The 72,089-nt window shown below is 36.6% G+C and overlaps 5 protein-coding genes across 5 annotated transcripts in view; 2 read left to right on the forward strand and 3 right to left on the reverse strand.

Annotated features, from left to right (window-relative positions):
* Positions 1-458, forward strand: part of LOC108677713 (thiol S-methyltransferase METTL7B) — a gene marked incomplete at its 5' end in the record, with an annotated part of 4,255 nt that extends 3,797 nt beyond the window's left edge. The window contains 2 exon segments of the mRNA XM_047885501.1: positions 1-73; positions 429-458. The exon segment at positions 1-73 is cut by the window's left edge and continues 74 nt beyond it. Coding sequence (XP_047741457.1) covers positions 1-73; positions 429-458 — 103 coding nt within the window.
* A 4,135-nt stretch (positions 459-4,593) lies between these two features.
* LOC108677704 (docking protein 2) lies at positions 4,594-11,815 on the reverse strand. The gene is made up of 7 exons (XM_018165974.2): positions 11,788-11,815; positions 11,271-11,530; positions 7,677-7,877; positions 6,732-6,800; positions 6,236-6,320; positions 5,210-5,451; positions 4,594-4,791 (listed from the first exon to the last, which is right to left on the reverse strand). Exons 2-7 carry the CDS (start codon positions 11,514-11,516, stop codon positions 4,594-4,596), a joined length of 1,041 nt encoding a protein of 346 aa, XP_018021463.2. The 5' UTR covers positions 11,517-11,530; positions 11,788-11,815.
* Positions 11,816-15,673: 3,858 nt separating this feature from the next.
* Positions 15,674-18,894, reverse strand: LOC108677722. Its single transcript, XM_018165996.1, has 4 exons — positions 18,676-18,894; positions 17,784-17,915; positions 17,369-17,485; positions 15,674-16,073 (listed from the first exon to the last, which is right to left on the reverse strand). Exons 1-4 carry the CDS (start codon positions 18,810-18,812, stop codon positions 15,674-15,676), a joined length of 786 nt encoding a protein of 261 aa, XP_018021485.1. The 5' UTR covers positions 18,813-18,894.
* A 2,482-nt stretch (positions 18,895-21,376) lies between these two features.
* On the forward strand, positions 21,377-26,060 carry LOC108677744 (ciliogenesis and planar polarity effector 2). Its single transcript, XM_018166017.2, has 5 exons — positions 21,377-21,631; positions 22,886-23,076; positions 24,190-24,273; positions 25,199-25,335; positions 25,545-26,060. Exons 1-5 carry the CDS (start codon positions 21,553-21,555, stop codon positions 25,828-25,830), a joined length of 777 nt encoding a protein of 258 aa, XP_018021506.1. The 5' UTR covers positions 21,377-21,552; the 3' UTR covers positions 25,831-26,060.
* A 679-nt stretch (positions 26,061-26,739) lies between these two features.
* Positions 26,740-54,410, reverse strand: LOC108677733. The gene is made up of 6 exons (XM_018166006.2): positions 54,159-54,410; positions 30,321-30,467; positions 29,596-29,811; positions 29,178-29,306; positions 27,764-28,931; positions 26,740-27,640 (listed from the first exon to the last, which is right to left on the reverse strand). The coding sequence occupies exons 1-6, from the start codon at positions 54,249-54,251 to the stop codon at positions 27,270-27,272; spliced, it is 2,124 nt and encodes a 707-aa protein (XP_018021495.1). The 5' UTR covers positions 54,252-54,410; the 3' UTR covers positions 26,740-27,269.
* Positions 54,411-72,089: the final 17,679 nt, after the last annotated feature.

Below are 72,089 nucleotides of genomic sequence, written 5' to 3' on the forward strand. Positions count from 1 at the left end.
GGACTGTCTGACGTGGCTGCAAGTCTGGCCGGCTCTGTTCGATGGCTGTGAGCTCAACAGAGAGACGCATGAGGTGATTCTCCCTGAAAATTCTTTAACTATGCTTATTGTTTTTTGCATGTTGAGGGTATTATCTACCAATTAAAATCCATAAATAAACTGGGCGATTTTAATCCTAAAAACATTATCAATATTTGATACGCTCGGCCCAGCGCGCCCTCCCTGGGGTTTGTTCGGCCCGGCGCGCGTATCGTACGCATTTCGTTCACGTTTCACTTTGGGTTGGAAATTACATTCATCGACTTGAGTATATCCCCTTATTACATTGAACAATAACTCATTACGCTCGTAAACCCGTGACCAAATAAAGCTAGAAGTTATGATGTTTTTAGGAACAATTATTTAATGTAAAACTATTTAAATTTTAGGAACAGCTTTTCAATTTGAAGACGAAATAGAATTGCCAAGTGTGTAAGGTGCGCATGTGCCTCAAATAACGCAATACAATATGGTTTACCTTAAACAAAAATGCAAACTTTCTTTGCGAACGAAGACGTTATTAAAGCCGCCAAAGCTGCAATACAAGCAAAGCTGAGAAGTAAACAGATCTTTGGATCGAAGAATGAATTATGATTTTTATCCTCATATATATATATATCAATTAAAAGAGTTGGCTAGTTCAAGTATCAGTGAAACAATCATTTGTGTAAAAGAACAAAAACTATGCGATTCTGTGCTTACTAAATAGTTAATCTAGTTTTCTTGTCTCTATATACATAGTAGATTTGTTCATTTGGTTCTCAAAAGCCTTTGCGGAATAGATTGTTTCCTAAAATCGACGTACATCAATATTAGGAACTGTCCAACTCCAAGACGGCTGATCGGGATGCATGGGATAATTTTTTTCTTCGGGGTGAAATTATTTGTGATTTCGAGTGCTGAAAATTATTTAAATATACAAAAACCACGTTGCATTCATAAACCATGTTGCAAAACAGGAAAAAAACATGTTGCATTTTGAGTATTAAAAAGTAGTTTGTCCAGTAAAAATCAGCAACATTGAATTCAAATAATAATATAACAATATTCTGTATAAAGTTTTGCTTCTTAATAAATTTTATGTGAGTGTTACGTAAAAATTAACTGGCCTGTAAAGGAAGATAACTACCGATCTTAGGGATCAATGGCTGAAATTATACACATCTCTCCTGTGAAATTACACCTAAAGTGTTTTTTATTCCAGCTATTTAAACTACAGTTAAGATATTAGTCCTAAAAATTGCATATATTAAATGCACATTTTTATTTACAATATGTAATTAACTTATTGGTTATAAAAAAATGTTGCGGAAAACTTCTTATCATTCCGAGTTTCATAAAAATGAAGGCTATCGGTTAAAAGGCTCTGCAATGACAAAGCGTACGTAGTTGTTATGTGCATTCTAAATCGTTGTTACGATTCTCAGCTAGGATACAGAAGAAAACATACATGATAACATATTAACCCTCACTTACTTTGAAATAAATCAAACACGAGGCTTATAACCCCTCAATGAAGAGAGCAGGTGAACTGTTTACTTTTAAATAATTGCTGCGTAAGCGTTAAACGACTGCAATTACATCTAAAAATTTTTGTTAAAAAGGGCATCTACGAGGGAACAAGTTTATCGAATGAGCTTTTCATTTTAAATGCCCGAGTGTTGAATTCTATTTTAATTAAATAAATATAATGGAAGTAATTTTTTTATAGTGCACTCCAGAACGTTCTTAACTCACACTGAAATAAATTGCATGCCCATGCTTGACTCCCAACTCGGTGATTTATTGAATACTCTGAAGAAATATTCTCAATAATCATGCGAAATCGGCAACTGTATCATTATTCAAAAAAAGCTGATCTTAAGAATGAATAAATTGTATATATGATCAGCTTTTTCAGGTTATTTTGATTCTTCACCGACGCAATTTCATTTTGCTTTAAATAATTATAAATAAATTATAAATAAATAATAATTTTTGCTTTCTCGCTTCGAGTCACCGACATGTGGAACAGCCTCCCTGATAGCATCGTTGAAGCTCCGAGTACGTATGAACATCTTCAAAAACAGACTAGACGAAGCTATGCAGGAGCATATGTTCAGTCTTAAAATGCCTAGCAACTTACGGAGCAAGCAATAAGTCCAGCAGCTATCTCAATCAATCGTCAGCTATGGAAAGATCGGGTTCCAAAGGCCGGATCCCTTGTGAATCAAGTCACGAAAAGTTCAAGAATCGGCAACAGGCCATGGGCCTATGTCTTCAACGCCGACACTTCTATTCTATTCTATTCTAATAGGAAGTAAATGGCATTACATCAGCTATGTTATTTTGCAGATAAAATTATCTGCAAAATATCACTTCGTAGTTATCACTTTTTTTGTATTTATGACATTTGTTTGTGTGCAGCGAAGGCAGAGAATGTGCGTCTTCTTCATTAGCATAATGTTCAATCTTTCTCTTGCGTTTTCGTTTTCCTTGTCTTCTTACTTTTATCAACAACGGCATAAATGTCATTTGGGTTGTGCACAGGTGCCTCGACGGAAGTCAAATTAGCAGCTGGGTTATGGGTCGTTGATGGTTTATGGTCACTGAGGTTCATTGGTAAATATGAATGCCCGTCCACTGACTGGGCTTTGGTTGGCGATTTTTGTCGAGCGATCGGCATCGGCGGAGAGCCTTTCTCCTGTGAGGATTTGAAAACACAACTTGGAGAGTTGGGTAGTAGCTGGGGGCGAAGTGGTGAATTTTTGTCAACAAATTCTTCGCGAGAAATTGACCTGTCAGGAAGTGAAAATTGTTTCGGTAGATATGCAACAGCAGCCATGCTCTTGGACACTTTTGAGGAACTTGTCAGGTTGGTGGAGTTCATGGATCGATCAATGTTATTCTTGCCAATTCCACTGAAGCTTTTCCTCTGTTCGATGCCCGATTCTTGGGAATACGTAGATGAAAATTTTTCAATATCAAAAGTATCGTAAATTACCGATGGATCTGAATGCTTTTGCGGCCTAGAAGAGTGAGAGTGAAGGCTTCCGACAAAGAGCACGGGCGGTTTGGAAGTTCCCTGAACAGTAAAAACGAAGTATATTTAATTGAAGTTAGTATAAAGAATATTCAATGGTCATACATTTCATGATGGTTTGTTTACCTATGACATAAATTCAAATTTATAAAGGTATAATTTACCCGTATATGTCGAATTTCTTAGCTGTCTCGGCTCAATAGCCTGTGGTTCACGATGGAGGAATCAGATTGCGTGCACTAAGCATGTTCATTTGTAGTTAATAAAATAAAAATATGAAATAAACGGTCTTAAGCTAAGTATTGCGTACATGCACACAGTTAAAAGAGTGTTCAAAGCTGGAAAATATATGGTTTCACCGCTAGCGAAGTCAGAAAATTCGACGAAATTTCAATATTAAGCTGTCAGTTACGGAAAAAATGATTCGCAAACACATCCATTTTTGACTGTTGAAAACATCGACGAACATCAATTCTGCTTTAACATGTTTTCTGCTTCAAAATTATTTATTCTATTAATTGATTCATGCATTGCCTCTGACTTCACACAAGTGTGCAAAATTTCAGATCAATTAGACAGGTAAAAGTGTGTCAAATATCAGTTATAAGATTTGTAGCTGACAAAATTATTTTTTCAATTTTTTTAATATTGAAAAAAAGTTGACTTTTTAAATCATTTACTTTGACATTTGATTCATGCATTGTCTCCAACTTTAAACAAGTATGCAAAATTTCAGATCGATTGGATAAGTAGAAGTGTGTTAAATTTCGATTACAAGATTTGTAGCAGACAGACAGACAGACAGACAGACAGACAGACAGACAGACAAACAAGAAGTGAAGTTAATGAGAAGTGTTGTAAAAAAAGGGATTGGTTTGGATTTATTTGTCCCAATCCAATTTGATTTCTAAAAATATGCAGTAAAAAGTTGCCACTTCAAAACAGCTCGTATGTAATCTTTGAAAATTATATTTCAAGAACGAATGCTATACAGCTGAAACCTTTTTTTTATTTTTGAATAAATTATAAATAAACTTCTTAATCAACGTTGTTAGCCTCAATCTTACTGTTATGATGACTTGTTAAAAAAAAAGAATTTTTACGGATGTTGAGCGTCTGAAACTTATTTTTTTTTAACTCAGTTCAAAATTACAGTTGAATGATTACTGCATATTTCAACCCTCTTCATTGGCAACTCTATCACTATCAAAGTTCAAATCACAAACAAAATACTGTTTGAACGATTTCTGCATAATTCGAATCTTTTCATCAGCAACCTTATCACTATCAAAGTCCAGACCGAAACATACACCCCATACCTCAAGCTTGTTAGTTTCTGCAACAAAGTAGCTGGGTTCGTATCAAACACCCCATACCTCAAGCTTGTTAGTTTCTGCAACTAAGTAGCTGGGCTCGTATCAAACACCCCATACCTCAAGCTTGTTACTTTCTGCAACAAAGTAGCTGGGCTCGTATCATACACCCCATACCTCAAGCTTGTTAGTTTCTGCAACAAAGTAGCTGTGCTCGTATCATACACCCCATACCTCAAGCTTGTTACTTTCTGCAACAAAGTAGCTGGGCTCGTATATGTGTGATGGGTCGCCCAACAGGTCCAGGGGCGCGACCGCTGTTGCGCTGGGGCGGCGCGACCCAGCACCCGGAGTCCACTCCTCTTCAGCGACGTGACGCCTTTTGGCTGCTCTGACGATGCGGTGAATTTCTTCGCCCTGTTTGAGGAATAATAATTGTGGTTTCTAAGCCGAGGATACTGTGAGGAGATTATTATAATCAAGAATATTAGTATTTGCGATCAAAAAAAGCAAATACGTTATCTTTACTAAGAGTTTAGATATTGCTGTGCAGCCTGTGCTCACTAACTGGAAGTTAATGAGTAGAAGACCCTCGTTGTACTAGCCATTTCCCTACTGAAACTCAACAAATTGAATCTTTTTATTTAAATAACCTTTACTATATAAATAATATTACATTTGAAAAAACTTTAAATTACTGTCATTATTTACATTATTTATTATTAAATTATTAATAAATTAATTATTACATCTGCTTATCGTTAAAGGATTTAGCTGTGCATTCCTTACGGCACATTTCTCAAAATTTTTCATTAACAAATGAAAAGTATCGTACCTCATGCGTTATGAACTCAAATTCTCCCTCCCCAGCCTCAGTGTGTCTTCCAGCTTCAACCCAGAAAGTTGTATTGGTTGTCCCGTAGCGCCTTAGCATTGCGAACGGCCACTTCACTAAACGAACTTTATTTATTGCGATGATGGAGATGCTGCCGACGTCCACCACGAGTTCGACTGGCGAGTCGTCGCCTATGCGGACTTGCGTCGACTTGGAAATTCGTACATTGAACGACCGAGGCACTGCATATAAAAAACAGTCGGTTGGCTAGCATAACAATATTGAAAAATCTCGAAATATTATTTATGAATTTTGCTATGACTTGTGTAGAATGTATTAGTAATAAAAACGAGAGGATGAAATAACAACAGCAATAATGTGGTCGGACAACATCGTTGTACGTTAGGTAGACCAGCATTTTGATCTTATATAGCGGATTGCCTTGTAACATAGTTGAGGTTTTGCTTCGGCAAATAAACACGGCGCATAAGATTAGAGAAAAAAAATGAAAGGAATTTAAACTGCGTCTTTGTAAAAAAATGCATATCACTTTATAGTGAGTTTTGTTAAGATAATGGATACATTGGATGAATTAACTATCGTTAATTGGCACGTAATAATTACTAATGAAGTATGAGTTCCTGAGGGAAAAAACGAGTACAGCGCCAAATCATTTTTTTTTTCATGAGCGCCGCGACAAATTGTGGAAGAATTGAAAATAGAGCAAAATTTTCCTAGAGTTATCGCAATGTATCACACGATCAAATAATGAGAAACAGCGTCATTGACTGTGTCTTGTTTTGTCGAATGAAATAGAAATTATAACCAGATTTTATATTATAATAACATAGGTTGTAGCATGAATAGTTTGCCAACTTACGCGTAACGTTTTAAATTTATTACATCATCAAATAATATTAAATAGTCATCTTGACGCTGCCTTATTGTGTAAAATGAAATAGAATCTCTGACCAGATTTTATCTAATAATAACATAAACGTAAACATTTATAGTTTGCCAACTTACGTGTCACGTTCTCCTGACCACTAAAGCTCAGACTTGACTTGCGAGTGGGGGAGTCGCAGCCGCTGTGCAGGAGCTCTTGGATGCACTGTAGATTATTATAAGTCATTATTAGTCATTATTAGTCATTATCATCTATTATTAATCATTATTATTCATTATTAGTCTCTAAATTATTACATGAGGTCAAGCTCTTCAGTGTTGAATTGCACGAGGTGTCCAATAACATTATTACAGTGGAAAGAAGAATTGTTCTTTAGGAATTTACCGTAGGCATATTGGTTTTCAAGTAGCGAAATTGTCAAGCAATTTTAATTTGCTGCACCTTATAAAACACACGCATTTTTCAAGGGTTTCTTTGTAAACATAGCGTTATTTATATATCTTTTTAACGCTGCATCAAGCGTATCTGAATGAATTCGCTTGTGCATATCGCAGGTCCTGGCAAAAAATTGAAAGAGACAGCCGAACCTGTAAATTAAAGAAAAGTTTTACTCACCGAAATCCATCGCTTTCTGTCATCCTCACTTATGGCCGAAAAGATCAGTGTTTGCTCTTTTGACTGGACCTGGAGATAAAAAAGGGCATTTTTAAATATAAAAAAGGCATATTTTTAATATTTAAAAGGGCATATTTTTATATATACATTAGCCTTATTATAATTTACCTGCGACCAGGCAATGTTATCTCGCAACAACTATGGCATTCGATAGAGCGACCGCCCTGCACGGTAAAACTTCAAGCATGGAGGAACTTTGAAGAACATTGTTCAAGTATATCCATGGAGTGGTGTATCGAATAAAGTATATTTACAAAAATTCTCTTCCGTAGACTTAACAAATAAATTTCTTTCACTTCTGCAGAAAGCAGAAATAGTTGGGAGATGCAAAATATCAACACTACGGCTGCACAACCGTGGTGAAAACAGGTAATTCTATTTCAAATGTCATCAGTGTAATTCACTAGTATTTATGTAGCAGTGAAACAAAATTTTTAAAATGTAGGGAATAATTGCCAAGGAGAAGCTGTGTACGGTACATCTCACTTTAGACTGCTCGGTGTAGGCACCGTGGGTGCAAAATACATAGAACGGCGCTTCACTCAACTTCGCAAGCAGCAATTTCATACATATTGTAACAAAATTTGCTGCCTAGTTGCAAATTTGCCACTAGCATGATTCGGAAACATGAAATCATCCATAAAATGCCTGTTTTATTGAGGGACTTATGCATGTTTGACTGATGGAATGATGCATGTTTGAGGATGCCGTTTTTTAGCGCATTTTCTCATTTATGAAAAAAAAGGCGCTATTGTACTCGCCATGTCCGTCCGTCCGTCTGTCTGTCCGTCCGTGACTCCACGTTTTCGTCGACGAGAAAATGCGCTCTCTGCAGTGAGTACCGAGTTATATTTTTAAGTACTTTGATTTAACTTTCATACTCACTAGGAACGCGTTCTGCCCATAATCCACACTGTCATCTTTGTTCAGGGCCTCAATCTTGAGGATGTCGTTCGAGAGCAACACCAACTCCGGCTTGGCCAACAGATCCAACGCGGCCTCCTCGCTGGCGTGCTGCTGGAGACGCGCCCGTGCGAAGGTTGACGGCGGGAACAAGCGGAAGTAGCGCTGCTTTTGCTTGCCTAGCTGCAACGTCATCAAAAAATATTGCATTTTAATTAAAGAGCGTCCTCGGTGCGTGTAACAGAAATATTTTATTTACAAAATAAGTTAAACTTTTAACGCAATTCGGTAGAATCATTATACCTAAATCAAAATTGAAGCGTAGAGTAGAATGTCGAACGAAGTTTTTCAAGCAAATTTTTCCTCATTCTGTTGACGGTTTTTATTTACGACAATATAAACAACACCGAATGAATGCAGAGCATAAGTTTGCAAGGCTATTAAATTGAAGATGCGAATCGCAATAGTAGTTTGTTAGAAATTTTCTTGAAATAATTTGTGGTTACTTATTTTACCACATGTTAAGCGGTACAGGAACTATCTGATAATGAATAACAACTAAGTACAAAAATTTCAAATTATTTTTACGGTTTTCGCCTCTTGTCATGTTCTGCGATATGTTTAATTGCATTGCAGGAAAATTATCGTCATGCAATAGTTTAAAAAGAAGCTGAGGAATAATTTTGAACATATTCAAGTTCAGCGATTGAAGTCTTGGTTTCTGAATTAATTGTTTTTCATCATTATAATTCGGCAGGTTCTTCACGGGTTTTGCTGCAATCGTTAGCTACAGAATCAAGACGTGCACTGTGAATACAAGTTCAGAGTCATCCCTGCTTAAGCCGATATTAGTAATAAGGGAATTCCGATATGTGTTGCAGTACACTGAGGCGTGTGTGTAATATAACAGGTCTAATATATTAACACATAAATGAAAATGTTATGCCTGGACCTCATTCTCCTCATGTAATGAACTTTGTACAGAGATGTGCGCTACCGAGGTAAAAGAGAACGAAGGCTGTTGTAATCAAAGCAATTTACTTTAACTGGAATTCGTAATTCAAGCTGTTGGCAGAGAGTTTCGAGGTGTTCTTCCCCTTCACTCATAGAGATGCATGGAATACAAATCCCAATCTTAGCCCATTATAATTACGATAGTTTTTTATTGTTCTGTTTTGTAAAATAATGCTGGAGAAAGAGGTGAAATATAATATATTTACTGAACATATAAGAATTCAATTTCTTTCGCTAGTTGGAGGCCGGAGTTCAGACCGTCTGGGCTCTCATTCATCGGCGATCTCACAATCCCACAGCTCCTCTTTGCAGTCATTGCCATGCATCTCCGGCAATTCGTTTTCCTTTTATTCTGTAGAATCGCATTGAAAGAAACGATTAGGCACATCTGCCTTTTTATTGGACACGTTCTTCAAACCATCCTTCGTTCTTAAGTCAGTAAATCCTGATCTAGTAATGTTATTGGCGAGCGTTCGTTGCGTTGTGTATGTTTAGTAGTCATGAAGCCTACCTGTATTTACAGCCTAGGCCGGTGGAATAACACCGAAGTCGAATGCCTCCTATAGAATAAATTTTTCTAGTGGGTTCCGTGCACAGTGAAGTTGATACAAACTTAAAAGCATTTGTTTAGGTGTTCAGTGATGATCCTTTACACATTGCCGCCAGCGTTCAGGGATTTTGTTGTTTTCACAGGAAAATGGTGCCATCCGACTGTTGTGAGCCTAGTTTCTAGAGTCTTCAAATGATTAATGATTTTATTTACGTACGCTTACAGTTAATAAAGTTTAATTGATTTATTAAAGCTTATTTCGCGCTAGACAGATCATAAACAAATCTATAGGCTAAATAAACGCGAATCTCAAATTAACGTACGTAAGTTTCTTTCAATATTTCAGACAAGAAAGACATTTGAGATAGAATGTGCACAATTTTTTGAATATTGGTGCAGTTTGGCAGAAGTTGTTCTTTAATGCAGGTTTCATCGAAGACCAGAAAGTTTTTCTTATTGACAATTTTCTTATCGTTTTTCTCTATTCGGGCTTCGGTGAATTAGGCTCTTGATAGGCATTGAAAACTCAAATACCAGGTTTCCAAGGGACATTTTATTATAATTTTACGACGTTTCGAATGCAACTTCATTCATTATCAAGTAGGGGAAGAGTTATGCAACACTTGAATTTAAAATTTTGAAATGACATTAGTACAAACATAGGGTATTATGGATAAAGATTGAAATCAAAGCTCAAATTACGAGAACAGTTTCAACGTCCTGACAAATCAGGTAGTTTGTAAATTAATAGTGGTGACTCATGCTTGATGATGTGAGCCTCAGCTATGGCCAGTCTTGTGGTGTCGGCATCTCATGACGATTCTGGTGTGGGTCTCCAATGTCGCGCGAGTGAGGGTCTCCTTATGAGCCTCTCTCATGTGGTTCTTAGGTCCTCCGGTCTGGAGGTGGCATGTTAGGCGGCGGGTCGCCTGCCGAAGACCACCACTGCCCTGGATGTAATGGACCATCATGATTCCTGCCTTCCGGAAAGTAGCCTTCAACAATTCAAGCCGTCCGTCTCTAGGCCGTGAGTTGAACCAGCCCTCGGTCGAACGGACACTTGTCGAAGGACGATAAATTTTGGAACAGAACCATGCTATCTGAAACCTAACCTCACAGGCGGTGAACGTAAAATTACGTAATATAACGATGCCCGGAAGTCAGATTCGATCCGCGGCCTGCAGGTTCTATGCGAGGCCGGAGGAAGACAAAGCCGAGTGGTTCACGGCTGATTGGTGGATGTCCGGAAAGATCCAAGGCGTTCGATTCAGGGCTTATTGCTGCACAAAATTGGTGGAGCACGGCTGCGCTCCCTAGGCGGCGGCTCAAAGTCGTGCTGGTCAAACCAATGTAATTTACCTTTGGAGAAGTCTACAACCTTCTTTGTGGCAGGAATATTTGTAAATAACATTAGTTTCTTGTAATGGGCCCGACTTTTTGCACGCATTATTTTTCATTATTATGTTCTCCAGTTTCATGTTTTTATAGTAAATCAGGAGTTCGATTCGGTCGGCTGCGGTTGTGCTTCTGATGTTATTCAGCACAATTTATTTGAGGACTCTTTCGTCAGTCTTGTGGCCTTCAGTCATCCGATTTGGGTAATAAATTGTTATAATCAGAGAATAGATAAATGGAGTCAGAAAATAGATAGCTGGAGTCGGATTTGTTTGAACTCTGAAATAATTTTGAGTAATTTTCGGTCCCAAGTTTGACTGTTGTATCCTATTTACTTACAGTATATTATGTACTTATTTCCACCAAAATTTCAATATTTAATGCATCTTCTAACTTGAAAATGAATGTTTGTTGCATTCGAAACGTCGTTAATAAACAAAAACTACATCCTGAAACTTGCCTTTTAATCTACCGTCATCTGAAGAATTGTTCCACTCCCTGATAATTTAAATCAACGAATTCTCTGGTCATCAATCGCACGTGCATAACTTTTGAATGTGCACATCATTAAATAAATGAGATTGCAGTGAACAAACACATGACGCTCAAGGGCTCACCTTTGAGTGTGAGTACACAATGAGACTGCCTTCAATCACTGCGCGTTCCTGCGATGCATTCTTCTTGTGGCTTTTGACGTCGACTTCCACTTCCTTCCCTTGATTAGATTTTGATTCAGTTTTAACCGGTTTACGAATAGGGCAGAAATTTAAGAGCTTTGGGAGACCATCGTTCATATCAGGCTTTATGTCGTTTGATGATCCAGAATGGGCTTTCTTACTTTCTGTCTTGGTGACGTTTTCCATATCGACGATGATCACTGAAATGATCAGAATAATTATTTACGTAGCTATCATGGTGTTTTTTTAATAATCCAGACAGAATTATATTTCACACGAAAACATGCCACACACTCGCATTTTGTAAACTAATAATCCGAGACAGATGATATTTACTATCAACCTTCAAATGAGCTTCACTTTCAATCGGTATTAATTTTATTCATCTCGGGCTTAACTCCAACAGGTAATACATGAGAAAACTTGTATATGAAAACTCAGGTCCAGACAGTCTCACCACAGAATGTTGCCTTTCCAAGCCAAGAGCGGCCACTCGACGAATGGCGACCACAACACAGAGGCTGCCGGTGAAATCTCGAGCGGATGCTAGGCGAGATTGTCACATCCTAAACGGACCTAACCTCGTGTCCTAGAGCCGCAATTATCTGCCAGAGATTGACACCGAGCTGATTAGAACAGAAATGTTTACTTCGTCGAACTCACAGGTACTTTCCTCTGTACAATTCAACCAAACAATCTACAGTTAAATTGATTTGCGTTGTAGACTTCTTTCAGCGCAGAATTAAGTATATACTTGAAAAATGGGACGGAAAAAATTATAAGCTTTGAAATCTGCAACGCTGCTAACTCGTGATATCCGTTAGATCTGTCGGGAACCTAAAATAGTTCCGAAAGTAACATACGGGATCGTCCCGTAACCGGTCAATGTTAGTTAAGACCAGTATTGCCAATTCAGCAAATTCCACGCTAAATTCTCAACGCATTTAACGAAAAAATGAGCTCTAGCGGAAAAAAAATCTAGGTAAAATGTGGGTAATACAAGACGATCACCTCAACAAAACTATGGTAGGAGATGCATGCTAGATCATTACCCAGTATGAGTAGCACTTATACCATAGCCAAGTTTAACGCGTCTCTCGTACATTCATTGTCCATTTTCTGTTGCCCATAAACGTAATAATTAACGTATGAATAAAGCATTCATTTCTATTGCCGACTACTGGAATCTTGGTTTATATAATTGTTTACTCTAATTTGTCGTTTAGGCAACAGGACCTAAATTTAGTAACACTCCTGCGATAATTGGGGCGAACTTCCAACAAGCTCACTGAAGAGTTGGCCGTCAGAAATTTCAAGAATAAATTTATATTCTCACAATCTCACAAAATCATGAGATCCGAAGACTGAGCGCAGTTTTTCCTCAGTTAATTTTTATTAATTAAAGAACTACAATATTTAATGCTAAATGAAGATGACTTCTTGCGTAAGGATATCATTAATTCAGGATGAATAATGACACTTAAGAAAAATAGAAACTTCATTTCAATAACATAACAATACCTGCTGACAGATTAATAGTTTCAATTAGAATAAAAAATAAAAGATCGCGAATTATGACGAGCTACGGAGAATTATGAGGAGTTGCTTAAAAACTCACCAGATCACTCTGATAAAAAAGTGGTAAATCCGTTTTATATCCATTAAATTTCAAATACAATTTTTAAAACTGAGAAAGTTGTAATTTTAACAAAAACCTCGCTAAATGATGAAACAAATTTAAATTAACTGGAAAATTTATAAGATAATGCCCTTCGACTGTGAAAGCTAGGCTGATGTCAACCCTTCGACAACGGACACAGATACAAACGTATCTTGAAGTTAAAAAGTTACCCGTCAGTAGAATTGGTGATTGAATTACAGTTTTCCTTGAGGGAGACACGCAAGTCGTCGTTTTCAATACTTCGCTAAGAGTACGCGGCCAAGTACTTACAGTAATAAATAGTTTCGATCTCAAGCCTAACGGCGAGACTTGTATGTATCCCTAGCTTATATATATTGTATCGGACATTTTCGAATTTCTGTACATTTGTGCTGGTTTGGCTGATTGGTCGTCCAAAGCGAAATAATTCGTGCAGTTGAGCAGTGCCACAGGTCCTGGTGTTGTTGGACGTGTTGCTTAATTTTAAGGTGCAAGAACAATCATGTGATACGTCTTTTCGTGTAAGATAGATGTGAAGTTGTCTGAATAAGGGTAGTGAATGAGCGATTATACAAGGTCCTTCAAAAAAAGTCCCTGATTTCAATAGGCTTTTGCAAAAATCATACGACACATACAAAACAATTAATTTTATTAGTGAATAGCTTATTTGATGCCATTTTATATCACTTAGCACACTTTACTTCGTAATGAAAATTATGTTCGATAAACGAAGTCCCCTATTGTTAAGACATTCAAGAAGTCATTCCCTGAAGTTGAATATAGTTCTTCGTGTAACTTCCCTTGTAATGGCTTCCACTTCCTGCCTAATGGCATGTTTTAGTTTTTGCAGATTTCTAGGACGATGTTTGTACACTTCAGCCTTTAGGTAGACCCACAGAAATAAATCGCAAGGTGATAAGTCGGGTGACCGTGGGCGTGGGGGCCAGGAAATGTCTCCTCTTAAAGAAGCAAGACGTCCAACGAACAACTCTCTTAACATTTCCATGGACCGGCGAGCAGTGTGAGTTCTGCGGGTCTACCTAAAGGCTGAAGTGTACAAACATCGTCCCAGAAATCTGCAAGAACTAAAACATGCCATTAGGCAGGAAGTGGCAGCCATTACAAGGGAAGTTACACGAAGAACTATGGGCAACTTCAGGGAAAGACTTCGTGAATGTCTTAACAATGGGGGACATCATTTATCGAACATAATTTTCAAAACCAAGTAAAGTGTACTATATGATGTAAAATGGCATCAAATAAGCTATTTACAAATAAAATTAATTGTTTTGTATGTGTCGTATGATTTTTGCAAAAGCCTACTGAAATCAGGGATTTTTTTGAAGGACCCTGTATAAGAGGCATGGTGTATCTGTACGATCCGAATTTTGAAATCAAATTTAATGAAGAAGTTAAAGCCGTCATAACGATGACTAATTTTTGCTCCCATTTAAATAAAGAAATTAAAACATATTTACGAACTATCAACAAACTATCAATTTTAAAAATAATTTCTTAAATACATAAACAGGCGCAGCGTTATAGATCTTAATGAAAAAACACAAAGTAAGTAATTACGTACAAACAAACGAACGTCACAGCTCGAAACTTGGAAAGATCATTTGTCATTCCACTTAGATTCTTGAAACTCCTCAAACAGGATGGGACAGGGAAGTATCCTCATTCCTCATTTTCCTCACGGCGTTGGGAATGGGAGTATCGGGGATGCGTTTCAAGAGTGGGTTCACGCTCAGATGCAGTAGGTATATTGGCATTTCAGTTGGTATTGCCGTTAGTAGACAAAGCAATTCAGCCGCTGTAATAGGAAATTTTCAACAGGCGACGCATCTTTTATTACGACATTCCTTAACCTCGCGCTCACCAGATTCAACTCCATTTGAGCACCTTCAATGAGGCCCTCTCATTTGGGTGGAGTGTTTCAGCTTCGATCAATGCCCATAAGAGCTCAACAGCATGCACCTTGCCTAGAAGTTTGGAGGGGAGTATAGAATTCTGCGCGAATAAAATTTTCCTGCATTTTCTTGACTGACCGCCATCATTTTTGAAGGCCGCAGGAATACTAGTTAGGAGACGATTTTACTGTCAGCCGTTATACATATACACATATATTGGCATACTAGCCCCTGCGATTTCAGGAGAACGTCTTGTCATGTTGAATCTCTTGATTGATCTCTTCATAACTATTAAACACACCAACAGATTTTCTTTTTATACGAGAATAGGGGTTTTGCAGAGACGCGCAGAACTACAGAAAACTACGGCAGTGTATTGAATGATCATGCAATAACTTGAATGATCTGTTGCTCAAAACTAATGAAATTGTTATTAAAACACACTTCATGGTGTTTTCTTTTCGATTCCAGAGTAAACATTTCGCAGTATTTTTGTATACCTTAAAATTACCCTGCCCCACCATTGACATTTCTGGGACAAATTCCTCTCCTGGTGATGTTTATTGTAACCTTTACAAACTCACTAGGTACTTGACATTGACTAGAATTGGTTATTTTTCCAATAAAAAAAGACGTCCAGAGAGCACAATTGCACAAACTTGATATCATGTTCGTAGCAGTAGAATCTGGGATGAGAAACGTGGCTGGCACGCGCAGCAACATTTACTCTCAGCCTATATCTCATCAGCCTAAATCTCATAAACGCATCATCAAGATGTTTCCTGGAAATCATTCGGGAAATTACTATCTTTGCCGCTGACATTACAGGTGTTGCTTCTACGACTGTTGTGAAAGCTTCTCCCATCCATCCGGGACGAGCTACGGTATGTGCCACGAGATGAATCGTTTAATGAGCCACGAGAGGAGCCGTAAGACGAGCCACGAGAGGCGCCGTTAGACAAGCCGCGAGAAGAGCCGTTGGACGAGCCGTTGAACGAGCCACGAGAGGAGCCGTTGAACGAGCCACGAGAGGCGCCGTTGAACGAGCCACGAGAGGAGCCGTTGGACGAGCAGTGCGATGAGCCGCGGTGCGAGTCACGATACGAGCCTCGGGACGAGTGAACGCCGCTTCTTGGTGGTTTCCTGCCTTTTAGGCGCGGAGCTTGAAACCTGTAAAATGCATAACAATGTAGTGACTGTGACTTGGAAAGCACCATAAGTACCACATAAATATAATAAGTATAAATGATACTGAGTCTTAAAGAAGACGGATAATGTTTGCAATACAGATATGAGATCTTGGTGGTTTCCTGCCTTTTAGGCGCGGAGCTTGAAACCTGTAGAATGCATAACAATGTAGTGACTGTAACTTGGAAAGCACCATAAGTACCACATAAATATAATAAGTATAAATGATACTGAGTCTTAAAGAAGACGGATAATGTTTGCAATAAAGATATGAGCCTTAGAAATATTTCAACTGCATTTCAAATTATAATCTAAATTTTAGACAAATTTTCATGATTTCAAATCTTGCTATGGATATCATTCTCTAAGACAAAATGGACACAACGGATGGTACTACATCCCAGACTAGTGAATCAAGGCTCAGTGTTGATCTTTCAACATGCATATCCATACAAAAATAAAGCCTGTAGCCAAAGATTATAGGAATCTATGTCATTGAAATTATGTCATGAGAATTGCAGAGCAAGGCAATTACTTGAAATTGTACAATGCTTTTAATACTAGTAAACCTTAAATTGTATAATTCTAAATATACCAACATAATCTTAATTTTTCACTCTATTTAAATTATTTTATGGTTAAACTGAAAATTTCACTACCTGGCGTTTCTAAATCTTTTCAAACAATATAAATTTATTATTAAGAGTTTGTCAATAAAATGGCATTTTGAGCTTTTTAGCACATTTTCTCATTTATGGAAAAAATGCACCATTGTGCTCACCATGTCAGTCTGTCTGTCCGTCTGTCTGTGACCTTGTCGAAAAGTTTTTGTCGACAAGAAAATGCGCTCTCTGTCACTCACTGCAGTGAGTACTGAGTTATATCAGGCAAAGAGCACAGCTCAAATTCTTTGAAGAGGTTACTGAAGTGACCTCATAGCAAAGGTGATGGTATCTCATCATGCAAGCAAATTAAAATGTAGAATAAAAAAATTCAAATGAGCAACATAGAAACAAGAGAAGAAATTTATTTTGGAATTTTATACAAACCTGTTGATTAATAGACTACCAACAAACATGGCAATCTGTCTCAAAGTAAAAATTTAGGTGAAAAAATTTTATTCATCTTAATGGACACAATTCAACACATTTGTGTGCAGAAAAATCAACTAATAGGTACACATTATTGGTGCATAATTCAGAGAACAGTAAGTGGATAAAAAAAATCTTTCACTCATAATGTTAAATATTCTCTCTTTGATTTTAGGCCATATCTACCTAGGCAAATGAGGAGGAAGGGCTGAACAGGAAACCAGCACAGCAAGACCTCTGCGTTCCCACAGCACTCTGAGACGTTCTAGTCCAGCCACTGAAGATGACCATATATGCTCCTCTCTGAAAGTCAAAATTTCCAAATTTAAAATTGCAGAGAATGGTAGGCAAAAAAAATATTATAGTGAAATAAATATTTTTGAAATTATATTCAGTAGAACTAATGCTTATAAGCTTTCTCAACTAGGTACTAAGATTATATACTATCAATAAAAAAAAAAATCAACACTCAAACAGGAGCTTTCTCATAAATGTAGGCATAGATGGCTTTGTAAAATTGTAAGAACTCTTTGCCCAAGCATTGCAGCATTGACAGTATTTATTTCTGAAGAAATGCAATTTTACTAAGCAGTAGACTCACTCAGAAATTGTGTCAAAAGTTGCACTGTAAACATCCATAGCAGAGCTGATTGTTTTCAAACACAATTCTACTGATGCAGCATTCTGACTTTCACCTATCATCATCACCCTCACAGATGGGTCAGACTGCAGCCTGAAAAAACACATGTTGAATAGTTAGGCATGAATTTCTAAACCAAACACAGTGCGTAGGTATGTAAAATAAACGTCAAATGCCAAATCACAAACATATTTTGGCATTTATTTAAAACATTGTATCTCATGCTTCTTCAAATTAGCATGGAGGTGGGTGTTATTATTCAAAATTTACTTAAAAATGGTACTCACAAAGCAATCAGATTATATGCTAAAAAATCAAGGTATTTACTACACTTGATGAACATACTTCAAAGGAGCATGAACCAATGTAAATATAAAAGAAAGGCAACCTACCCAAATAAGTTTAAGACCTAAGTTTGATACTATGCAATGAATTTTTGATAAGTTTGATACTTCATGGCACTATTACATTCAAATTTAATGTGCCACATTCATTTTCTTCATCATCAATCAATCTTTGGAAACTAGAATCTTTATTCAGTAATATACCTACACCTGTGTAAATATTTGAAAATAATTTTTCATATCTTTACTTGGCAAATGTTAACACAAAGAGTGTTAAGAGGTTTTGGTGAAAGATAAAATCCCTGGCAATAACATGTAAAATAATGTTTTATATTAAAGTTATCTAATTTACTCCTAGTATAACCAACAAGGAAGCAACTTCAATAATCTTAGTTTGAATTGATTTTTGATGGACTATGTAATTGTTGCATTAATTCTTCAGCATTTAAGCAACAGCAATGTGTAGTTTAATAATCATTAAATTATTCATTTCAGAAATTGTAACGTACATGTCCATTACCAATCCACGAGCTTCATCACATAACAACTCTTCATTCAAGACCACCGGAATGTGCTCCAAATCTTCTGGCAAGGCCTCAATTCTCATTTCACATTGATTTTGTTTACTAATAACATACTTATCCATAATTTGAGCATTTATAAAGTTATTAATAATTTTCTTCAACCAAATAACTAAATGGATAGTTATAGTTCCATCTTGATTATCTGCAAAAGAAACAATTTTAATAATAGAGATCATAAAATGAACTATTTAGAAAATAACCTACATATCAAAACTAGGATTGCTTCTTTGTAGGGTTTGATTCTTTCATGCTGCAACCAGAGATTTCCAGCTAATTTTGGAGCTCCAACTTTCCTGCTACATTCTACATGAATTACTTTCTATCCCAGTGTAAAACAAAGTGCATGATTTGGCTGCAAGATTTCAGTGAAGCATATTTAAATTATCACCCTGATTTGATGTTATTCAAAGTGGAGTCATCTGAAAGAATGAAACATTCAAGATACAAAACAACAAAAGGGATAAAATTAGCCAATGAGCATCAGGCAGCCTAGCAAGATAAATTTTAGGTTTTGGCTCATTCAAAAACAGCTGCTGCCTGCTGTTCAGGTTTTTGTATAAGTTTATACTGGAAATTTGGAATTGTTAAATTTTGTGCAAAATGTACCTATGCATTCAAAGTTAATGTGATGATTTTTCTCTTCAACAATTAATAACCAAGAAAAAATATTTGAACTGATTTTTGAGATTTCATATTTTCATCTGTCATTTGAATTCCTGGCATTGCGGCAAAGCAAAGAAGTTTTTAGACTCATCCTTAAGTTCAATTTTGAGTCCTGTAAATAGTTTAGTAGACCAGCAAAGTATCATGGATACTAGTAAGTAGTATTATCATACACAAGACTAGGTTTAAATCTTGACTTGTGACTGTGAGCCTGTGGCTGTGAGTTGCTTAGAAAATTAAAAAATATTTGGGTTTAGAAATTACTTTTTAAAGACAACATAGCACTTTCTACCTATTTCTAAAGAGGCCAGTCTCCTGTCCTGTGTCTTTGTAGTCCAATGATGTTCCACACATGCAATAAATTTTTTATTCCATTTTTATATACAGGGTGAACCAGAATTAACTAACCCTTTTAATTTGTTAATAAATAAAAAACTAAGAACGTTATGAAGTTGAAACTTGTTTTATTTAAAAGAAGAACATTTTTATAGTAATATTGTATCCTAGTTAAAATACTGTATCCTATTACAATATTTTATTATTGTATTAGTTAAATATTTATTATGTATTAATAATATGTATTAGTTAAAATATTGTATGTAATATTGTATCCTAGTTAGTTATTGTATCCTAAAAACTAGGATACAATATTTAGTATCCTATAATTACCATAAAAATGTTCTGCTTTAAAATAAAACAAGTTTCAACCTCATAACGCTCTTAGTTTTTTATTTATTAACAAATTAAAAGGGTCATTTAATTCTGGTTCACCCTGTATTATATTTTTTAAATTATTTATTATGCCTATTGATTCAAGCTTTGTCTATGACTATGACTTTACACAAGCACAACCGTGCATTGAGCACAAGTGTGCAGAAAATTCAAGATAGATTGGACAGGTAGAACATAGAAGTGTTTTAAATATTGATCATAAGATTTAGATTAGTTGCAATTGCATACAAACAAATAACAAGCACTCAAGCAGTGACCAGTGAGTGAAGTTAAAGAGAAGAGAAGTATTTAGTGTTGTCTATAAGTTGTAATGAACTGATTCTAAAAAATCTCTGGTTTACCACTTTGAACTTTGAGCACTCATCATTCATTCATTGACATTCCATAGTTTTGAGTTTTCAATATTACTCAATAGTCAATACTCAGTCAGTCAGTCAGTCTCTCAATGACTCAACCCAATTACAGTTTTTACATGAAATTATGACTGATTCAATCAACTTAATTCTTCTAACTTTATCTGGTACGGGGTACCTAATGGAAATTTGTTTCATTCTATTAAAATGTTTAATGATGAAGATTGTCAGCCGATGGGGTCATGGGGATAAGAAGGTACCTAATCACTGTAAGTGTAATCACTCATCACCATTCACCAATCACCATCAGTGATGCAGTGAATCACACATTTCTAAATTTCAATTAAAATTTGGCATTTGCAAGTTCTATGCTAATTTCTATGATTGGTTATGAATTATGATGAGGTGCATCACCGACAGAACTAACAGAAGTATATTGACACGACACATCTTCAATTTTAATACTAACAAGTAACAACTACGCAACAAGTATATATATTGTAGATAGAGAATTGAGAATTCAGCATTGTAGTGTCCGCACTAACTTAGGTAGTCTAACTAAGGAATGAACCAAGTTTGGCCTGTTGCAGATTCTTGACAATAGATCTAAAAACTAGCCTTTTGAACAGATATGTTCAAAATTTGTATGTATATAAGTATATTTAAAAAATAATAATAAGTAAAAAAACCGACGACGAAACAGATAGCGACTGGTCTTGCCAAGTCCGTTGAGGGATGGGCAGCTCCATCCTGACCTCCCAAATAAACACTTACGGATGACACTAGCAACTGTATTTGAAACCGTAGATCCGAGCATCCGGATGTCTTCAGTTTTCCTTTGAATAAGAAGCATCAGATTCCAGCAGTTGCCATTCGACTATCTCCACGGGAGTTATCTTGTAGCAACGAAGCTGGTGCATTGTGATTAAATAAAACTAATCATTTATCCTTACTATAGTTTTCAAGAAATGAGCGGTGAATCGAATAAAAAAAGGATAAATAGTTGAAAAAAATTAGAGAAAGAGGTATCAAAAGAACAAGTCGTCAATCTTCAATGACAGAAAATATGAAATGCAATGAGGGACAGTACGTTAGTTTACTGATGCCTGGAACAGAGAGGCGGAAGATTTTTGGTGAGCGGAACCGAATTGTGAATGCACATTATTGTTGTGTGTTGTCATAATAATGTAGAATATGCAAGCACAGTTTATTTTCTCCTATAAAACAGTTGGTTTTTGGTTATTAGCTTTAAAATATTAATTAAAACTGATTTATTTTTTTCTTTTATTTTTTATTTATTTATTATACTGATTTATTTTTTTCTTTCTCTGCCGGTGCGATTTAATATTTCGAAACTTAGACAGACAAGCAATGATCCCAATTACTGAACAGTTTTTTACTCAGCAGTATACAATTAAACAATATCTATAGGATTGTTATATGCGTATAACACGGTGAAATAATAACGTCAATTCTTGCCTTTCTTTATTTTCACGTAAATATAACTATAAAATAATAAAGTAAAGGTATAATTGTTGCTTCAACAAGTCGCCAAGGGCAATACATACAATATAATTAGAATACTAGATAAAAACACAGGTCGGCGGTCGCTGTGTTTGGGTACCCGAAAATACGACTTTTTTACATTTCTGCAACTTTATCGCTCTTTTATATATATATACCTATATTGGTATGCCATTTCTGTCGAGGCGCATTGACTCAAAATGAGTACCTATCTCGGAATTTGTCATTGACAAAAATGTTGACATATTTTTAGCGGCAATTTCTACCGCGTTGGAGAACTACTGAAACTTCAGCCTATTTAATTGAACGTTGTCCGTTAGCCATACCTATAAGGCTATAGTGTATGTGATGTTTTTCAATGGCTTAATAAAAAACTGGAACTTTAACTTTAATTGAATAAAAGATTATAACGAATTTGTTAGTGCTCTATTTTTGTATAAATATTCTGCACACTCAAAGCCAAAAGACGCGATTGTTATGAACGCTCATTTAACCTTTATGATTATCAACGTTCATACTGATGGTCTTATAAATCGCATGAACTTACCTTCGATATTTTCTCTTCTTCTAAGAAAACGTTTATCAGCATAATGAATCGCAGAAACGACATTTTTCGATATTTTTTCGTTTTTTTTTTCTGAGAGGAGCTCCGTCAGCCTAATGAATCGCACGAACTTATCTTAAATGTTATTTCTTCTTCTAAGAGAAGGTCCATCAGCCTGATGAATCACATCACCTCATCTTAGATTTATTTTTCATCTAAGAGAAGGTCCATCAAACTAAATCGAGACAAAAACCTGTCGCTAGTGATGTCCTAAATCAAATCACTTTATCAGTGCTCTTGCTTGCCCGGTTGTCCCTAGGCCTGCTGGAAAAACCGGACTTCCCTGCCGCGACGACTCAAGCTTCTTACAAACTTTACGTGTGCGGAAGACCAGGCTCGGGTAAAACGTGGGCGAGGAGTCGCTTGGCAGGGCGTGAGGTCTGCAGTGAAGTGAGCGGCGAAGAAGCTGTGTCTGGCATCGAAGCTAATGTCATTTACTGGCCTATGAAGGTGAGTGATCCTTTTAGTAGAATTCTATAGTACGACGCAAGTCTCATTCAACGAATGTTTTTTCCACACTCATAGCCAATTGAATGTATTTATATCTTTTAAATGACTAGCTGCGCTTGTTGCGGCTTTGACTGCAGTTTATTGACCTACGATCTATCATAAAGAATTAAATAATAGCCGAAAACATGACTGTATTTGCGGTATTACTATAAGTCAACAAAAAACTCTCCTCATACAGGCTTCAAGTTCGAATCGAAGGTGTCTATTCTGTAACAAAAATCATTAAAAATATATTGTTTGAAATTGTAAAATTCGCAGCCATCCTGCATTTTTGTAGAAACTTCACTCGTGAAATGAACATGATTGTCATGAATTGCTAAAATGTGAACTATGTGGATCACATGATTCGGGAATATTCAAGACTGATTACTTTACAATTTACATGAATAGCCAGAGCTGGGCAGCGCCATTTTGAAATGTAGCGGGCGCTACCGCTACCGCTACAATTGCTTAAATGTAGCGCCGCTACCGCTACTGAAAATGTAGCGGCCGCGACATGTAGCGCGCTACTGCCCACCTCTGTGAATAGCATCATGTAACTCAGCTCGTCTAAGCCTGCCAAGGTGTTCAGTTTCAAAAGTATAAAACTGACAATTGCTCTTTTTCTGTAGTACCTCATTGATTCAATTTCTTATTTTTACTATGGAGCTCTCAATAGATCACGACTCAACGTTGCAATGAGAAAATCATCGATAAGAAAAGAAAAATCATAGAGGGTAAAATTATGGTCTCGTACGTAACAAGGGTTTCGAAGTTTATTTAAAGTGAAAGTGAGCACAAACGCAACATTAAAATAAAAAATCATAGAGCTAAAGCAAATTACAAACTAACTACTTAGAAGGTGATGGCTACCGATTTTTCACTTTCGTACTTTTTCTTTGCATAGTAAGTCAAAATTATTAAAAAGCAAGAAATGTTTGTATCAACTTTCAGTTCCTAGAAACGAATTGCGTTAGCTTAGCAAAGTCAATCTTATGAGTTCATTTGGTGATATTTTGGAACTGAAAGCACTAATTCGCTGCCGTCTTAATTGAAAGGTTGCCTTTTCCAAAGATTAGCGGCAAGTCGATACTTTTCCGCTTGGAGCTTTGGGAAGCAGGCGAATGGAGTGTGAGGCGATATGATCACATTTTGCCCGTGAGTATCAGGGTAATTGTATTGATAAATATTGCAGAAGAATACTTCCCACTATGTTAATTTATACAAAATCTACTAGCCTCGCTAGTTAACTTAAGTATCCAGTTAATTGTTGTAATGAATATTACATAACTATTCATCCCACTATGTTCACTTTGACGCAGTCTATTCCACGATATGTTTACAGTTCAGCGTCTTTGTCCGCACCGTAAAACAAAGATAATTAGCATTGCTTTGGACATGAATGAACAATTTGGCTTTGAAATAATGTGATTAATGTCGTTGTGTTTAATTTCAAGTCAATACTTCTGATAGAGTAATTCTTAATGATCAGGTTTATGCTGACTTTCGAATGGTAGACAACTAATAAGAATGTAGATTCTCATTTCAAAGGGATCGCAGAGGTTTTATTTAATGTCATTGCCAAGCATACCAGAATCATGCCCTCCAGCTAGCATAGAAACTGTCTTGATGAATACCAATCCCATATATCGCGAGTGTAAGTCTGCTATATCCAGAAGGTCAATCATTAATTCTGGAATGAAATGTTACATCTCAAGAAGCCGATCCCAATCTAAAATAATAAAAAAAATAAAATTTAAATTAAAAAAAAATTATAGTCCGTTTCGAGATTGTCCGCTTTTATGGGTGAGGTTAACTAATTTTGAGCGTGAAACGCGTTCAATGCTGTAGTTTCTTTAAAACGAATATTTCACTTTTCTTTTCTGTACGCAAACAGAGTTTATAATTTTGTATTGTCTGATTGCAGGTTAATTTATTTTTTTACCACATGATCGTGTATGTCTTTTCCACAACTGCAACTTATTCAGCCTGGAAAAGTAAGTCATTAAACGAATAGTACAGATAATTTTGCATTATCGATAGTTGCATTATTTATAATATAAAAGCTGGGTCGCGTTTCAAGGCCTGTCGAGACGGCGTGAATGGGGTGCTGCTGTGCTTCTCTATCAACGACTCCCAAGGCTGGCAAGAGCTGCCGCGACTGCTGGCGACTTCAGTGCAGCCTGGCGAGAAGGCTACCGTCATACCATTGGCCACAAGGTACCCTATGTCTTAACCTTTTGCCTGCAGATACATTGAACGTTCTATCGCGGTTAGTATCCACAATTACGTAGTATCTTTGTATAATAACGGTAACAACAGTTATCACTGTTTTGGATAATGGGTCGTATACGATAAACGTATTTTTCCTCGGAACATAGCGAATGTTCTTGAAAACGACTGACGTTATTCAATGATTATTTTTTCAGGACGAGTGAGTCAAATGGCGACTGGGAAGCAAGCCAAGCCGATATAAAAGCCCTGGAAGAACGTTGCAACGTGACAGTGTTGCGTATGCCTCCGCCCACCGCCTGCAACCACGCGAGCTCGCGGCCCCAGCATTCTGCGGACACCTTGGCGAGGGGCGGAGATGCGAGGAGTATGTTGTCGCAAGACGGCATCACTGATGAAATAAGAGCCATTGAACCTATACTCAGTGCCATCTGCTTGAAGCTTTGGCAGAAGGAGCAAGAATTACTTATGTCTATAAAATAGTCTTCGCGACAGAACTAACCGAAGGTTTCTGGGTTTTGAGGTTTATGTTTGATTTTCTTTTAATAGCTGCAATTAATTTCTTTATTAGTTAGCCTCTGTACTTCTAACGAAATTCGAATACTAGATAGAGTAGCATAAATTCGCATACCTTTTTATTCGTTTCCTTTACATTAATTTTCGTGAACCAGCTTGAAAAAGAGTTATTTGCAAATAAAATTTCAGTATTTTCATGCGTATTGAATTATTCAAACTTACCTCAAGGAAATTCTTAACGATTTGTTGTGGCCGAGTGGTTGAGAACGACAAGAATGGAGCACTGAGTTAAGGGTGTGAGCCCCACCTAGCAGTGAAAATTTAGCGATGTGTAGAATTCAAAACCAGCCAGATTTGGCCAACGCTGCTATTACATACTGTGCTATGAGATATGGAACGCTGCTAGTACATACTGTGCTATGAGATATGGAACGCTGCTATTACCTATATACTGTGCTATGAGATATTATCGATCTCTGACGGCCATTTAAATGTTTCACATATCAAACAAATGAGTTTCTCAATAGATGTCAGATCTTACCCGACTGGCCATACACCGAATATTCAATTGCCCAAAATGAAAGAGTTATGGGTGAGACAGTTAATAAAAACGTGCGTCTTTTGCTTTTAATCGAGAACGAATACGACTTTAAAAATGGAAATGAAGCTGAGTTGATTTATGAACGAAAATGCACAAATGACGTAGTTGAAAAACAACGAACTTCGTGCTAATTACGTCCATAAGAACTCGATGAGGATGAACGCTATTTGGGTTCACTTTGTCGAGATTCCATGAAATTTGTGATAAAGTGAGATAAAGTCAATTAATATTTTATGATATCCGCTTTTCACTAAACCAATAAATAAAAAGTTCACAAGTGTTCATGTTTTATTGTACAGATGTTATATACTGTCACAAATAAATCCAATTATATCACAATCGAGGAGAGATGTTTTCCATACAGAAGAAACCTCAATGAATAGCGAGTACACTACTTAAATGATAGTAAGCATATCGACAAGACGTATAGTATTAAAATGTACTCTAGACTCCTGCATCTCCACTTGTATGTATCAGAAGTTATCATCACTGACTCTTGCATCAGGTGGTGCGAGGAAAGTTGTAGTTTATTTATATGAGTTTAGAGTCAACAAGGTTTGAATAATAATACTTCGAATAGTTGTGGAAGCAGCGTCAATGGTTGTGAAGAAAATAATCCACGAGAAAATGTTCGCAAAATTCGAGTAAATATAAAATGTTAGTGTCACATGGGCGTTGTTTGGTGAGTTTTCTATTAAAAAACCCAGCGATTATTTTATTTGTAAATATATATGATAAACTTTTAATAGACTCAAATAAATCGCAAAGAAAATGTCACTGATGTAATTTAGCGCGTTTCAACTTCTCAGTTGACCATGATTGTGTGGCGTTCTCTGCTCTCTGCAGGTCTGACTAGCTCAGCGTCCAGGTTGATTTCCCTGACAGTTCCAGATCGGCCTTCAGCGGCGAACCTGGGAGGTGGGGGAACGGGGAACCTTTGCAGGAAAGTGGGCATCAGATTTTCAGCCTTCTGGTAGGTAGCATCATCTTCCTTTGAGGCAGGCCCCCTGATGACCGTGTGAAGACGGGGAGGTCCAAAATCGGGTCCAACGTTATTAAAGTTCCCCTCGTTGTCGTCCTTCTGCACTTCAGTGGTAGAATCCTGCTTTTCGTCGTTGGTAGTGACTTCATTAGGATTCTGTTTCATTTCCATGTGTGTGACCACTGGGCCATTTGCTGTAATGAAAGAAAAGAAAATATAATTTGTAAGCTTCAGGCTAACGTGAAAGTAGGGTAATGTTCAATGTGTGTGCTGTCTATGGCAAGGCTTGAAAGTGGACAATTAATATTCATACGTACGAAGAGGAACAGGCAGACGCAGCAGACGTCCTGGGAAGAACCTCATAGCTGGGAGTTCCTGCAGGGATGGTAAAGACACAGGACTGTCCAGAGCTCGTCCAGCTGCCTCAGGCATAACAATGGGCTGGAGCCCGGATGGAATAGCGCCTCGAGGGAGGGGGAAAGGGCCTTCCAAACGCCCTTCTTCGTCGTCAAGCGTGCGACCGCTACGGGTGGCCATTTTCACAGCACGGAATGGAAACGGAAGGAGAAGTTTTGACTTGGGTTCTGACTCTTCTTCCAAAGGCCGAGGAATAGCTTTGATCGCTATTACTGGTACTTTATCGGAATTTTCCTTATTAGAAGATCTCATAATGTGCGAAACAATTTGTTTAATAGCCTCCGGAATTTGGGGAGGGAACCCTTGGATTACCCTAGTGGGCGGGGTATTTTCTACTTCAGTCGATTCTTCCTGAGCAATTTGCTGGGGAGGAAACGGCCTGAAAATTGGTTCAGGGCTGTAAGGACGCTCATCTTCTTCCTGTTCTCTGTTAAATTGTCCTCCAAATACTGGATTACGTACACCCTGAGGTTCAAATCGCATGTTTTCTGCATTTGGGAAGGAGGGGGCACGAGGCTCAGACTCGAAATGGTGGTGATAATGTTGCTGCATGGGTTCATTGTTGAAAAATGACATTGGTCCCATAATAGAATTTTCCGGCATTTGCCTATTCTGTGAGAAATCGTTGGCAGGGCCTTCGTTGATTGATCCTCTGACAGCAATGGAGTCCATCATAGGAACAGGCATGGGTCCTGATGATTCAATTGAGTTGGAGAAAGGACCTTGGAAATTTCGGGGACCCATACCACTTACTGAAACCCCAATGGGCTGGAAAAAAGGTTGAGGGAGACGGTGAAAAACTGGCTGGGGTTGCATTTGTCTCTGGAGACGAGCCCCTGCTCGAGCAGCCATCATTTTGAGAATGGGTGCAAGAATGGACATGGGAGGCGCAACTGGACTTGGGGATCCAATATCTGCCCCGAATGGATTAATCAATTGTCTGCCTTCGCTGTCATCATCATCATCTTCATCGTCATCGTCGCATGTCACCATGATAGTTTTTGAAAGAATTCCTCCTCCTAGGTTCTGGATTTTCTTCTCTACCTTGCACTGCACGTCTCTGCCGGCCTGCAAAATTTGGAATGGTTTTCATTAACTCCAAAAATGCAATAGAGCAATTCTTTTTGAAACGTGTAAATAATGCTACAATTTAATCAGTTAATAAGCAAAGAAGAAGTTTTCATGCTTTTAGATAAGACTAATGGTTAAGGTACATAAGTAACGTTATTCTACGACTAAATGATAGTTTCCATTATCTTAGATGAGGCCAGTGGTTAAATCAAACTGTATTGCTACCGTTTTTCTAGCACTCACCAGAGCAGGGTTGCCCAAAAGAAGATCAATGGGAAGTTTAACTTTGTTGTCGTTCACTGCAGTCTGGATTCCATTTTCCTCTACTTCGCTGATATCGTCATTAGAACTTTCAGTTTGTTCAGTGGACACCTGCAAAGAAAAGTTCGTTTGCATTGTCATACTACAAACGAATTTGAACGTGTGTTATTTTCGCGTCCTCAGCTCATTCACTCAGCATCCTCAGCTCATTCACTCAGCAGAAAAGTCAAGAGAAAAGATTTGTAGTCGCTAATATTGCTCTTTATCACCCCGGAAGTTGTACCTTCTTGTATGATTGGATTCTCTCACTTCAATTTGATGATAAATATTATTTTGTAAACAATGAGTAATTCCATAAGAAGAGGTTTTGCAAATTTCTGTAAAGCATCATGAATCTTACATCGTCGTCGGGAAGAGGGATATCCATCTGGCGAGATTCCTGATCAATCTGAGAATAGTCGTTGCTTTGACCGTCCTCGTCCTTATCATCCTTGTCGTCTGGACCCATGGCATTGCTCTCGATGATCTCAATAGCTGGCGTTGAATCTAGGTTCGCAATTTTTGGGATATCTGAAGACTCCATGATGCTTGCACTTTGAAGGGGAAGGTTTTGAGCCTGCGCAGAAGTGCAGAACATGTCAAACACGCATGCTGAAGCGTTATTAATTGGAGTACGTACACCATTCATTATTGATCATACTCCTAACCGTCACTAATCTACTCATTTCAATGGTAACAACCTGTTAGTGCTAATATGAATGTGTAACTCCGTATCACAGACAATAAACATTAGAATTACTCTTGTCTACTTTCATTAACGGGCAGTGGAATCATCTTAATTTCTTCGTGTAAAGAAGATCGTACAATGGCCACAGCTGAGCACCAGTGCTGGTCTTGAGGATGGCGAGAGAAAATATCATATCATAGTGTTGTCGAACCTGAAGAATAAATCTGGTGTGACAAATAACTTTCGAATTTTTCGATGTCGATTTTTTTTCGAATAAATTTTCCTCGTCAATTCCCTCCTGGTAAATAACGCTAAAACAACGTTACATGACGTAAATTATACGTTTACACTGTAAGTAACCGTTTTTTGAACGTTAGAGGCCAGCGAAGTTTTCTTACCACACGACAGTCGCAGTCGCAAGCGTTGCGCGTGTTGATCCAGGAGTGCGCGAGGATGAACATGCCAGTGAGGAAGCCAGCAGCCAGCACCGTGATGCACACCACGCGGGTCATCTGAAGCCTTACGGTGCTCGTCTTGCGATAGGCCTGAAACAAATTCAGAATTGTTATCATTGGCGATGGAGTCAGGGAACTTATTTATTAACTTTTACGTACATTGTGGACAACCATTGAGGTAAAATGAAACATCAACTTAACTGTGAATTGAATTTTTTAAATCAATGGATGATTTACATGTAGGATCAGTCTCGCGGTGCTCGTCTCGCGAAAGGCCAGAAACAAATTCAGAATTGTTATCATTGGCGATGGAGTCCCGGAGAGCTATTTTACAATTTTTTGCGTGGACTGCAGATGGTCATTAAAATGATAATTATTTAACTTGTGAATTACGTTCGTTCCATCAATGGAGGAGTTAATTATGATCGTCGGGAAGATGATCGTTAGTATTCATTCTCACTTTGAATGAAGAATGCAATAAACATTCTTGCTAAAAAAAACAAGAGCGAAACCACAAATGAATGTTAAACGAATGTCACGGGCTCTAGTGTTGCATCATCTTACGTAAATACCCACAGAGAGAAGAAATAAAGAGTATATGTAACGCCGGTTCAGTCATAAGTGAGGAACCTGAGTTATAAAGCCGATTTGCGGAACTAACTGGGCAGTGACGTTACTAGGATTTAAAGACATAAAAGACAGAAGGGCTCTGGCCCTTGATATTTATGTTCATAGTTATGGTAAGAATGACTGGCTGTATGATAATTTATTCAAAATTATATATGGACCCATTATATTGAATTTGTCGGGGATTTTTTTTCCAAAAAATAATCATGATTTTAATAAATGAACATAAAATTATTAAGGTGGCTTGAGAATATTTTAGGGAGCCTCAAGCCTACCTAAATTTATTGTTACAAGCTTGATGCCCGTTTGGACAAAATTGCTTAGTTATGGTACAGCAAATGATATGCTACCTCATTATTCTAAAATATATCTGTTATCTCAGTTAATGAACCAGGAATAGATTACTTTGTGGTTGTAGTTTCTCATTGACTCGGAAATATAGTTATGACGTACAAGCGCGTTAGTATCGATTGCGGAACACGACTTCCATTGTTTTTTTTTTTTTCATATATTTATTACGTATTTAGTGAAGCAGTATTTTCGCTAGCTCGTGCTTCCGAATATTCATTACTTGGCATGGTTCGGACAGCGAAGAGTTACAAGTAAACAATCTATATCGTGGTATTCAATTTAAACATAAGGGTCGAAGTTTATATGGCGAATCAAAGTTAAAAAGCTAAGAAAAACGTGTTAAAAAGGATAGGCTAATTTATCATAAAAAATCTGTCTGAAGTACTGGAAGTGACTTTTTATTCTATTGATCTTACTTCGCTGTGCTTGAACGTCATCGAAGCTTATCAGTGAAACATTATTTAATTTATAAACCAAGTGGCTCTCTACTAAATATCAGTAATAAGGAAACTCAGAGATCTACTTCGCGATGCCAATTAACGTACGATTTTGACATCGATACATTCTTAATACTAGAACAACGCCGTATCGAAAAAAGTGGGCAATAATAAAATGACAGTCGGCAGTTGACATTACGTTGTGGAGTATTTATATCAACCCAACTTACATTACAATATGCTTTGTAATTATCTACGTTTCTAAACGAAATGAAAACACCGTACACGATTTTACCGAAAGCTTTGTTATAAGGAGAAACTAATGGCTTAGATAACAAAAACAAGGTCCAAGTGCTGGCATAGTAACAGATTGGCTGAGTGGGTAACCTTGAAGCCTGGAATGTTCCAGAGCTTAGAGCCATGATAATGGGGCTGGAGGGGGATGAAAGGAGGGGTTGAAAGGGGATAAGCGCATGGGTTAGAATAATAAAACTTCTTTACAACAGGCACACACTTTTTGGAGATCAAAGGATACACAATTCCTTGTTTGACGAACGTATTATGAGGAAGCCATTATGCTTAGGTTAGTGATCACAAACCAGAGGGAAAATCTGACGATAAATGTCTGAGTAAATGAAGTCAACGAATAAATAACGCATTATAAATGAAGGAATTCCGTAGTCAATGCATAAAGACATACGTATACGTACTACGTGGAACACAAATTGCTTAGGACCTTTGTGTACGCTTTAGTTATGCGCTGTGTTATAAGGCTGCAAGGTCTACATGATTCTGCGTTATCAGGAATTAACTTTGACATGCCAGGGAGAGTCACGTTTGGGGCAGTAGTTGCTTGATTACATTTACTCGAACACTATTTTATTTTTGCAGCAAGTATCAGCGCTGATAACGTTATTAACAATCCTTAAAATGCAGACGGTCGCTGCAGCCCTTTTACATGAATATGTATTCCCTTTTTGTATCTCTACAAACGATAAGGAACACAGAAGATCAGTTCATTGAAGCCTGTCGGCCAATTTTATTCATATCATTTTACGCTCAGTGATTTTCTTTGAATAGGATATTAATATAGATAGCACAATAATTTAGTGTTGGGTGATGTTTTTTAATTCACTTGGGAAACGTCGGAAAGTAGATTTATTTCTACTAGTTGACAAGGCGGTTGTGTTTCGTTATTCTGGTCAACCAGGCAAATTCTTATGTAAGATTGAAATGATATTGAATTTATCTTCAGCAGTTTGAGATGAGCAACACAAAATTTTTACAATTCCCTCAATTAATAACAATTTATATAAATAATAATTAATTTAAATTTTATTTAAAGTACGAGCATCCATCGTACGAGCATCCAACAACGTTAAACTGAAGATTATGTGCCCAAGGTTGCACATTTTGCTCGTTAAAATTTTTAATTTTTCCTCCTCGATCTAAATATATCTCGGCTCATCGAGTGTTGCCGGCTTTCTATCTCAGGAACCCTCGGTGCTTGCGAGAAGATCTCTAATTAAGTTGAGGCAAGTAAACGCTGCTGTGGCAATCATGGACGTAAAGTGCAACAGGAACAATTGAATGGGACTTCCATTGTCTTCTTAAGACAATGGCTCCGCTTCACCTTTAATTGTGTTGGCATTGTTTTCTGTCAGAGATAATGACAGTCCATCAACGCTGCTGTCAAATATCACAGCTCAGAAGGTTCTGTACATTTCGTGAAATTTTCCGTATTTCAATTAACTTCTTAGAGTCAGTAAATGATTTCTCAATCTCATCGTACTCTATTAACGAGTAAACGTAGAACAGCAAAGAACTTCAAGCCGGAGACGTTGTACACATTCACAAAGCAGCATGGAAATGAGGTGTTCAATGGCGAGGTTCACTTATTCATGAAGTCTAGAGGCTTTATTAACAATGTTACTACTATTATTTATTATCAGACTATTATGAGGTTTTCATGCTCTTTTTTTTACTGCACCCTGGTCATTATTTAATGCTTAAGACAACAACTTTACACTAATTTTTTTTGTAGCAAAAGAATCGTTTTGAACCACAATACATAGATCTGACAATATATTCCCATGATTAGACTCATAGGAATACATTTAAATCTTTCTTATCCGCATTGAAAACCTAAAAACTATCACGGCTTTTCATTGTTTGTAAAATAAATATATATATTCCCATTAATATTTATGCGAATAACTGAATTGGAGTGCCGGATTTTTCGGCACGAAAATTTCTTGCCGAATTTTTCCTGTTCAACCAAACTGGGCGTTGGGTTGAACAGGATGCCGCATCTCGCGTAGTTCGCTGATGAGGACTGAGTTAACCTCCATAGATTTTTGCCTTAATATTCTATTGAGAATAGTTTTTGATGACTTCGATTACTTTGAGAGTCATTATGGATTGATTAATGAGGCATTCTTAAGTGTGTGTTTTCATTTATAATATAGCGTAGTATTGGCGACTTCATCATCATCAAGAGATTCACATCTTGCTTGAATTGTTAACATCACTCACAGAGTGCAGTAAAAAAATAAAAGAAGGCATGAAGCTACGATAAAAGTTTTGGCTGAGGAGAACACGACTCGTAATATTCCAGAAACATACTGTAAAACCATTATGCAACAGTTTTCCCTATTTTTCGTAACAGTTGCCACCATAAGAATTTAATATTCTCAGGTTTCTTATCATTTCGGTCGATTTGTTTCCTGTAAGAAACTTTAGTGATGGCTCTGCTCTATATGGAGCAGAGGCTCCTACTGTACATGGAGCAGTCAAATTATGATGCTACGTGACATCGCAGCGCCAGTGCGTGTGAGTGGTGACACGCAGTACTGCCACGAATTAACGACACGCAACAATAACACGCAGTAACGACACGCATTAGGGACACGCAGTAGTCACACGCAGTGACACGCTGCTGCTACACGCATGAATGATGTACAGTGGCGATACGCAGCAATAACGTGCAATAACAGCTAGCAGTATTGACATAAACGCAGTATTGATACGCACATAGCGTTTGACTCTTGTTGAATACCGAATGCTTGAATTGAAAACATCTTGGAATAATCAAGTCAAGAAAACACGACGTCTCATCTTTAGCTGAGAAAAGATGGAACAAAAATTCCATCTTTTGATGAAAAAAAAATTATTTCCTTCTGGAAAACCTGCTATTCAAGATTTTGTGCAGCTGTAACTCCGATGCACTATAAATATATACTGTTAATATAACTTTATTTTATAATTTTACTCCCGGTTGATATTTTTCTATCATTCTGACTAGAATTGTTGCCGTTTCACTTCGTAAGACTCCGATTATTGATGGCTGCAACTTTGATCGTGAGAACGCCCCGAGCAAAGGTTATAGAAGTCAAGGTAACTCGTACCCGCAGGCTGACGTGTCGCGTCATCTAATTTCTCTTTCGGGTGGAAACGAAACGAGGGATGCGAAAAGAAAAGAGCAGTTGACGACAGCTGTTTACATTAAGTTTCAGAATGAATTTAATCATATATGATTAAATTCACATTAAATTCATGAATTTAATCACGTATGACTAAATTCATGTTAATGGGTTAATGGGTTTCAACGTTAATGGGTTTCAACAACTGGAACACTTGCTTACTATGATGGTCTACCCAATTCGCGATGCGATTTGCTAGTTAGAAGTAGCGTGATAGTAAATTAGCGTTCCAACTGGAACGCAGTTTTACTATCACGAAGGATGACATGGTCTACCCAATTCGAGTGGTGATTTACTGTCTCCTTGATTGCAAGGTTGAAAAAAATATTTCTAAATTGGTTCCTGCAGCTTATTTCGTTTCGCAGCTTAATTATATCCTTAAAAGTGGATGCCGGAGCGAGACTCGAAAGTTCAAGCTTCCTGATCTAACAATAACAATTTTTTCCTTTCACTTTTGGCAAAGTGACGTGAAGAGCATCTCATTATCTTAATTCAATTCCCATTAAAAAAACTCTCGTCCCCTTTGAAACTGAAATTGCGCTTTTCAAGATGATCACTGAAGATTTAACTAACGGAGTTAAAGAAACAACTAAACGGAATATTCAAAATCTATTGTATTGTTATTTTTTCATAAATTATTCACGTTGAACATTATTTTTTGTAATCACTCCACTATTTTTGAAGCGTTTTTCGGTCCATCTCGCCGATCTCATATTCGATGCGATACACGAACTTTATTGTTTCACATTTTGAAATTCGAAGCAACATATTTTATTTCCCATTCATATCTCCACGGCGATGTATTGCAGTCGCTATTGCTTGTGTTAGCAGCAATGGTTTTGTCACGTCTAAGCGACGCGTGTTGCGGCGTCAAGTCTCCCAGCAACGTAGCGCTAGGAAGTGTAGGTGTTGCAACGCGTTGCGCACTCAAGTGGCTTGCAAGTTCTCACGCACCTTGCAAGAACCGGGACCTTTCGAGGCATGGTTGTTGTTCTTTCCTCCTCTCGGTCTGAAAGGTTCTAGCGAGTCGACGCTCGGTCCTTTCTAAGTAAACTGTGTCCTTTGTGCACATGAGAATTGAACGTAAGTAATAAGGTAGAGGAAGTGCTTTTAGAGAACACGTAAATTGTTTTCCGCCAGAATATTCATGTTAGCCGCACCTCAGTTTTGTACTTTGAATAAAACCATTCATCCCTGCAAAGTTTAAGCTATCTATAATAGCGTAATATTGTTATATGTGTAAGGTCAGCAAAAAATCGGATGCTAAGACTCCGTTTCTTGACCATCATCTATGTTCACTTGTAATTTTCAGTCTTAGATGATACTCCTATCGAAAACTCGCAATAACGCAGTGAGTTAGCGTGAATAATTTCGACATTTTAGATTCAATTTTTCAAAAATAATTGCCTCGTTATAAGAGTTATTATGAGATTGTAGCACGGCAGGGCATTCACTGAACAACTTTGGAATAAAAATTCCTGTTAATAATCTTACAATGCTACAGTCAAATGTTAAACCCGACCCGTAAAATTATCATCTATTACAATACGTAAACCGATAAAACCAACACTTGAAAACTATCATCTAGCACAACACGTTAAGCGAATGTACTGCTAAACTGTTCCTCATTAAAAAGTACTCACTGCAGATCACTTTGTAATAAGTTTGCAAGAAATGATAAATCAGCTCGAAATAATTATTTTGTCGCTAATTTCATGGCAGTTCAATGTCATAATAACCATGCTAATTTGTACTGTGAAAGCTGGAGTCTCACATAAATCAGCTAAAGGTGCTTACTCACACGCCATGTAAGTGCTCACTAAAAAAGTTGCAGGTGCTTACTTAAAAGGAGGCATTTTGAGATATGAACCAAGCAATTTGTGACTTTATCTATGAAGGTGGCGCTAAAAAATTCAGTAGTTTGCATTACGGCATTACGACTATCTTTCGATATTTCACAATTTAAGTTTATTCTCTCTATTATCCAAATCATAAAAAGCTCCTATTTAGCATCTATATCGAACTTATCTATCGATATCGATACGAATGCTCGATACGAACTTATTGCATCGATTCGAAGTTATCGATACGACGCTCGTATAGTTGATGCAATCACACACGTTTAAGCATTATATAAGAAGGACTAATCATCGACACATAAGTTCAAATAATAAATGTAATTTAATCAGAATGTACTGAAAAAATTCAGATAATATATTTATTCGCATTAAAGACACAGTGACAAAGCGAGGTCATCGAGGTAGCACAGCGGGGTCATTGGGAACGGCATCTAGCGGCTGACGCTGATTTCAATTCTGCTGCACATTGCCTTCACCATTAATAGACCTATGATGCCTATAACAATAGGCCTACGAGGAGTTTGACAATAGGCCTCTGGTGGCTCGGCTGTTTTTCTGTTTCAATAGGCCTCTGGTGGCTCGGCTGTGGAACGTCGGCTGTTTTTATTGGACCGGTGAGTCACCCTCTGTTGTACCAGCTTCAAACGATAATTTTTTGATTGCTCCGTGCATTTTTCACTTATTCAGCAGCTAGAAAATTGCATTCATCTGTCTCTACAGTTTTTGTTGTACTGTGTGAGTATTATATATTATTCGGATATTGTGATAGTCCACCACTATTATGTTATAATATGACTCGCTCGTAATAGGTCGGTCAAGACAGCAAAATTGAAATGATGATTGCATCAATTTCCTTCCAATTCTCTGCACTTCTGCTATTAAAATAACGAAAACATAGTAATATTCATTCGCTTAATTAGTAAATAATAAATAATTTATTATTAGAACATGTATACACTATGTAGCTGAAGTGCAATGCCTTTAGGAAGAATTTACATGTTGCATCAAACAATATTTATAAAATATTTCAGCCGCAACTAATTTTTCAAACGCTCCCCTGTAATTGGAAGCCTATACGGAAGTTGACACCAGGTTCGTAAACATTTCAACAAACAATGGCAATGTCTGGAAAATATTATATTTGTGCTGAAATGTTCATAGAAAGCAGGACTACGCAGCATAAAAAAATTTTATTTTCGCGCTACAAATCTGACCTCTCGCTCGGCGAACTCACGTCGGGCTGACCGCTGTGACTTGCGCGGTGGCAGCCGCGGTCATTGTTGCAATCCGCTGTTGCGACACGCGACTTGCGTAAGCTAATTTTTTCAAATTTCGTGTAATGGCTAAAGGCACAGAAGAACTCACTTGGTACGTGGTCGCTATATATTTACTTGCAATAGCTAGTCAAGGTTTTGCGCATTAAAATATGATGGATAATATGGTTCCAACATATTATATACATGCATTTTCATAAATTAATAAACTATATATTGCGAGAAAATGATGTCTTCTCTTTTGGAGTGAAATTCGAGAGAAATGATATTTTGTGTAGCGTGAGGTGCGAGAATAATGATTCAGGTGCGAGAATAATGATTGCACTCGTGAGGTGCGAGAATAATGATTCAGGTACGAAGAATAATGAGCGAGGGAGATAAAATTGAGGAATGAAATGCATTGAGGGATGAAATGCCTATATTGATGGATGAAATGCAAATAAAGCAATGGTTAAATGACCTCCCTAATAGAACTGCTAATTTGGCACTGTTTACAGCCTAAAAGTGATGAATAATTTCACGATTTGCACCGAAGTTAGAATTCCCTGGTCATCATCTCCAAACAACACAATTGGAGAAAGTGGTATTTTATGTCAATAACAACGACCTCAATTCCAGAGCTCCTGTATAGAGCAACCAGAACCAAAACGGCTCTTAGCGACCGGTAGTAGCGCGTTGTCCAGGATTGTGCAAGACACGCACGCAGGACGCGTCCTCTCTGTCCCCAACTGAGTAAACTCGGCGCATGAAGCTCCCATGAAAGTGAAAGGATAATTTCACGTCAGTCCTGCGACCGCAAGCTCTTCAACGCGCCGTACGTGGAGTCTTTTAATCTAACTGTATTTATTGTGTTTGCTGTTGTGTGCTAAGGCTAATATATATAATGACAATGCTTATATAATTTTAGCTATCATAGAAAGTAGGAAAATAATTGAGGAAAATGGAATTAAACTGCTGTGTTCAAAGCCGTAGTTGTAACTAGAGGTAAGCGGAAATGTGGCGTAGTCTTCACTGTAACCATGCATAACATCAGTATGTATAGTTATAGCCGTGAAGTTAACGGAAATTATAACCTGAGCAATTTAACTTTAAACTAAATAGTAGTAGAAACTGTAATCAAAGCCGCAGTGGCAGATATAGATTCACCGTAGTTTTATTTTTAGTCATAGCTGAAGTAACGGCTGTAAAGTTAGCTTGAATCGCTGCTAATCAAATAGTAGTATTAGAATATATTTCTATCAAGCTTGACTTGCCATGGCAGATTAACAGTATAAGACACGAGTGCAAATACAGTCTTACGTCATAAGAAAAAAAACAATATACAAACGTAGAAAAGTTATACAAAATCCAGATTTTTGAATGTATTACTCTGATCAATGAACCTACCTACGGCTCTACATGGGTTCAAAGGGGAAATAGTTTTTTTTAATTAAATGTTCGGCTGTCTATCGTTTGCCATTTAAATGCCACTGAAAGGGATCCATTGATCGGCGCACGGATATTTTTAATGGTCTCTACTCCCTTTACTTTCCATCCTCTATTAACTCCGAGTTGGATGCATTATTATTTTTCTTAACCGTTTGATGTCATGGTCTCTCAAGCATCCATAATGTTTTTACACCAATACATCAACTATTGAATTTTCGTCGTACGGAGCCATGGAAATGCGAATAAAATTGGAAGCATTGAACAAACATTTCTCCCTAAAAATCTCGCTGCTTATCATTTAATGGCCGGAAAAATAAAAAAAACTGGCTCAGCCGGTCAAAAAGAACAGGTTTTGTTTGACACGTTCTGGAATTGGATCTAAGAACCGCTTGAATCTGGTTCAAAGTGATTTAGGGATTAGTTACATTAATTTAAAAAGAGAATCAGTTAGTAAACACTGCATGCACACAAATTTTATTGTTTTGAATTCAGATTTTTAATTATTTGCTTGCTCGAATAACCTCCAAGTCTCGCTTAGTTCATTTAGTTTGTTCTCATATTAATCGATTAAATCTTGGCTTGCGAAAGAAACTTTACATCAAAAAGCAATTTTATTCAGCTTATTTTCAGCATACAAAAAGCTTTCAAAATGATCGGCAATATATATACTAAAGTTGATTATGTGCTGTTAAATTACCTATTTTAAAAAATACTTGGATGAAACTGGCAGGCTTAAAGCCGTCAAAATGTGGAATACAAATTGGAAAATTATTCCAGAAACATGTTTAAAATCTAAACTGGGAGTCGATTGATAATAAAAGTGCAATCAAAGAGCCAAAAATTAATGCAATGATTTCCAAATAAATTGTCGCTCAGTTGTACATAATTTAGGATGCTGCCGTAAAAAATTCATCTCAATTACGTAGAATTATCCGGGCGCAATAAAAATAATCACTAATTGGTCATTTAATACAAAGGGAATTAATTTTGATTGTATGACAATTCGATGATTTGTGATTTAGTAGGAGCTGTAAACAGTAACTGTAATAATCACGTGAATGGCTTGTATTAAAATACTGATAATTCAAGATTGTACACATTGGATTAATTCCCATATCGATTATATAAATCAGGAAGACTCTAGCAATTACAGAAGATATTATACTGACAATATTTCATATTGCGGTCGATAAAGTTTTATTAGTCGTGTGAAAGGCCGTTTCCCGCGTGGTGCTTCACGGCTCACAAACGAGAATACGCTGCATGGATCTTTTATATTATTAAACTATATTTTTATTTAATACTTTTTTACTTTCGATGTAATTTTATTGATGGTGAGAGAAGCGGTCACCCCGCGTGGTGGTGCTTGAGGGCTTCACAAGTGATAACGTGCAGCTGAGGCACAAGCCAGCGGCAGCGCCGGTCATTGAACTGGCAAGAGAAACTGGGACTTTCTCTCGAAGATGCGAGACCGAGTCGCACTCTGCGCCGTCATTCCGACCACTTGGCAAACTGTAACCTCAATAATTACTGGGAACTTAATTTAAATTGTCACGCAGGGCGTGATGAAGAATGGCACGTTATCTTGATTATTATCAGGCTTTTAATCGGTTATTTGCACGGTGTTACTTATAATTGCAGCTCGATCACTGATTCGACTGATTTCATTAACGAGGCAGTTCGAAGGCACGTGGCTGTTATTTAAAATTAAATAATGCTACTTTTTCAAGCTTAGCTCGGAACGTTTGTGAAAGATTTCGAGGGTTACATAAATTCTCGTTTAAATCGAGGAATCTGTCCTAAATTTAAAATTAGATCGGCTGTTATACAAATTTAAGCAGAATAGTGTGAACACCATGAAGTATATATATCTTGGCTTCAGGCGCTTTCACGTTTCTTATATTGATAACGGCACAGAGTATATTATGTACACTGCTGAACTCTAACTTTCAACTCCATGCGCGCTTGTGAAACCTGCAAGTGCTTGAAAGTTTCGCGAAGCGTAAAACCTTGATCGTGCACCAAAATAACGCCTTATGAATTAAAGTAGCAATTAAAATCAATTTGTCGGCAATGTTGCCGCTTGATACATTTAAATCGGAATTCAAAACATTCAGATTAAGTAATCAAAGAGAAGTTTATTGATCCAAAATATAGCATATAAATATTGCTTTAAAACTTGGCGGAAGCTTTAATCTCCAATCACTTTAGTTATTTTATAAATTCGAGCATCCAAAAATCCACTGCAAGGCAAGATTTGGATTTGATCTTTGTTGACGCTCCTAGTATGAACGCCTTCAAGAACAGACTAGACGAAGCTATGCAGGAGCATATGTTCAGTTTTAAAATGCCTAGCAAATTACGGACATTTACGGACATTTTAAATTAGGCAAATTACGGACATTTTAAAATGCCATTTTTAGGCTAGGCAAATTACGGACATTTTAAAATGCCTAGCAAATTACGCAATAAGTCCAGCAGCTATTTCAATCAATCGTCACTTATGGAAAGATCGGGTTCCAAAAGCCTGATCCCTTGTGAATCAAGTCACAAAAAGTTCAAGAATCGGCAACAGGCCATGGGCCTATTTCTTCAACGCCGACACTTCTATTCTATTCTATTCTATATAAAAGAAATGTAACGTAATGTACTTGTGAAATTTTTTCCCCACGGTCGTGTGAAAAATTGAGCTTATAGCGTCAATGGTATATACGATTTACCGTATTACACCAAAATAAACATGTTGGAAGTTTAGCGGTTTTTAATTGAAATAAAAAGCATTGCATACCTGCTGATCTTATGAAAACGTAAACTTGCGGAAAAATGTCCCAGCAGCGAAAAATTTTCATGCCTATCCACGAATACAAATAAAACAGCGATAACAAAACATATGTTTGAATGTTTTGGATTGAAATTTAGAAAATATTTTCATGCCGAATTAAAACCCAAGTAATTTTGGTATTAAGGAAAAATATTGTTGCTGAACTATATTACTCTGCATATTCTACGAAAACAGACCAGGCACATATATTCTTTTGTGACCGTGAAACGTCAAGGTCAGGTTGAGAAGGTGAAAATAAAGTAAAACAAATTTCGCCCATAAAAAATTCACAAAAAATTGAAAATTCATAATTTTCAATTTTTTTTCTCGTATTTCGTTTCTGCTCAATATTTAATTTAATGTTATCGGTCGCATTAAATGTTATCGGCCATTACAACTCATTGCAAGATCAGAAATTTTTGACAAACGGAACATTGGATAAGCTAAGAGCTTGACAAACGGAACATTGGTAGCATTTACATCGGAGCTGTTAAATGTTCGAATAGTTTGAAAACGAATCACGGTAAAACTCAAAGTAAAGTTTCGTGTTATCCAGCCAACGATCCTCACGGCCAACGACGTAAAGAATAACGCCAAGCTGAATGCGTGTGCCAAGGCGACACCATCGAGGGCCCGCTCTCTCATTGCGTATTGTTTCCAGTCGTCAAAATACAGCTGACCATCAGACACAATTTGGACAAAAGTTTCCAAACGGAAAAGACACCAAAATGACTGCGGGTTTCTTATCTATTAAAGTGTAATGATCAGTATACTTCTAAGTAGTTTGCTGGTCCACAAAAAATCCATCAATCATTAATTTTATGTTGGCGTGGAAGGAAAAATAAACAGTTCTATTAAACAACTCCCTTGGAGTTTAAAAATTAAGACATTTCTGTTAAATTCATGTGAAAATGAGCGGAAATCTGATTCCAAACTACATTGAACAAAAAGGCTTTTGAATATTTGTGGTAGTATATAGCCTATTGTATCAGTTTCAATGACATAGTCAGTTTCAATGTCAATAAGAAAACTTACAAGCTATTTGCATGGATAGACTGTCGAAAAAAAGCTCACGTCGTCTTATGCTCAGCGGTCGTCGCCCTGACGAGAGAGTGAAACTCAATAGACGACTGGACCTTGACATGAGCCTCTAAGGCCATGTTTTGCAAACGAATGCACGATGTCGGAAACACTGCAATGACTCAACGTGCGTTGTACAAGCCAGTGCCCTGACGAGGATAGCTACTATGCTGATGCATTGCATTATAAAGCATAACGTTAATTCTGTCATACGTATTCGCCTAGATTTCCTATAAATTTTGGATTTAACATTTAACGTGTCTAACCGAGTTAATGCATATTTATTTGATGAATTTTTATTTACCTTGACACACGAATGGAATTAAAATCTGTTTGCCGCAAAATACAAATTTCAGAAATTGGTACGTCGGGCGCGGCTATTCAAGTAAGCAAAACAAATTTTTTGAAGAAACTTATATTTTTAATCTATGAAGCGTTCTTCTCTGAACTTAATCTTGCACGCACACAATAATGAAATTATCTGCATACAAGATTGAACTATCAATGGAAGTTGCGCGAAATTTTTTCATAAGCCAGAAGGATTCGAGTTTGTTAGCTGCGAAAAACGTAAAATTTTGTGTTAGTTCTTCTCCCAACCGAAAAACAGAAATTCATATTTAATATCCAGTTTGACAGGTAAAATAATCAAATAACTAATTTGTTCCTGATATAAGTTTTTTACGACATTTACTGTGAGAATTGCAATACTTCATTTCGAGTTATAGGTAGGTTCGAATTTATAAAAAAAACTATTCTAATGGTTCAATATGATGTTGTAATCACAGTTCTTGAGGAACTCGTGATATTTTGAAACTATAAACAACACATTATTCCGCGTTGAATATTACATCGTTCATTATTTCTTGGATTATTACTGGAGATAATTGCTGCTTGAACGTTAAGTAAGCAGCACTGTTGAGTCCCAACTAGCGACCGTACGAGGCCACGGAGATAAGATTTGAATTCGCACGGGAAGTTGGGAATGAGTTGTGTGGGAGCGTTAGAACGCTGCGTTCGTTCCGCAATATACAATGCGAGTTTGTTTCTTTGTACAGTATTATGAATATGGAGGAGTTATATTATTATAGTTTACATACTATTTGATATAGCTGACTATTCAATTTATTCCAAAGTTCAGATTATACAAGCGTTGCAAGTGAATACAAAGAAAAAAACGAAATGAAAAAACTTGATTGGTGAGTATGCAATATTAAAATAAACAATTAGGATAAATATTGGGGATTATTTGCATCTTTCATCCCCTATTTTGATTTCAGCTTAAAAACCATGGTTAAGTGAGTGGTGATCGCTAAAATTTACTTGCATCAGAAGGGCTTAAATATCAAAACTCAATAGTGCAAGTGAGGTTCCTAACATATCTTTCAAGAGACTATCTTCTCATAACCCCAATCCTGAACTGAATTGCAATCAAGCAGCAATGCATGCATAGCCTTGGATGGTAAATCTATAAGGCATGCAGACATTAACTCCATGATCAGTTACGTAATTTTCTATCCAACTATCTAAGGTTTTACCTTGAATTTAAATTCAATAATATAACTGTGAAGCGCAAGACTATAGAACTGCATTGAAATCAAATTTTATTTGGGCATCCAGAGCCATTTTAGTAGACGAATTACAAAATAAAAGGAAAAGATGTGGCAACAGATTTACTGTCCTAAATTGTTCTGAAAGGTAACTTGACCCAAAGAGTCTTCTGAATAGTAATTAGTGGCTTATGTCATTTGTAAGGCTATCATGGTTCTCTCTAACGTCTGTAAAGAGTCAAGGAAGAACAGCAAAAATTGTTTTCTGGACAAAAGGAATTATCATGTCATGCAGATAGAAATTTCAAAAATCCAAATGGGATCCGGAGGGGTAAACTGTATACCTTCTAAAGATTCTGTGGAATATTTAGGGATATTTTATAGTATGGAAGAATTTCGACTGTCTTACTTAGTGTTTCGGAGGTGCATCAATTTGATGGCAGTCTTCAAAAAAATACCATTTCTATTTTTTATGAAAAATTTCAAGCAATCCTATATCTTGAGCAAAAAGGAATATTTTGATGTGTGCATATGTTTAGAAGAATTATTCGTTTGATTTGACAATTTATGTTATAATGAAAATGCACTGTTAATAAAATTTACTTATTTCCATCCATTTATAATCAACCAGAAAAACACAAAGCGCAGAAATGTTAGCCACAGAGACATTTGAAAAAATTTCGCAAGTCACGCTCATGTCTTAACCTTAATCATCACGAGAAGTAAAAATACCTTTCTTCACCTCAACAACAAAAAGAGAAAATACATCCATCCCTCAGAGCCTTGTCACTCTGTTTATTTCTTACGAACTTCTAAGTGTGAAGGGAATATAAGCTCAAGTCTCTTATGGATGCATGCCAGCGTGTCTTGAGGGTACATGCCATTCCTGAAACACTGCAGCTGTATCTTCCAGCATTTGTGTTGAGTCTTCGCTGATAAGATTTAGTAAACGGCATCTTCCAGCATTTGTGTCAAGTCTTCGTTGATAAGATTTAGTAAACTGCATCTTCCAGCATTTGTGTTAAGTCTTTGCTGATAAGATTTAGTAAACTGCATCGTACAGCATTTGTGTCAAGTCTTCGTTGATAAGATTTACTAAACGGCATCTTCTAGCATATGTGTTAAGTCTTCGCTGATAAGATTTAGTAAACTGCATCTTCCAGCATTTGTGTTAAGTCTTTGCTGAGAAAATATAGTAAAGTATATCGTCGTTAAAATACTCTAGATTCGGTGCGAGGACAAAATGTTCCTAGGCCCGAACATTTAACGCGCTGTTGGGCCTCGAGACGATTAAGAGTACCAATAACAGGATGAGGGTACGGCAACAGAGGTTTCTCTTTTTACCCCATTATTTTTTCTAATTCATTCCATCAACAATGCGCAATAACGTAGTATGTATGATGAGTTATAAAATTGCACCCGCTATGGAGATAGTAAATTCAGCACTGGATATTATTTGGCATTTTTAGTCAGGCAACGAACAAAGAAGGAGCAGGGCGTGCGAACTGCAGCTGAAGTGCGGATGTGTTGAGCAAGCGTTCTTTTGTTGCGCAATTCGACGTGCACATGACGCAGCAGCAGCTGCAATGCCTGCATGCGGCTTGAATTAAACAATATAACTTCACAATCCCAGCGCGTAAACACTAAGATTTCGTATAAACGACTATTATATGATATAGTGTTTCATGACCACGAGTTTCATTTTCGTGACTATTCTTCAAAGCAATTTTACTGTACTTTTATTCGCTGTGCTAATATCAACTTCATTTCCCTTGTGTTCCGGCAGGAATGAAGACCAAACACCTTCGCATGATTTATTTTGTGCTCGGGGTGCATATTGGAACTTCATGAACAGCGAGGCGAAAGTCGCGGATGGGGAGTAATTCTTCACAATCAAAACTTATCAATTGAAAACTTTTAAACTGTAGAAGTGAAAACATTCAACGTGTGGAAAGACACAAGGAACGTGAATGGTGTGAGAAGATTTAGATAAAGGTGAGTAATTACATCGTGGATACATTTAAGGCAGCATTTTGGAGATGATTTATTACGATGTCGTACAACGGTTGTTTGACGACGACATGTATCGATTATTTTGTGTATCAAATTATTGCTGTGTATCTATTGTCCCACACGGTCTTCGAAGTAAGTAAGGATTTAGTAATTCAATTTAGCGAATTTTTTGCTTTGGGATTTGTCCTCAGTGAGTGGCAGGTTTATCCGGCAGTAAAAATTGTGTTGTGAGGCATGCGGTGCTCTGCATGCCTCCGTAGCCACAACATCTCAGGACTGGTGGCTTTGAGCTCAAAACATGGATAGCGGATTACCTGTTCTACTTGCATGGCCAGCAGAATATGTGACCTCAATAGAATTATAAGTAATGTTGACGTATTACAGTCGCAAGGGATCAGTTAACCATATAACATGACGATTGGATTAGTCTCTATATGAGTTTGGAATAAACGGAGAGAAATTTAGTGCAGTGAAAGAAAATTCACAAATTATAAATATTTATTTATGTCAGTATTAAATATGTTTATAGCCTTTGATATTTGCTGGTACACGCAGACTGTTCAAAAAATCAAATTGAAAAATGAGTTAGAAATTAGACGCTTCTAAGAAATGTTGACACGATAAAGAAAAAATAATTAAACGCGATTAAAGATTATTTCTTCTACTATTGTCTGGTGCAGAGGAGTTAGAGTGTAGCGCACGACCGGCGCGCGCAGACAGAACCTTTCTCTGCGGTGCTCCGCTTTCTACGCCAGCGGCTGCAGGGCGTTGCGATCCTGCCGCACAGAGCAGCTGAAGGCTTCGTGTAAGTCGTCTCAAGACTTGACAATTGAACATCTTTGTGACTCAATTAATTGCTATTCAAGCTGTTTATAAAATACTTTGTGACTAAAAATTCGTCTAAAGACTTGGCAATTTAGGACCTTTGTGACTCAATTTATATTAATTTAAGTTTTTTCCTAACTGTAGTGACTAAAAACCCACGAGAATTAAGAGATAATATTTCTATAAGGTTTAAATAGTTTCGTAACTGCTAACACAAGGCACGCAATGAACTCAAATGATCGGTTTAATGGTCGATAAAACGAACGATTAATAAGCATATTAAATAACTACATATTTCGAGGCACCTAACGCGAGTACTAACAAATGTTCATGGTTGCTAATATTTCTCCGTTTTCGTTAAGTAAAAAGAGTGTGAATAATATGGGTGTCTCACAAGAACTAGTCTTCACAGTATACCTATAACATTTCTCTAATGAATGACGCATTTCCCCCCAAGAGTCGCTGGCTTGGTAAACACTGAAACACGAAGCGAGCAGTCGAAAGTAACCTTATAGCTTTTACCTAAAAATCTACCATAAATGCAAGCCTGCATGTATAAACTGTCAATTTTGTTTAATTGTTAATTTCTAGCAATTCTTATTTACCCATTACGACAAAATTTTGCTCGAATGTAAGACAGCGAAATAACAAAAACTATCACTCATTAGGCCATCTAAGTATTTTAATCCGATTTAATCATCATAAATCTTATTTAAAATAAGTGAAAAGTGACATGGAAAATATACTGGATCAATACAATATCTAAAAATGTTGTCTATTGCCTGCGTCATTACGTTACGTTACTTTTTCTTCAAGGTTAATACGTTTGATCAAGTCAAACCTACATCTGCAGAGAAATACTTTGAACTTGTGGCCAATCATCAATGTATGCTTATTTTTGCGGTAAATAATATTTACATTAAAAAATGAAAATTGCGTTGAAATTTCATATTCTTTGAATTCTGGATATTTTCTGGTTAGCTGAATTGAATGGATATATGTGTTTTTGAACCTACCACACCTAGCGAAAATGCCGATAGCCATAGCAAATAGTCCAAATTTTCCCTTTGGCCATATCAAATAGACAGAAGATACACTTGCAAGAACTTTCAAACAAAATCTCCACAAACGGAGGGATATTGGGATATTGTGTGAAAATTTTGTGTTATCTTTTGCTAGATTATTGAGTGATAACATGTCATAATACAGCTTCTACTTTGTGTCAATGGTGGAAAATTTTGTGAAATTTAAAATTGAGTCCTTGCACCAGGCTTGTCAAATAATTAAGAGCATTAGCCATTAGTTAGAATGCTTCGAATAATTAGTAGTTCGAACAATAATGACTAATATCCTGTTATTGTTTAGGATCTTATTCCACTATAACACAGTTTCTTAAGAGTGTTCGCCGTTTGCTTGCCTTGAGACTGTTGGCCGCAATGTGAAAGTGGCTAAGTATTCATTCTGCATGACAACACTCGTTATTCTGGTAGTTACAGTACGTAGCGTGGACATAATTATTGCACCAGGTAGACGAAGTGAGTTGTTACTGTGACTGTACACCGAGATAAGACATATGTTGACGTAATGCTCCATGACGAAGATCTCTGACTCTAGCAATCGTTATGGAAATAAGTTAACGATCTAACGGGACAAACTTTCTACAAATGAAAACAGGATATTAAAGATCGGAAGGTTAGCGTATACAGTTTACTTTAAAATATTTTATCTTTTTCTCCGATTTGCTATCGAGTGAAATTCGCTAAATTTACTTTAGATATGCTACTTCTTTCTGAGAATTCTAAAGTAAATATATGGAACTAGCTGAATTAAATTATAAATGGAACTTTTTCTCATAATTTTTGTTAGTAAATTGTATGCAAACATAAAAGTGATCAGGTTAGTTTTGGTCTCTGCAGAGATCGCACTATGCAGTCACCATGTATGGTCATGTACATCGTATACATCGTTGCATGAATTCCACGTTACCAAAGTTGCCAATCATGTTTTAACTGAAGTTTGGTTCTCTCTCATGTGTAATCCATATGGAGGTCTCAGTTGAATTTTATTTATTTTTCAACTTAAGCACATGAATACACCATCACATGTAAAACCTGTTTCAGCAGAAAGAAAAACTCTCCCATGCCAGTTTCAATTATTTAAATGTAACATATAAATATGCCATGTACATGTTATGTTGCCATTCGAAGAAATGGCTTTATGATTACAAAATAATCAGAAATTATAATACTCTAAAAAGTGAACCGGAAATTACTTGTAAATGAGCACATTTATCACAACGCAAGTCTGCATGTGTATGCGCAGCTCGATCAAAGTCATGAAGTTGCCAGTGCATTTATGAAATGATAATGTTCATAATATTCGAATATTGCAATTCTCTTGCAAAAGAAATAGGTAACAAAAAAGAATTGACATATAAGTCGTTCATTGATCGGAAATCAGAAAGTGCGGCAAGCACTTTTTTTCTGCAAATACTGACTCAGTGAAGGGCATTAAGCGACGCTGTCTCCATTATTTTTTATCTGTGTGGCTGTTTATTATTTTTGATATCATGGAGTTTTTGCCATAACTCGATGACGTTCAACAAGTTGCCGTACTGCAATAATTCATCAAGTTAGTAATTGAAAGTAGGGTATGACCTATCTGCACGACTAAGAAATTTTAAGTTTAGATGATTAAACTGACTGTTAAGTCAACTCAACATGGTTTTAGATTTTAGGTTTATTTTGAAACTTGTTCTCAAAGTTAATTCTCACTGCAGTGTCTTAGTCAAAACTGGGCACTAAACAAACCGGTGATCAATCATAATTAACGAGATGGATGCATGCTAAATAAACTCGTTTCAATGCCCTCTAGAAGATGTTTATGATCAGCGATTATGCACGTGAATAATTTACTCATGATGTAAGTAGCTGCTTTCAGAAGCAGCGGTTGCATGGCAGTGCTTGAAGCGGAAAATACGAGCGGGCGAAAAGCTGGCGCCGAGTTTCGCCTTTCACTCAGCCCACGAGCAAGATTTCTGCTCGTCACGGGCGCTCCACGTCACGCTTACACGACGGAAACGTTCTGCCGTGTACGCACCACGCTTCCAGCCTTTGCTATAAGCTTCAAATAAAATTAGTTTTTTTTGCGGAAATTTAAGTTTCTCTCGAGTGATTATAGTTTCCACATTTTGTGTATGAATGGAAAAGTCGTACATTGATATTTTATAGAAGCATACACGCAAACAGTTACACACTCTTGACTCGATTTTTAGCGCACGTCATTGATCAGTTATCTTATTAAGAATGTTGTCCACTAAATTTAGTGAGTTTACTTTTCATATTGCAGTGGATCAGCATTAAAAATTTGCTCCTGGACCTTAAAATAAAATAATAAGCATTTAAATAATACGGATCTCATTCTTTTGAGGGTTTAAAGTGGAGGAATTCGCAGACGTATAATATATGGGCATGGTGAAAAGTTGAGAGAACACTAGGACTTCAACATTTTACCGACATCATAGAAATTACTTTCATGGAAAATCGTTCGCTTGAGTGGAAATCATTCTGTTGATCGAATATAGTAAAAATTATAGCTAAAGAGTCGTGTTAAATATGCAAATGGAACCTTCACTTTCTCCTTCGTCCAATAAATAGATATAAATAATGCTATCAAAGTGATACTGTTCTAACGTGTCTCTACTCAAGCGTGCCAAGATTGAATATTGGGATTCCGAGAGCAGTTTTGAAAGGAGGACCCGTTCACCCGCAAGAAGCTCTTCCACTTTCTCGGAACGCTGATGACTCGACAAAAGATGTTCCCAAAACAGCGGCTTGACCAAGCAACTGAGACTAAGCGACGCAAGTCTAAACATCCTTCACAATCAAGCTTTAGATTAGAACATTCTAATGCGAGAGATCGTCAGGTGGTGCTGGTTGCAATCGAACAATAGAAACCTCATAACATCACCGATGGATGAATCTCTAGCATGTGGAACGTCAGTATACTTGTAAAAGATAGTTGAATTAGTCAAATATAATTATAACAATTTGAATAGCACGTTGTTAGAATAAAATAACAATTGAATAGCATTTGAGTTGTTTCTCGAGAATAGCCGAAACTGGATGTATATAGTATATATGCTATGTGTATAAAGTGGGGCTGATTAAAAAATTTAGAACCAAATATAACTAATAAACTAAGTGAAGTGAACAATTAGAGAATTTTAATTGCAAGCAAATGTAGAAATTCCTTCTAGAGAACGCGTAGGAAGTAAAAATATCAGCACGTCGACATTCTAACATTAGAATGGCCACAAAAAGAGCGCCAGGCAGTCAGTAGAGCTTCCCAAACAATTCACTTTCACCGCCAGCCAGTCGAGCCAGCCAACACAGTCAGTTGTGAGCTCTACAGCAGCTTCTCGACAGCCAGTCGAGCCAGCCAACACAGTCAGTTGTGAGCTCTACAGCAGCTTCTCGAGAGAAAATCGAGTCAGCCAACAAAGTTTCGTTTCTGGTCTTCGTATGAGACAATAATTGAATAATGTTCGTTCCACTCGCCCTTATTTATTTCAACTAGAGTAAAGGATAAAATTTAGAGTGTAATTCGGAAAGTGTAATTAAATTTGTGGTTATTCCTATATTGCTCGCAGGTTTAAGAGTTCAACAATGTTTTTTCTTTACTATCTATAATTACTTTATTGGCTATGGTTATATTATTTAATATCCAACTAATGACATCAATGATTTTACAACTTAATCACATTCCTTCATATTGGGATGATAAAACGATTCACAATAAATTTTAATGCTTCAATTTGAAAGAGAACATAGCCTTCATCATTAGCAATTAATGCTTACATATTAAAGTTCACGAGTTGAAAGCTTTTTATTATTTATTTGCTAAGCCGTGCCCTATCTCTTTGATCTAACAATTTCCATCAAAGCCGCGGTATTTGTTTTCCTTGACGCGAATAAAAGTTTAGTCCTGCTTTATAATGTGTAATGGCAAACTCTTTATAGATTATCGAGAGATAAGGACGGAAATATTTTTTCTGAAATTGTGAAAAAGTGTGATTATTTTGTCGCTCATTGGGATTTCAGCAGAAAATATTGTAAATGTGGAGATCGGATTCCCGGTACAGAACTTTCCTTTTGTCGCCATCACATTTCCGCGGTCGAAACTCCAGACGCGGCAGTATTTTTTAAAAAGCTAATAAATAGGGAAAATGGTCATGTTGCTTTCGAAAAAAAGTGATAGTCTTAGAAAGCGGTAACTTATTTTTATACTCGATGACTTTTACGGAGCGTGTGACACGGAATTTTAGAAAGGTGTGGTTGTTGTGCGATTCATGTTGCTCTTTCATTATTTTTGTTAGCTTCTACGTGCAGATTCTTGGCAGTCAAAAGGTAGACAGGAAATTATTCAAAATATATAAAATATTATAAGGTGCGTGAATAACTTCCCAAATGAATTTTGCAATGAACAGAAATTTGTCGTTTATTCTGTATTCGTTCCAAAAGTATCGCATGAATCGAATTGGGTAAAGTTAAACAATAACAAAGATTATCATACAAAATTGAACAATTTGGTCACTTCATCATCCCTGCTTTCCCAAGTTTTATCGTGAATAAAAGCCGTATGTAAGAAAAATGCACCGAAACATCAATAAAAAAAATAATAAATAAAATAAAATAACTTCAATCGCATAGCAATTCTAATCCAGTCCTGCAGTGATTATTTGTATGGTTCGTGTGACCGAATACTAAATACTTACCGCTAGTCAGTCAATCATAATGAGATTGTCAAATCTCGAACTTAATATTTTTTTGTAAATATCCTGAATTCAACAGCATAAAATTTAACAATTTATTTTTTGTTCAGAACAGATTAAATACAAGATACGATCGTTTTAAGTATGTCTCAGTAGATTCAAATAACACTAATTACTAAATAAATACTTAAATAAAAGCTATTGCAAGACTTGAAAGTCCCGTATTAATCAGATGATTATGCTAAAAAATAATGTAATACTCACTGGCGGGGGAGAATCAGAGTAAACCTCGGAAGAAGCATAGTTCGGTGGCAGAGATTCATTGTCTTGAGGTAAATCTCCTTTTTCAGACGCCATGATTGCTGTCGTACTAAGACAACAAACGGGTTCCTTATGAAATAACTTGCAACGCTATAATTTGAAAGTTCTGTGCGTAAATAAGGAAATGTAACGAGAGCGTCGCGCACCTTACCAAGCAAGCTCCAGACCTCGACTCGCGCACTCCAGGCAACCGCCTGTACTTAACAACTCATCGCCGTTCACCTTCATGCGAGTCACCACTCAGTATGCGGCCAGCGTTTCCTACCAGGCTGGCTGCATTCAACTCGGCAAACACTGACATCCAGGCAGCCTCAATATGGTATAACTCCAGTTATTGTTTTAATGGTACGTGTTTTGTTTATATATGGTCTCCGTTTTGACCTTCAAGAAATACATAGCATTTCATAATGACAGTTGGTGCGTTCTGTTTACTTGAACTCTATTAAATGGTCTGATGTCAGAAGAGCCTTTGTTCACGGCTGCATGCGTGCATATATATAATATTTGCAGCCATAATAGCAAGCATGGCAGCTCTCTAGAAGATGCTTCAAGAAATAAACTTCAGTCAAATTTTCGAAGATTCTTCAGCCAGGGCAATTTAGATTTTAGAGAACCATAATTGATTGCTAGTTGAATTTACTATTCAGTGTGTTTTTTCACAACAATGTAAAATCCGGTAAAAAAAAGTCTACATGGAACTACGTTGTCGCAATGAATTTAATAACTGAAGGGTTTGAAGGCGAAATTGCTTCAACATGGTAGAATGTCTGCAAAAACTTTCCGTGTTGCTGCATTTCCGACGAGCGATTGTTCCAGGATGCTGTGGCGCTTTTCGTATGTAGGATACGTTGGGCAGATCCGCTTTATGGCAAACAAAATTTAACGCAAAAATTTACAGCGAAAAATCGTTGAACGATGCCTAAATTCATGACATCTTTGTATATATACAGATTTTCTCTGTATATATACCGATTATTTGTTGCTCATTAATCAATACGAGTTGAAAATTTTAAATAAGACGATTATGCAGTAGATTCATGGTCCAGATTTTGAGTGATCATAGCTAGAGATTTTTTTGGCATTGGTTACCATGTTTCGAATAAATCAATTTAAAGTTGAGACAATGCATGGTATCGTCTTAAATGACGGGGAAATATACTAATTCTTGTGGTTAATTTTGCATCGAATAATCCAATTATTTATTGATTCAAGTGCAGCTTTGAATGACATTTAATAATTGCAGACATACTGACCACATCGATCACAGGTACTAAGTACATAAAGCTGTTCTCACCTGCTGGCTTAAGTCTCACTTTCACCGGATTTCCCGGCCTATTGCTTGATTACGGAACGATCGCTTGGGGCGAAAAAATAAAATAAGTCTTTCTACTTCCTTGGAAGTAATGAAAGGCATGCATATCATCAGCAAATGAACGCAAAGAAAATGGTTTCTGAAATTTAATTTCAGATTTTTTCCCCGTTTTGTGATTGAAAATTTTTTCAGGAGTATTTGCTTTGGAAGTTATTGCAAGGTTATTAAACATTAATTATTGATTAATATTTATTATTTATCTAAAAATTAATTATTTATATTGAATACTGTAATTTCTAATGCCAAATCTATCTAGAGTTCATTTCATTAATCATTTTCAAAGTAAAGATCGAAAAAAATTGGTACACAGGTCAAAACTGTACAGTAGAACTCAGTAAGCTTCCTCAGTTTTAATTTCCAATTCATCTAAGAAAATACCAGCACACCTAATATTCAATTTGCAGCAGAATTAGCCACAAATAGTTTAACAAATTAGATCAGTACTCACTGCAGTGAGTGACCGAGAGCGCATTTTCGCGTTTTGACGAAATCGACGAAACGTGAAGTCACGGACGGACGGAAAAGACGAGCACAATAGAGCACAGAGCACAATTTTTCCATAAATGAGAAAATGCGCTAAAAATGTAGCTCCGTCTGAAAGGTCGTACTTCAATGAGCAGCTTCTACTATTGGTGGCAAGCAGTGTTGAAGAATTAATGTAGCGCGAGTCCCTACGAGACAACCTGCATAACTCTGGCTAACGCAAAACACTGATAAAACTAATCAGAGTACAAGAAAGCTCAATTCAAATGCAAGCCGTCATTACTTAAACGAATGTAAATAAATAGATTACATAGCATTATATTATTCTGGATGAAAAATATACTTAAACGACGACAAATTTTTTTTAACGCGAGTGATCTACGGATATTTTAATTGAGTCTGTAATCTTTGGACAGGAATGAGATCAATTTGATCAAATAGAATTAATAACATTCTTTTTAATGCGAACTGTGTAATATTAGCGATATCAAGTAGGATATGTGAACTATACAACGTAATGTAGAATAAAAAGTTCGGTGTGTGAACTTAAAACATGAACAGCACATTTGTTACTCGATGTTATGAACTGTGAGTGATAAAGTTTATAGTGTAGAAACTTAGTTTGAAACTTGAAATCTATTTATGAGTAAAAATTGATTTAAAAATTTGTTTATTAAATAATATTATTAAAATAGGAATGATAATACTGCCCGTCGCACTGACATGGGAGGTAGGAAAGGATCAACAGGTGGGAACAGGAAATTATCGTGACCAGATCTCCTGCCCCACCATAAGCCTAACATTACCTATGCAGGTAAGTGCTATGTTAAGCCAAAAATATAAGCCTTGACTAATGCTCCTATGAAGAGAGAAATCTGGTTCTACCTAGCAAGGAATAAATTGACAGGAAGAAATTAAAAAGGTGGACTGTGGTGGCATAGAGACCGTTTATGTAACGTCAAACATAAGTTACAACAATTTACAAGTATGCGATGATAAAGTATGTTTTTTTATTCCGATAATAGGTTCTGACATTCGTAAGGAATAACCTTGGAAATCCTTCACAACTATGCATAACAAAAACCCAGCACAATCATTGGTAAAATTGAGTAGATAAAGGAAAGAAGTATGATTTAATGTACGTACAGTCATAGAGAAATAAACTTAACGATGCAAAGTATTTTAAAAATAAACTCGATCCGAATCATATTCCATATCTTTTGTCACGAAATATAGGATGACAGAAATTGAGCCTGTCGCCGCCAGGCAAAGAGTATAAGGAACGACATGATGAGAACGCTCATCTACGGAATCCTCACAATTTCGCTCCACACGGCATTTGAATCAGGACCTATAAGTTATTGAACTTCAAGGAAATATGAGTTTTTGAATATTCTCTTTCGTAATTGAATATTCCATTTAAAAGTTTCGCGTATAAGAAATTTTTCAATAGTTTTTAGTTTCATTTTTTAAGGACATGAAAGACACTGAAACTTTACTGCCAATTTTTCGCTCTATTACACTCGGCGCGATGGGATGGACGGCAATGGGCGAAGTGATTGTGTGTAAAGATACCCTTATGTAACGACGTACATGTGGTGCAAAGAGGCGTAAAAAGTACAAATTGCATGAAATTAGCTGCAATTAACAAGTGATATCCGTAAGATTTTAGATGCAACATTTTCCGTCAATATCTTAATTTCTCATGGTAGCAATTGAACATAGTTGAGAAAAAAAAATCCAAATATCATACGTATACCATATATTTCTTTATCGTGTAAAAGACTTCGAAACATGAGAATGATTATAGTACGTTGAAAATAGATGACAAGTCAAGCAATTTGCTTCGTTACAGGCGCCGTAGCCGGCTGCCCGCGAAGTGTAAAAAGCAATGTCGCGATTGACTCATGATTATTGCGACGATACTTTGAAATTATCGTAGTACCCGCTCAATAACACTATTCTTAAGTTTTCTTTGATTATAATTTATTGGGTAAACTCAAACATTACTTGGACATAATGCTCACTGTAATTTTAACTTTTACTTCTTACACCAGAGAATAATACCATGTATCTGTAAAAGTCAAACATAATCTATATTCAGGACATTCATTACATGGAATAACTCTATCTGTTGTCAGCCTATCGCAAAAATTGCCGGCATTATTATATAATAGGCATTAATAGCACCAAAGATGCGTAAAAAAGAAATTCATTTTGCGGAAAAGGTGAAAAATATATTTTGAGATGACAATAGCGCGATCATTTTAAAGGTGTGCATTTTCTAAAAAAATTTTTACCAGGAAAAATAGCGAGCAACTAAAAACCTTCAACCCACACCAAGGCCTGGTTATTATTCAATAATATTATAATATTCAATATTATTTAATATACAACAATAATATTCAATAATATTATTAATATTATTGAATATTATTTTGAAATAATTGCGTTGACTATTGCTCCTTGGAGTCTGAAACAACATCATGATACTGTTTATAGTTTTATCAGTTGTGAGCCCCCATCGAAGTACATCAATTGCAATATTTTGGGTTTCTTTTCTACCATAGATCTCCATAAAGAATCATTGATAGAGTTCCACTATATAGCTCATTACCCTCTTCTCGAAAATCAAATCAAACATCTGAATCACACCTGGGCTTTATTTACCTTTTCCAAGAGAGCCAGCTAATTCATTCCTCCATTTTTCTACCGCTACTGATGGTCTAGCGGCGAGATATCCATCAAAATTTCGCCGTTGTTGAAGCAAGTTCATCCGTAGTTGCTGCGCATCATATTTAGCTAGAAAATTACGAAGCAATGAAGCGTTACCAGCTCGCCCAGTCCCTCATAATTCAATTGGAAAACGGCTCGCTCTGGATGGCGCTTTTTAATTGCAATTCGAATGGGTTTGGTGCGTAGTGAGAAGTTGCAGGAGGCATTGCGTCGCAGCGACGCCATGCAGGTTACTGTAAATGAAGGAACTGAAAGATAAATAAAATATAAAGGATATTAAATATGTAGCTGCTGATGGAGAATATGCGAAATTGGAAGGCATACGAAAACTATTGAGATTTGTAGTAAATTGCGATGGAAAGCGCTAGCATTTATATAGTACAGATGGGCGGCTACACGATGAGAACATGCTTACCAGGGGCCATACTTTCAAAACTCGCTAAGTGAACGTAAGTACTTACGATCTATTTTCTTATCTATGATTGGTGGATTTTGCTTGAAAGGCCGTCAAAGATTGGCTGATGAACTTACGATCTCCTAACTTTATTTGAAAGTATAGGCCCAGTTCTAACTCAATGGAGAACAAAAAGGTTAGAATTAAGTCACAAATTACTTTCTTTGCCATGCTGGAAAAAATAATAACAATAATAATATTTTCTCAATTTAAAATTTTAGACGAGCTTTTGATTGGATATCTGTCATTATTTTTTTATAAGTTTTATTATTATTCTCCTCATCAATATTTATGTAATATGTACATCCCAGCATGTATAGACTGTAGTTTAGTCCGAAATTGAAGGGAAAACAGAAGCACAGACAGATAAAACTATGATGTATGATGTACAAATTGAGGCTTATAGTGAAAACCTGTAACTGAAGTAAATATTAATTCAAGAAATAACTCGTCACTCAACCCATTTACATAAGAGTTCTCTCAATAAAATATATTTCGAGCATCATATTGTAACAGTTAAAGCATTACTTTTATTATATCACTTAACCCAGGACAATACTAATCGATATATATGAAGATAATATTTAAATCTCGAACCGAGAAAAGGCAAAGTCGCCGAGAAGGCGATGCTGAATAGTGCAAGCCCCAATTATTGCTAAGTTTTCTACCAAATGAGTAGCTTATTGTAATTACTGATAAAAACTCATATTGCATTTCGTCTTGTCTTATCTCTGATCTATAAGTGTTTGTGTTTTGGTTTCTACATACGTTCTTGTTGATTAAGACGATGATTTTTTAGCCTTTTCGAGTTCATTGAATCCAATTATTCTTTTCGAAAACATCGCTATTTTTATTCCATTAAAGTTTAGCGCCGATTTTAATATCCAGTGCACAGATTTAATTAAATTGAATGCTGTACGGAGCTCTAAGTTGATTGAAATCACGTCGCTTCAAGTTGGCCGGAATTAATAATGCTCCCAACTTCAAGACAAACTTTGACTGACAATTTACGCGCGTATTCTGAAGCAATATTACAAGGCGTTTTACTGAGGACAAGTTTTAATGATGTTAATGCGAGTAATTCCAGATTTCCTTAACAAAGCTCCGGGGTTGTTTCTAAACAATAGCTAAAATGGAACAATAAATTTGAAGTTATAACTGTAAATTAATTTTCAAGATTTGAACTGTGAAAAATGTTTGCAACCTAACAACAAAATTAAGTTAGTAATTACAAAGTTGACGCGTAACGTTTGATTAATATTTAACAATAAAAGATTTTATAAGTATTAAATAGAACTTAAGTCAAACAAATCTCAAAGGAAGAACCAAATGCTATTTCTATGTATAATTCGTCACACCCGTTATCCCGTCGTGTAAAAACATGCATTTTGACAAATACTATCAAATTTTAACACTGTCTGTTGTCAGCCTATCGCAAATATTGCAGGCAGTATTATATTATAGCACAAACAATGCGAACAAGAGAAATTATTATCGCGGGAAAGGCTAAAAATATATTTTGAGATAACAAACTTTTTTTTTATTTCATCGAAAATAGTGTTCACCGCAGACACATCAGATAACCAGGAGTGAGATCAATGGAAGTTTGGAGTTAAAACTGAATTGTCCATAATAATTTTAAGTTTAATATTTACGATGCTAAACATTTGCTGCACGAAGGCACACTAAACTAGAAATTCAAAGGAGCGAACTTGAAATATTTTTTCTCAGAAGCATTTCCTCGCCTCTGTTTGCCTTGATTGTCGTCGATATTTGACCAGCAACTTGCCAATCTAACTTCGAGGACAAACACGAGACTTGAAACCGCGAGCTGGTGTAGCGCTATACCTCCTATCTCGTTCACCTTGAGATTTGTGATGAATTCTATCACTAGAGGGTTTGTTGATAACCAGGTTAAAAGTTGTCATAGGCAGTGCATATGAAGTATGAGTTTGATTGTGAGTGCAGAGCAATATTTTGTGAACTAAACTGATGCTAATGACATTTTAGAGTCAAAAAGTCCTCATATAGAAATTAGCACTATCATATAGTACGCTCCGGCAAATTTTAAGGTTTTCTTGAAACCATGCTAGCACGTAAGCCAATGGAAGGCTTCAAGCACAGACCCAAAAATATTGCATAATATATCAAAACATCAAGGAAACGCGTCATTACTCGGAATTGACAATTCCCAAGGTTTTTAAATTAAGTGATTCACGAATTCTGTTTTATCAAATGCTATTATCCAGTTTACCGTAACAGTTTCGGAAATTAAAGAAAAGCCAATAAGGTGAAGACCCGTTAAAAGCAACCTTTATTAGAGAATTCACTTTAACAGCCCGTCCCAAAGTTGAAAGGAATTTCGGGTTTTGAATTTTTGAACAAAAATAAATCGAACAGGTTAGCGCAAGAAAAATTAGAGGAAGAAAAAGAACAAATTCGCTGGTCTGATTCCAACCCAAGTTTCCCCTGTTCTGTTTTTCTCATGTTTTAAGCAATAAAATTAAAATAAAATGGCTGAGTGACATCCCGGAATCTTATAGGTCTTGTAGTTACACTTTTACATATCCCACACAAATATTAGAAGCGTCAGGATTAAAAAAAGAAAAGTTCCAAAATATATGATAGGCTGGCAGGTTAACCTTGGTTTTGCTCGGTATAATCCACACAGAGGCCCGACAAGACTTCACCATGTGCAAGCACCATAATTGATAACATCAATATAATGAAAAGGATTTTTTATTCAGTTTAACCACGATCACAAGTTCAGACTTCGTAATTTTAGAAACATTAATCGATGAACATTAGAAATAAGAAATAGAACATTAATCGATGTGTTTCTCCGAAATGCTTCACCTATGTGTCAATTAATCATGAAAATATGCTACTTGAGAATATACATAAATGAGGATTTAGAATAGGACATGATTTCATGATAGGAAATACCTACACTAATATATCGACAAAAAATGTTAATACGGAAATTTTGTACAAAACATACGGTTTGAAACTCGCGACTGTTTCCACACGGCTGACTGCAGCCACCAGATGTTGCTGCCGCACACAGGACAGTTCAATATACAGTAGTTGTGTCAGTTCAAGTCACTTGAATAAAATGACGAATGTAATTATTATAAGCAGTTGTAATGCCAGTGTTGCACATTAGTGCGGAAATGTACTAGGCAAGTAGGAACCAGGCGGGCTGGATGTGGATCTCCCAGGTCTGGTACCACAAATTCACCGCTATTCTTTTATCTAGAATCACGTCAAACTTAAGAATATCGAGCCTTCCTGGAAATAAAAACTTTGTGAGGTTTAAGTTTAGCACTGGAATTCTTATCTGTCTATAGGTGAACGACGCATGATACCAGAGCAAGCTTGGTATCACCGACTTCGACGGCCTCGCAGGAGATGTAGCATGAGAAAGTTGGTCCTTTTATGCACATCGCCGGAATCTGATAACCAACTGACAGACATAACGCACTTTCAGGTATTTTATGTTGCGTCATCACGAGGTCAGATATGCTGAAAGTCCGATTGAAAAACGAATTTAAACAGATCCACGGACTCGGAGCCTAAATATTAACGAACTTGGCTGCTATAAAGTTAAGCTGTGAAGCTCTTATCTGTGGAGATGAAAAGGAATTTTCTGGGGGTAGGCGAGAAGATTTGATTGCATCATTTCTTGTTGAGGCAAAATTGTAGAAAAGGTTTAATATAGTTTACATCCCATATGATAAGCCAAATCACCGAGGCAACGATCAACGCACCCTCATAAAACCTACGTAAAAATCCAAGCCCGTCAAGGGCATGGAAAGCGACGAGGTTGGTTGAGTTTATGGTAAAGCGTTAAGTTAAAAGAAAGTTTCGTTAAGAAATTATATAAACGGAAGTTTTTTTTAGGAAACAATTCCTGTTTCGTCCTGGTAAAAATTTTTGTCAGCCTATGTCCATGCAATAATTTCCGTCAGTATCCGTTTTCGAAATACTTTCAGTCAAGTTCCGTCATGAAATAATTTGCGTGCGATACGTAATTTATGACACGATGCGATAACATGACGACACGCTGACCGTATTGCTTCCGATAACAATTTGGTCGCGCACAACCTTAATTGCTGAAATGAACATTGTTACTGAAATCCAATGTGTTGCACATATCGTCAGAGGAAGTTCAGGTTGAAAAGATGCAGTTTCCGAAATATCAAAGTTTCAGTTCCCAATACTCGTGAAACCTGTTAGCATACAGATACCTCTGTCTCAGAGGAGACATTCTCGGCAAACACGACGAAGTGTTTGTAAAATAACCTTTCACAGGAGATTATGCATGCGCACTATGCAGTCGTCAGTAGCTTGTGTGCGCATTTAAGTTAATTATTATTTAATTCTATTGTTACACGTACTCGTTGCACATTACCGAATGGAGCCTACATATGCGTGACACATCCGATGCTTGGTTGGCTTTCTGAAAGCGTGATCACGCCGATGAAGTTCATAATTCGCCTTCAAATTTTCGATGATTCCGGCGTATCACGTGCCTCTGGTGTGCGAGACTCTTCAAAATCTGTTTCACTGCAATCCTTCAAGTTGATCCCTCAATGAAATCGTACTATTCGATGCTCACGCACCGAGAAAAAAAAAATATTAAAACAAAAAATTTTATATTCTTTGAATCATTTCAGAGGTAAATATTGAAATACATTAGTCCCTGAATTTAAAATAACACTCAAAAAAGAACGTTTAACAAATAAAGAACATTTTTGTGTTTCGTGAAGGAAAAATTTAAATTTCGATTGAAAAGGGTTCTTGATAAGCTCGTGCAAAACTAAGGCTGAAATTCCAATTCGTTGGTTGACCAGAATTTCGCGTAATATCACTCAGTGCCGATGTATAATATTTATTGCAAATTTACAATATTCGATTCCAAATTACAGAATTCAATACCGATGCACAATATTTGATGCCAGTTCAGAATATTCGATGCCGATGCACAATATTCGAAGTCAATCCTGTCGGCGCAACATTGGGCGATCCAATAGATAGATAATAAATGCAATTATCACACCCAGTTCAGATCAGACTGTTTATTTAATGTTGAAGCATCAGGAAAACAATTCTTATTCACTAATCACATTAGATCGTTATTTTCAATAATACCTTAAAGCATTCGAAGATATTGGATAAAATTATAATATTATTATTATAACATTCGACTAACACAAACTATGATACAAATTCTGGCATCCTCACGTGTGTGCAGCACTGCTTTTTGGACCTATAAAATTTGAACAGGGAAATTTTCACCCATGAGAAATATAACTAAAATGAATAATGGTTTTTAAGAATTATCTTTCAAATAAACCAAATAAAAACAAAAGAACTAAAGTCACTGCATTATTGATACCAAATAATCTCAGGTTTAGAGGGTGCGAGAGACCTATAAGATTACCTGATAAAACGCTTGCTAAGGCACTTTTATGGAAATTTCAGTGGACCAGAGACAAGCTCGTCGGCTCACTAGTTCTTAAAAGCAATCCCGATAATGGAGGCGGTCCATGGAAGCATGTGAGGTCTACTGAGCCAACACAAAACACGGACTTCGGCGCCCAATGAGTTGACTTCAATTCCGCTCGGGCGGAAAAATTAAGCTACAACACCTGACTGTTCCTTTATTTATTCCGTAACTGTTGCAATTCAAAATACTTCCGGAAAAATGCTGTTGTGCATTTCAATGTTTCATTACTTTTTTTGAGTGAACAATAATGTATCTCTAATTAATCTTATTTTGAGAAAATTAAGACAATAAAGGAAGAATGAAATTTTTACCAGGTTAATAAACATTATTATTTGTCTTGAAAGAAGCACTTTATAAACCATACCGCACATTTGCATCTTCGGTGTAAAATTTTCACTTACTAATTTAATCGCACCGAAAACACGTGATGAGGATTTCCATTAACGGGTCAGAGTGGCGATGAGATTAGCGTCGTGCTGACGTATAGGACCAACTGTCTTGGTAGCTGACATCTGCACACCGGTTCCTAAGCTGGAAGTCCTCTGATGACATCTCTAAATGTTTCCCGCCTGTAGATCCTTCAACCTGGTAATCCTTCCACCTGAAGGTTTCACTCCTATTGGTCCCAACTGAAGGTCCCTGAAATGATACATGAACGGTGAGAACAAATCATGTGACGCTAGCAGTTGCGGCTCCTTGTATCTTGCTTAGAGTTTTAGCTGCCGCTGTTGTAGCTCTGGGAGATCCAAAGTGATGAAGTTGCAATTACGCCACTTGACAATAACTAAAGTTCCACATATTTAGCAGCATAATCACTCTATTTATCAATCATAAATGTCAATAATTGATGCGAGGCTTCAAGTTCTCTATAATTTTTCTTGGCTTTCGCCGCATTTTGGAAGAAAAATTACAGAAATTAGGAATGGGCTAAAGATAATCTAAATGAAACGTGTCCAGGTCAGCACACAACGATATTCGCTTAGAATTATTTCCTATATGGATAACAAGAGCGTGGAACATCCAGCCAACGAACATAAAACAAACAAATTATGCGTTCCGGAGGTTCTTAGCATACCAAGGCTACGTCGGGCGACGCGTCATTTTTTTAATCATCACCGCAGAGTCCTAAGGAGATTCCAAATATTAAAGTTTAATGTACCCGTTAGAATTCCACCCGAAAATTCAATTAAGGAGATGGCTCATGGATGATGAAAGTCGTTGGCCAGTGTTAGTGAATTGTGCCCTATTAATTCCGGGCTGGAAAAAATGTCATCACACGGGTGATGAAACGAGCGTCATTACATGCCTGGTAGGAAAGTCATTGCATGCCTGGTAGGGAAGTCAAAACTTGCCTGGTGGGAAAGTCGTTCTTGCCTGGTAGGAAAGTCATTACTTGCCTGGTAGGAAAGTCATTACTTGGGTGGTAGGAAATTTATTACTTGCCTGGCAGGAAAGGCATTAATTGCCTGGTAGGAAAGTCATTACTTGCCTGAAAGGAAAGTCATTACTGGCCTGGTAGGAAAGAAATTTCTTTGTCTGGTAGGAAAGTCATTACTAGCCTTGTAGAAATTGATGCATCTGTAGCTGCCTATGGCCTTAACGCTTCACTCCTCATTCTTAAATTAGAATTTTGATTAAAAGAGAGCATTATTACAATTTAACGTTGATTCAACGGGAGAAAGATTTGTTGGATTTCCGATTGAAATCAAACCAGGTCGTCTTGCCTTGATGCAGGTAATGTTAGCGTGGTTTCATTTTCAATTATTATTGTCCAAAGATGAAGCAGAAATACATTTTTGGTAATGTTTGGTATCATTTAACATTGATTCTTTTAAAATAACCCATTGAATACTGTGTTTACACTAAGGCAAAAGTTCTATATTTTACGGATATAAATTTTCTTCGTTTCTACTATATTCTTTTTTATTACGTTCGTTTCATTCTTTAAAATATTATATATCGAAATCCCAATATATTCCAAATTTCATGCTGCTATATACTATTCGAAATAGTGTATATTCGAAATAATATACAATGGTACGTGTGTAATAAATGTACGATAAAATAATTTATGTGGAATCATATTGACAGCTTTAAATCTTTAGAGTATTTACTCTTTCTGTGGTAAGGGTAAATACTACGTATTTACCTTTACCCTTAAGTTTAGTAATTCGGTTGTTGGTTACTCTTGAGACTTCAATCGCTTGCAAGAAATAAAGTATTGTGTTAACAATTCCAATCCATGCGAGGAAAATAACTTCGAAAACTCCTTACTATATTCTCTACGATTCCCCTGTACAAGTTTGTATTATGTAATCTGCAATTATGATAACCATTGTATCTAACTTTTAGAGAAATATATCAAGTCTTTCGTGACAGAAAATAGCGATGTGAGGCGCGTCGACACCCGCAATAGCCCCATGTCCAACACGCGCTCATTTTACTGACGCGTAAAATCTACCGGTCGCAAATTTGTTCGGAAGCGTCAGTGTTGCAATGTCCACAAGGCAACGCGTCCTTCGGTAATGGAGTCTAAGGATTAGAGGAACCTGAGCCAAATACCGATATTCCTTTAGTGATGATTTAGTCTTAAGTGATGCCCTTCGGTCTCACTACAACGTTCCAGGGTACCGCTGGACGCAGATAAAGAGTGTTGCAAGATTGCTTTCATCAAGATACTTTTGAAGTAAATTGGAATGAAATAAAAGATGAAGTGATTATACCTAGATATTTTCATTTAAATTAAAATTTTCAAATCTATGCGTAATTTACGGTTGGATGTTTTAATAACTAACGCTCTGAGAGCCTTCAGAGACATTTTTCAAACTTCTGAATCGTAGTTGGTTCGGCTATTTGCAGTTTTACTTAACCATTTACAACTGTGATACATTTCGTTTAATTCTGTTTCTTTATTCTTTCGTAAGATTTTTCTAATTCAAACTACACAACAATGACTACAGTGGCGGCTGTTGGGAACCAGCCCCTACCTCACGACCTCTGAGTGCAAATACTCAGAGAATAATAAATATAATAATAATAATTCTGAAGAAGAGGCAATTAATAATAAATAATACTGAAGAAAGCCAAATTCGGTGTCAATAATTCCTTACAAGCAACGCATGGTGTTTATGTTCAAGATTGTGTGGATACCGTGATTTCACCATGTATTGCCTCTTGAAAATTCTAAGTACGGCAGCATCAAGCTATTTCTCATAGTCAGGTTTAAATACAGTAACGAACAGCCTGTAATTATATTCCGCTTTTATCTTGATTAATTGTAGGGTTGGTTACTGTAATAACTATGTAGGTAACGTGTTGTGCCCGCTTTCCCGCAAAAATATATCCAGTTTGATCGACAAAGATCGACAAAGATTCTGCTCCACAGTTCCAGTCTGACAAACATTCACACCTGGTAACCCTGTCGGCGCCTTGCAGTAAACAGGTGCGTGTACTGTGTAATCAATCATTTGACATTTTAAAGTAGGACCATTACCATTGTTTTTTATCATACGAACTTGAATTATTCATTAGTGTCAAGGTTCATCTGAATGAATTTTGGCGCCGGGAATAGTATAGTGTTGTCGGCGCAATAGAATAGGCCTATTGTAGCCGGTCGAAGTTCTTAGGTTTTATGACGTGTTATAGGCCTGAACCATTTGTGTAAAATGTGTCAGTAATGAGCTATTATCTCTCATGAAGAAAGACTTGCGAAGTTTGAACCGATGATGTGATTAAACTGAATTAAAATCCTTTTTATTATAATATTGTTACTGATTGGTACTTTTATTGGTAGCATTAATTTAGCGTCAACGGCTTTCCTGGGAATTTTGTTAAGTTCTCTGTGATTGGGCCACGACGATGAATACAAAATAAGGATTGCTATGAAACACTGCCAAACACTTAAATGTACTCAATATCTTGTGCGCATTCTGATTCGTGTTGCGGTCGTTGAGATTGGTAAGTTTTTCCTACTTGATTGCTATCCTCTATACAAACGAACTTGGTTACACTTCCTTATTTTTCCGAAAATAGTTGTCCTCCATCACTCAAACCAATTTACTTGCTTTTGTTCACTCCATATAACATAGCTGTTATTTTTTAATCAGCCCATCTATAGGTTGTTCCTTGTCACCATGCTCGGTTGTTCTCCCCTCAACCCAGCCAAATTTGTGACTTTTTATTACCAACTGAACCCTTCTTAGAAAGTTATGTCCAGTAAAATAATTTTGTACAGGGGATGTTATCAACACAATATTCATGAGATTATTGAAATCATCAGTTGAAGGCTTGTTAAAGTATGAATCAATACGAGATACGCCTTATAACGATATCATAAAATCTGTAGGTACAGTTCTCAAAAAGAGGAATGGCTAACATACATTTCATCAGTCGCACTTGCATTCCTCAAACTTGATCATGACATTCAACATCAAATTCACCTGAAGTTCATCGGTAATATTTTCACATGTTGTGCGGAGCAGCGACATGACTCAGCTTGCATGTGAGCAATGTCAACTTACTTGTACTTTCGTGATCGCGCCCCTAAATAAATTTCCGTTCCCCAAAAGTGTGTCATCTGATAAGAAGCGTGTCAGTAAACCTGGGGGACTGGCCATTAAAATGGCAGCGCGTTGCCTTGCAGATGTGAATGACAAGCTTTTTAAAATTAATAATTAACAGTGTGTAAATATTAAGGCTATTTGACATTTATACTTACATGTATTAACACAGTTACAACGTTTTAATCAATTGTTCTTATGGATGTAGGTTGAGGCAATTTTTCGCAGCGCATGAAAACGGTACGTCAATACAAAAATGTATCCAAATTTTGCTCCTTGGTGAAATTACCTGCTTCTCTGATGACGTAGATAATGTTTTGTGCAGATAATACTTTATCATTCTTATGAAACTTATCAATCTAAAAAATAGAAATCTGAATTTAATTATTACTTCGCATTTTGCACGCTCAATGGCCATGAACAGCTTATGTCAAAAACTTTCTTACTTCCTTGCTCTAATAATTAAAGAATTGAAATATATATCTATGACTGAGGTCGGCGCAAAAGTTGTTCACTATTTGATTTGCACTAATTTTAGGATCGAAATAGCCAAAATATTTAATTTCCAAGATGATTAATAATAAATAAATTTCATGATGATCAATATGGCAGGATTATATTCAAATTCTTTTGCATCCGTCAACAGAAGACTCTAATGATCTTTGCCTATAGTTTCTTAAAAAGTTCATTGGTTGGATTCAAAAATTTCTTTATTTGGTTAATTTTTTTTAGTTTCTCTTCGAAATTTTACATTGATTTCATGCTTGTTCCTGTCGACGCTCCTGTGAATTATAAACGAAATGAGTGAGACTTTGTCAAAAAGCGATGCACTTTTTGGGATTTTTAATGTGGGTCATCCTGACCTAGTATGGTCCAACAGAAGGACGAGGCAGTGGTACTGACCTAGTATGGTCCTACAGAAGGACGAGGCAGTGGTACTGACCTAGTGTGGTGGTACGAATCAGTGGTACGTCCGCTCTCTGTTCCTGTTGTGGGTAAGAAAGTGGGTCACTATTTGGATAATGCGACCCAATTATTTTGGCAAGTGTGCAATTAGAATTAGAGAAATGTCTGAAAATCGCCTAATCTTTGTTTATCTTAAATTATTTAAATAATTTAAATTATTTAAATAATTTAAATTATTTAATAATTCAAATTTTTACCAACAATCAACAAGCCCTGCTCATGTGTGTGCCTCACTGCTAAGCCGTACGAACAGTAGCATCGCGGATACTTTAGCGCCCAAACATCAATTTAATTTCCGACTAACGTAGTAAATCACCGTGTTTAGCTACTTTTAGTTTTGAGGCTTCCTAGTTATTTGGATTCGCTCCGAAAAAGGTTTCGCGGCGCTTTTATCTGAACCTAGTGGCGCTTCGGAGCTCGTCTCCCCATGCAGCAATATATGTAATATATGTATAGGATTCACATATATTTCAATAGCAGTCATAAAACGAAATATTTAAAATAAACAATTTTGTATGCTTCTTGTCCTTATGTGTATACCGCTTAGCCGAGAGTAGTTCATTGTGGTGTCTATTTCTATTTTCCCAGGAAACATGTAGTTGTGAGTAGGAAACATGTATTAGGAAACATGTATTACGGAGCTGTTTTCATTAATAATAAATGTTTCGTATGACGATTATACCGTTTGACACCAGAAACCCAATAGGAAATATATATTGTGTTAATTAAATAATAATGAAATGCATCAAAACAAGAGCCTAAGGGTTTTCCAATATATTAATAATTAACGTAGCAAATGGAAAATGGAATGGAATTAACGTAACCAAACACCGAGGCAGAAACAAAGCAAAGCTTCAAGGCTATTTTTCTTTAGAATAAATGTGTGGGCTATCCCTTGATATGAAAAGCTCTAGAGGTGATTTTTTAAGGTAATGGCAAAATAACGAAACAACAATGAAGCACCGAGCGGGTTTTGTTTTACGCAAACGAGCAAACTTTTGTTTTGTCTCGACCATCTTTGGTAAACTCTGGGAACTCTGTTATGCTCGAAGTTGCGCTGCGTGCAGGAATTTTCTCCCTGCATAATAAGCGCTAGCGTGCAGCAAAAAAGAAGAGGCGTGAACCTGCATAAGAAAACCAGTGCATTGAATACCGTGCAATACTTACGACACGGCTGATAAATGATGACAACTATGATTAAATTGAAGACCTAATACTACTTAAGGAGGTCTGTTGATTGAATGTGTAATGCTGGTGGAAAGTCAAATGATATTTAAAAGTTAAATGATAATTAAAGGTCAAATGATAATTGAAGGTCAAATGCAACTTAAAGGTCAAATGCTAATTGGAGGTCGAATGATAATTGAAGGTTAAATGATGATTAAATGTCAAATGATGATCGAACGTCAAATGATAATTAAAGGTCAAATGCTAATTGGGGTTCAAATGACAATAATTATTGATGGTCAAATGCTAATTGGTGGTCGAATGATAATTGGAGGGCGAATGACAATTAAACGTCAAACGATAATTGGAAGTCTAATGCTAATCGAAAGTCAAATTCTAATTAAAGATCTCATTTTGATTCCGGTCCCCAAAATTGTGATTAAATCATCGAAAAAACAAATCATTCAATTTAATTTTTGCCTGTATCATAAAATTGAAAACTTTCAACTTGCGCCACATTATGACGCAATCATTTTATTATGTCATTTTTTCTAATACGTTGAATTCAAAACTTAATATAAATTCGTTGTTCAAATGAGAAGCCTATTCAAGATGAATTAGAAAC

This window comes from Hyalella azteca, unplaced genomic scaffold, assembly GCF_000764305.2.
Source record: "Hyalella azteca isolate HAZT.00-mixed unplaced genomic scaffold, Hazt_2.0.2 contig2224, whole genome shotgun sequence".
Lineage (NCBI taxonomy): Eukaryota > Metazoa > Arthropoda > Malacostraca > Amphipoda > Hyalellidae > Hyalella > Hyalella azteca.

Bases quoted from the DNA above. Each gene is read 5' to 3' on its own strand.
- LOC108677704 (XM_018165974.2), bottom strand. From the start codon at position 11,516: ATGGAAAACGTCACCAAGACAGAAAGTAAGAAAGCCCATTCTGGATCA. The intron at 7,878-11,270 runs GTGAGCCCTTGA...ATGACGTTGCAG, and splicing joins TTGTGTACTCACACTCAAAG to CTAGGCAAGCAAAAGCAGCG. The intron at 6,801-7,676 runs GTGAGTATGAAA...TTTTATCTCCAG, and splicing joins ATGGGCAGAACGCGTTCCTA to GTCCAGTCAAAAGAGCAAAC.
- LOC108677722 (XM_018165996.1), bottom strand. From the start codon at position 18,812: ATGGATAAGTATGTTATTAGTAAACAAAATCAATGTGAAATGAGAATT. The intron at 17,916-18,675 runs GTACGTTACAAT...GTGTTTTTTCAG, and splicing joins CGTGGATTGGTAATGGACAT to GCTGCAGTCTGACCCATCTG. The intron at 16,074-17,368 runs GTAGATATGGCC...TGCATTTTACAG, and splicing joins CTTCCTCCTCATTTGCCTAG to GTTTCAAGCTCCGCGCCTAA.
- LOC108677744 (XM_018166017.2), top strand. From the start codon at position 21,553: ATGACAGAAAATATGAAATGCAATGAGGGACAGTACGTTAGTTTACTG. The intron at 23,077-24,189 runs GTGAGTGATCCT...CCTTTTCCAAAG, and splicing joins TCATTTACTGGCCTATGAAG to ATTAGCGGCAAGTCGATACT. The intron at 25,336-25,544 runs GTACCCTATGTC...TTATTTTTTCAG, and splicing joins GTCATACCATTGGCCACAAG to GACGAGTGAGTCAAATGGCG.
- LOC108677733 (XM_018166006.2), bottom strand. From the start codon at position 54,251: ATGGCGTCTGAAAAAGGAGATTTACCTCAAGACAATGAATCTCTGCCA. The intron at 29,307-29,595 runs GTAAGATTCATG...TTTTCTTTGCAG, and splicing joins TCCCTCTTCCCGACGACGAT to GTGTCCACTGAACAAACTGA. The intron at 27,641-27,763 runs GTACGTATGAAT...CTTTCATTACAG, and splicing joins GCGTCTGCCTGTTCCTCTTC to CAAATGGCCCAGTGGTCACA.